Here is a 63,674-nt window from a genome sequence, read left to right as displayed (position 1 = left end):
ACATAACAAAAGAAATAACACCTGAAAATAATGAACAATTAGCTAGAGTAGCAGGTGACGTAGTAAATTAGTCATATTAAAATTATCTTTTGCAGTTATCAATTTAATGTTCAAAGAGCTACTCAACAACAATCAAGTAAAAAATATAAGATATACTGACATAAAAGAAGTTACACATATTGAACCGATCAGAAAATGTAGGGTTCTTCAACAAACCATTAAGACTCAAATTAATTATTGTTGCTACAGAGTTCGAACTATCTATGAGATCGAATGAATAAAAATTTGGATGCTTGTAGGTGAAAAATAAAAAATTACTTATCTTTACGTTATAATCAATGATTAAAAAAAAAAAACAACAACAAATTATACCATTTTTTTTCTTTTACGTTCAATAAAAAATAATTATTAATTATTATTTAAAACTACTTTTTTATTTTATAAAATATTTTATCTAGTTTAACATCAGCTACCTAATATTTTAGAGATTATTTTTTCAAACTCATACATAATTTCGTAGATGTCAACATAATTGGTATGCCTGAAATTATATGTACCCATATGTTTCTAGCATAGTGTAAATTTCGTGTTATTACTTGGTGGCTCTACTTCGATTTAGCCTAAATGTGTTCCAAGTGGGTTCTAAGTGGTTGCAAAGCATATTGGCGGATTTAATTAATCATGATTTAATTTCTTTTTCTAAAGATCATATATCAATTGCAATTGGGCAACCCAAACTTAAAGCTATAAACAAAGATTAATCTACCTAGGTTCGGCACGAAGACATTAAAAAGAAAAAGAGAAAAAAAAAAAGCTAAAAAATGGTTTTTTTTTTTTTTAAATTACAAATTGGTATCCCATTTCCAAAGTATAAGAAAATGATTTAATTTAATTAAAGCTGGAGCTGCCAAAGATATTTGTAATATAATATACCAAAAAGGGTAGCAATGTTTTGGGCCCATATATAAAATAAATGAACCTTTTTATTTTTATAATTTTATTTTAAGAAAGGGAAGGTTGCTGGCTGTTGATGATGTTTGCAAGTCTAAAATTTGATTTAAGATTCTAAAAGTTGCATAAACCCTCCTCTCTCTAGTCTTCGGGCATCATCATTGGGTTGGAGCTCCCTGGATTCTCTTTATTTTTTAGATTTTCGATTTTGACCCTCCACAGATTTTTTGGTTAGATTTGCAAATCACAATTTGAGAATATCCAAAAATAAAATATAAAGGCATTAAATGTAATAAATTACCCAAATATTAAATAAAAAGGACTGCAATTTCAATTGGGTTTTAAATATTAAATTTGATTATTAAAATTCAATATTTCTTTATGAGATTCAGAAATTAATGGAGTAGGGTAGGCAATTGGCATATGGAAGATTAAACTATGATTGAATGAAATAATTATTATTTTTTTTTTAAAAAAAAAATGATCAAATCAGTCATGATAGTGAGAACCAATCTTCTCGCTATAATCAAAACCAATCAGATTTTGCCACATGTCATTTTTATGATTTTTTTTGAAAAAAAAAAACAAATCAGTGGTGCATGCTTGGTGAAATATATAACTTGCGCCAAAACAAAGAAAAATCTAATGGCAGAGGGCAATTGGTTTTATGCGCATCGTTTTGATTTTGAGCAGCTACAAATCTGTGTCCAGACAAATTAACACCAGTACTCCATACCCACACACACATAAACATATTTTCCTGTAATTATTATTATTATTATTTAATAATTGTCTGAATCAAAAGAAAGGGGAAAATAAAAGAACATTATCTTGGAATTTTTTCCGAGTAATAAAATGGTACTTTTTGGGTACGAGATTCGAAATATTTTTTAAAGAAAAAAAAAATGTGAGGAGGAGGAGGGAGTGAAAGAAGGTGATTGAGTCCCATTGTTTTGTGAAAAGTTGGCCCCTCATTCTATGGACCATATCTCAAGTTTGACGCTTCTTTTTTCTTTCTTTCTTTTTTTTTTTTTTTAAATAATAATTTTTCTAATTATAAATAAATAAAAGATATATATAAATATATATATAAATATATATATATATATATATATATATATATATGAAATGGAAGAGAAGAGAAAAGTGGCTCCAAAGATCACGAAAAGGCGAGAGTTCGATTAGCCCCTGCGTTCACAATTAGCCGCCCCCAGTTTACCACCCAGGCTTGTCTGACCCTTTCTATTTTTGTTACCACCCATCCCTCCTTCCTTATTTCTCTCCCTTCTTTGCCTGTTGGGATATCCCATGCGCCACTTCACACCCTCTTTCCTCTTTTATTCTTCCCATAAAATTTTACTTTCCTATTTCTTAATTAATTAGCATTAGCCTTCCCCAGTTACCTTCTTCTTTTTTTTCTGCAAATTCGCCGAATCTTCTTCCTATTTCTTTTACCAACTTTAGACTGAATGAAATCAAATCTTGGGTTTCAATCAAAATTTAAATTTGATTTCCTTCCCGTTATATTTACTACGTTGAATTTACCCTCATCAAAACTTTAAATCTGAATTTACTTTGGGTTGCTTTCATTTCCATTGTAATCCCATTATTTACATATCTTTCTCCAACTCTGTTCCTATTTTTCCAACAATTACACAAGTAATTTTGAATTGATGGGATGTATCCTATTTTTGTGCTTTTAAATCACCCCAACTGGTTTCCTAAATTATGAGGATTACTCCCATTAATGGCATCAAAATTCAATTTTTCACATATTTATAACATGCTTACTTTCGTTTGCAATACATTACTCTTTTCAATTTTTGGAATTTTTTGGGCAGCTGCCGGCCACTAAATTTTTGCTTTCTCTTGTAATTCATTGCATGCCTAACAAAACTTCCTTTACAAGTGATAAATTGGGTAAAAACCTTTTAAGTGCTACTACATTCACTTACAATCATTACCCAAAAATCATAATAACTCTAATGTAATTTTTATATTTATAAAAAAATATATTTATGTCACCTCATACGTCATTTATAAATACATGTATAGTTCCTAATAATAACTTAATTGTTAATTTTGTATAAAAATTAAATAATGCGGGAAAATGAGAAGTTAGCTTATATTTAAATTCTTGTCCAAGTTGAGAGACAAAATACTCACTACAAAAAGTTCAGTCTGTGGGTGCACTATAATATTAATAGTAACTATACACATATATATAATGTGGAGTAAGGAGTTGTTTTCTTTTTCGAGACAGGGAATAAAAAGTTATAACCTGCATAAAGTTACCATGTGAATAGTACATTTTTGATTATATAATATAAAAAGTATTTTATACAGCTTAATTATCTTTGGATCTAATCTAAGTAAAGTAATTATTATAATATGACTCCATTCAGAGAACATGTGAGGAAAAAGATTATTACTGTAACAAACGAAATACGTATACCCGAATCATGTAATTACGTATATATACGTGTGCGTGTGTGTATATATTTATATGAATGGCCCAATTATTGCAAAGAATTAAATTAAATTAAATATTGAGGATACAACAATGTGTCTCTGGACCGTACAACACGACCCTTCGTACTCGTAACTATCAATTTTGATTTCACCATCCACGGGTTCTTGGCTCAACGTTATACAAATTGACAATTGCCAATATTATACCAATTGTGCATCCATTGCACATTTAATATTTCAAGAGAATTTTATAATTGGGAAAAAAATCTGAACATATTTATAAAAACTGATCGTATGAACATATTTCGATCATTCTAGAGATTTATGTTAATATATTGTCCTAAAAAAGAAAATCTAAAGGAATCCATGTATTAATACTGGGGATTTTAAAAGGTATTATAATCAACTTGGGAAGTTTTATCTCGCCAGTCTTTGGCTGATTAATTATTATTATTTTTTTGGGGTGGAATTATTAATGGAATTTGGTAATACATAAATATCGCACTAAACTAAAGTTTCCAACTTTGACCCACATACACACCATGCAGTCCACAGATAACAAGTTGTGTAGTACTTGGATTCGAAGGCTACATGCACGTCACTATCACTATTTAACCCCAAAAATCACAAAATCTATTTTTCAATGAAATTTACTAAAAACGATACGTACTGCGAAATGGACGAAAAATGAAATTGCATAATTTTTTTAATAATTATTATTACCAAAAAAAAAAAAAACTTAAAAGACAGAATCAATTGGTAACAGATATTATTTGGGGTTTTTTTTTTAATATAAAAATATATATATATATATATATGGCAGGAAATATATTGGACCGCGTATTTTATTTGTGGCGCTAGTCTTAAAACCCGACTGGTCATACACAGCCCATCATGACCCACCGCAACCACTAGAGACATCGCTTTTCGTTTGGAAAAAAATAAATGAAAACTGATTTACATGCATCAGTTGCTCGATCTTAATACGTAATCGCAGACAAGTGAGCCCTGTTTCGCGGTTCGTCACGTTTTCAACTTGTACCCTCCTCGAGCCCTATATATTCTCATCCAGGCCTTTACCTTCTCTTCGTCTCTCTCTGTGTGGAAATACAGAGCACCTCACAAAGAAAGAAAGATCCCATTAAAGATTGAGAAAGTAAAAAAAAAAAATAAATTTGAAGAGAGAAGACGACGGAAAGGGGAAGAGCTCGTCTCCCTTCTATTTTCCATTCAAGAATATATTCTAATCCCGTATAGTTGGTTAGTCTCCAATGGCGGCCTCTGTCGATAAACGCCAGTTCACTCGCTTGGAGCCCGGCATAAACGGAGTCGTTCGCTCCTACAAGCCTCCCGCTCCTACCCCCACCCACCGGACCGATTCTCCGGTTCGCATCCGCAACTACCACAACACTACCAACGGCTTCCCCTCCAAAACGCCCGCCTTCCAAGAAGATGATGACTCCTCTAGCGAGGACGAAAATGAGCGTGGAGACATCTACAAGGATTTAATACGCAAATCAAACGCCGAATTGGAGCCGTCGATCTTGGACCCGCGAGACGAAGGAACGGCCGATAACTGGATCGAGCGGAACTCCTCGATGGTCCGCCTCACAGGGAAACACCCATTCAACTCGGAGGCTCCCCTGAACCGGCTCATGCACCATGGATTTATCACCCCGGTTCCGCTCCATTACGTCCGAAATCACGGCCCGGTCCCTCGGGCCTCGTGGGCTGAATGGACCGTAGAGGTGACGGGCCTTGTGAAGCGCCCAACGCGCTTCACTATGGAGCAGCTCGTATCCGATTTCCCTAGTCGCGAGTTCCCCGTGACGCTGGTCTGCGCCGGCAACCGACGCAAGGAGCAGAACATGGTGAAGCAAAGCATTGGGTTCAACTGGGGAGCCGCCGGGGTTTCTACTTCGGTGTGGCGCGGTGTTGCTTTATGCGATGTTCTAAAGCATTGCGGGATAATCAGCCGCAAGGGTAGAGCAATGAATGTGTGCTTCGAAGGTGCTGAGGATCTGCCGGGTGGCGGTGGGTCCAAGTATGGTACCAGCATCAAGAGAGAGTACGCTATGGATTCTTCAAGGGACATCATCTTGGCTTACATGCAAAACGGCGAGCGTTTAAGCCCTGACCATGGATTTCCTGTGAGGGTAATTATTCCCGGATTTATTGGTGGGCGCATGGTAAAATGGTTAAAACGGATAATAGTTGCCACTCAGGAATCTGAAAATTATTACCATTACAAAGACAACCGGGTACTTCCCTCCCATGTTGATGCGGAGCTCGCAAACGCCGAAGGTACAAGATCTAACATTAACAGGCCAGATCTCATACATAGTAAAGTTCTGTAAAGAAAAAAATAGTTAATTATAGTGATTAATTGCAGCTTGGTGGTATAAGCCGGAGTACATAATCAACGAACTGAACATAAACTCGGTGATAACGACGCCGTGCCATGAGGAGATCTTACCGATAAACTCGTGGACAACTCAGAGACCATACACATTGAGGGGATATGCGTACTCTGGTGAGTTTTATTTCCTTAATAGATCTGTATTTGACATCACTATTACTGCTGTTTTTGGTAATGACGTCATACTTATTATGATGCCCCCTAACCCAACCATTAGAATTTAGTTGCCAATAAACTACGAAATCAAGCGGCACCCAAACCGTAACCCTCTGGACGTAAGCCTAGTTACGGTACTTCGTAATGCGTGCTTTCGATATGCAAAACATCAATTGTCCTCTCTTATTTTTTGAACACAACTATATGAAAGCGTGCAACGTTGTCGTATTGAGGGATTAGGAGTAGAATCTATTTATCCAATTGTATGTATCTTAATCCCATTAATTATGAAAATCGATGAATTGGGTCTGCGACATTCAAGTTGCATGTAAGAGGTTTTTGATAGTGATCGTTGTTTGTTCACGTGACAGGGGGCGGCAAGAAGGTGACACGTGTGGAGGTTACAATGGACGGTGGGGAAACGTGGCAAGTGTGCGCGTTGGACCACCCAGAGAAGCCTAACAAGTATGGCAAGTACTGGTGCTGGTGTTTCTGGTCCTTGGAAGTGGAGGTGCTGGACCTGCTTGGAGCCAAGGAGATAGCTGTTCGAGCCTGGGACCAGACCCTCAACACCCAGCCGGAGAAGCTCATTTGGAACGTTATGGTTAGCACCAACTTGGCTCTTGGGTCAACCTCAACTTAAAATCCTTTTTATTTTTATTTATAAATAAACTAACCACTTATGCTTTGACACGTGGATTGCACGATTACCTCGCGGATCGTGTAATTCTTGGTGCTTGACTACTGGAGTTTTTTAATGCGCTATGCACTGTATAATCCCTCAAATACTACCAAAACGAAAAACAGGGTGCTCCGTACACCGATCACCTTGATTGCCACTAAACTAGTTATTACTTTGTAATTCTTTTTAAATTTTTTTACAGAAAAACTTCGACAATCGACATCTTTTTTTGACCTTTATAAAAATATTTTACTGATACGAGCTGGTTAGTTACAAAAAAGTAATAAGTGTTTGTAATCGATGGCGTTGCAGGGAATGATGAACAACTGCTGGTTCCGGGTCAAAACAAACGTGTGCAAACCCCACAAAGGAGAAATTGGTATCGTTTTTGAGCACCCGACCCAACCGGGTAACCAGTCCGGAGGCTGGATGGCGAAGGAGCGCCACCTCGAGAAGTCATCGGACACCACACAGACCTTAAAGAAGAGTGTCTCTTCTCCATTCATGAATACGGCCTCCAAAACTTTCTCCATGTCAGAAGTCAGTAAGCACAATTCCGCCGACTCGGCGTGGATCATCGTCCACGGCCACATCTACGACTGTACTCGCTTCCTCAAGGATCATCCCGGCGGCTCTGACAGTATCCTCATCAATGCTGGCACAGACTGCACCGAGGAATTCGAAGCCATCCACTCAGATAAGGCCAAGAAAATGCTCGAGGACTATCGAATCGGCGAGCTCATCAACTCCGGCTACGTCTCGGACTCCTCAGCCTCCTCCCCCAACAACTCCGTGCATGGCGCCTCCAACACTACCCACTTGGCTCCTATCAAGGAAGTCGCGGCGCCCGTAAGAAGTGTAGCCCTCATTCCACGTGAGAAAATCCCATGCAAGCTCGTTGAGAAAACTTTGATATCCCACGACGTACGCCGCTTCCGATTCGCTCTGCCGTCGGAGGATCAAGTGTTAGGCTTGCCAGTTGGGAAACACATTTTCTTGTGCGCCAACATTGATGGCAAGCTGTGCATGAGAGCGTACACGCCAACCAGCGGCATTGATGAAGTGGGCTACTTCGATCTAGTTGTGAAGATTTACTTCAAGGGCATGCACCCCAAGTTTCCTAACGGTGGTCTACTGTCACAGTACCTAGACTCGCTGCCAATAGGGTCTTTCCTTGACGTGAAGGGTCCCCTGGGTCACATCGAATATATGGGCCGCGGCAACTTCATGGTTCACGGCAAGCCAAAGTTCGCGAAGAAACTGGCAATGCTCGCCGGCGGCACCGGAATCACGCCGATCTACCAAGTGATGCAGGCCATCCTGAAGGACCCAGAAGACGAAACGGAGATGTACGTAGTGTACGCGAACCGGACGGAAGATGACATCTTGCTGAGGGAAGAGCTGGACGCTTGGGCTAGCAAACACGAGAGAGTGAAGGTGTGGTACGTGGTGGAGAAGGCGATTAAAGAAGGGTGGAAATACAGTACGGGGTTCATCACGGAGAGTATCATGAGGGAGCATGTACCGATGGGATCAGACGAAGCGCTAGCATTGACATGTGGACCACCACCCATGATTCAGTTCGCTGTGCAGCCGAATTTGGAGAAGATGAATTATGATATAAAGGACTCGTTGTTGGTGTTCTGAAGGAGGAGATGTTGAATCAGTCGACATTAAGGTGACCCATGCACCCTTGTATATGTATATAATTAGTACATTAATCTCATCTTCTTGTTGTATTTTATTTTCTCTTTAGTTTTGTCAAAGCAATTACGTCCGTCCCTTTTGTAATGCACTTAATTTACTTTTCTTGAAAGATAAAGGAAAAGGAAATTGTTGTTTAATAATTTGAAGCTTGTATATATGAATCTCTTTTGAGGATGGTCATCGTCCAATCTGATGATTTAGAGAAATATTGTATCATTGTTATTCATCATGTTCAAAGAAAATATCTTCTTGTACAGTCTCTCCATGCAATTGACATATAAATGAGATGGAAAAATAATTTGAAAAAATGCCAATATACCTGTATATATACGTAATTATTATTTTAATTATCTCTTGGCTAGAGTCTCTTGTATATATGTATATAAATACGTATTTTTTATTCAATATTTTGGCCGCGTTTTTCTATCAGTTTGGTGGTCAGTTTTGAATTACATGCCAAAAAAGAAGACGTATATGAAGTAAATACATGCATGCATAAATTTTATGATACGTAAGCATCAGATCTTTCTCCACACAGTAATAATAATTACTGGCGACGAGGAGATTGGATCAATAATTTATGAGGTCACTCTCAAAAGGAAATAATAATTTATAAAAGTCAAGTTAGATGGTGAGAAAATTTATAAAATATATATTGATTTCAGACTCTATAAATATGGTAATTTTATTTACTACTTTTTTCAGTGACAAATTTTATTTACTTAAAAACTTATAATTTATGTTCAATTAACGCTCTAACTAATCCGATTAACATCATTAATTTTGTTGATAATATGATATACTGTGTGTTTATTTTTAATGATATAATATACCTCGAGCAATAAAATTAACATATAATTAATTGGGCCGTTAAGAAAAATCTATAATTTAATTCAATTAAAAATGTTAGGCATTTGATTGAACAAAAACAAAAGTCGGGATTCATGGTCACAATCAGGTAAGGAAGTATGGCATACTGTCACGTTTAGATAGTTGGCCACTATTTCCAAATAGTGGTATGTATGTAGATTGGTCACTTGATGATACTTAGTTTCTTCCATTGCTACTTAAAAGAGTTAAGCTTTAACAATGGGTCCAAAATTATGTGGTGCTAAATTTTCAAAGAAAGTTTGTAGATATACTCTTCCTATGTCAATGCACGCCGCTTTGTAGATACATAGACATACAATTAGAAGTTTGTAGATATACAATTAAAAGTTATATAGAAGATTTTTTTATTTAAAAAAAAATTTTAAAGTGACATGTATCTATTTTTATATACCATGAAAGTGCATGAATTAATTAAAAAATTAAATATATTTATCTCCTATATTATTGAAAAGGAAGGAAGTGTAGGAACAAGTTAAAAAAAGACAAGCACGTGATCACGTTAGTAGGAGCCAAAAGAGGTTGTTGTGTCCCGCCGCGTCCGAGAGAAGCAACCCTTGCGGTGACCCAATCTAACCAACCGCTCCCTGCGCACGCCGTTGTTTGGGGTTCGGAAGGGTCAGCTCCTCTAATTTCCATCCTCTTTTTTGTCGTCTTTCTCTACCATTAATTATTATTATTATTATTTTTTGTTCCCATTATTATCTTCTTCCCAATAATTTATTTTAAATAAATGTTTCTTTTTAGTACACTAAAAATATTTTTTAATTTATGCGCATATTTATTTAAAGTATATACGCACAACAATCAAATTTTACTTTTGTACTGTTGTTCTCATTGTAAATAACAATCGCAATTAAATTTTCTCCAGCTATTGAGGTTCTGACCTTTGAATCACCAACTCGTATTCGGTCTGTCCTGCATTAAACAATTCAAAAGTACATTTTCAATAAAATAATATGAATCGAAGCGTATTTGGCTGCTTGATATTTATGGTTTTCTTATTCCCTATTTAAAGTGTAAGCAATGGTTTTGAATCAAGATGCCATTTGATTCTTTCAACGTGGGATTAATTAATTCTTGTGCTTTCATTGACATATTTACTCGTTACCAATACTTGTGAGTATAAATAATTAATATATAAATTTACTTAACTTTAAAATTCATTTAAATAATTTACTACTTCAATTATTTTATTTTTTAAAATTATTATTTTTTAAATGTTTGAGACTCGCCGGTCTCTTGAGTAACAATAATAAAAAATATGAATGTAATGTGACGAAATCAAATAAAAATAATTCGTAAGATTACATAATAACATATTTAGTACACGTACTACGTATAATTCATATAAATAAATCATGAATAGGAAGTAAACATTTAAATTTCTTAATACTATAGACTTTTGATATTTACAATATTAAAATAATTAAATAATAATATATTTATTTTAATATACGAATCTAATAATAAGTGAAGAATCTTTGTAAATTATGTATGCATGTGACTAAGTTTCTTTTCTTATTTTTTAACCATAATTAATTTACTAGTGGAATAATTAGTATTATAATTAGGGAATAAGATAAAGCTCTAGTATTAAAACAATTTAAAAATACGTACCAATACTGCTATAAGATACAAGAGTTTAAACTTATTTAAAGTTCTTAAATGTCTAGTTAACATATTACAAACATCACTCTGGTATGTTTGTAAAATAATTCATACGGGACATGAATGGACTAGCTACCCAATAATAACAAAAAGATAATTAAAATTAATAAAAAAAATATAGTCCACGCATATAAATACAATGCCAATAAAAAAGAAAGAGAACATTTATTTATGTGATACGTACATACATATATATATATATATATAAGATTAAGCAGTGATAATTAATAAGAAATTAAAAATGGCGAGTGGGATGTCAGTTGGAACTTGGTAATAAAAAAATCCAGAGGAATAGGAAATGGCTCCAAGGACATTGGGCCAATGACAACATTCAATTATTTCACTTCTGCGACAGACAAAATCATCGCTCCTGTCACTCTCCTCCACTCCTTACCCATTGTCCTTTCCAATTTAATTAATTATTTTTAAGTCATTACATTATGATAATTAATTATTTCTATAAGATTTGTCAATTTACTAAAATATCTTACATTTTTAATTAATTTCAATAGTTAGATAAAAATAGTAAGCTTTTTCCAAAGCAAAATTAATAAGGTGGAGTCTTTTTAACTTGTTTATATTTTAATGAATAAAATCTAACTATTTCAAAATATTTTTTTAACATTAAAATTAATCTTTAAAACATGCACAATCATATCAAAATAAAAACTAAAAAAAAAAAGAACACAAAAATTTTGCATGATTTGACCATATGTCTATATCTACAGGCAAGACCAGCAAAAAGGAATTTTATTATGTAATATGAGAGACTATCATAATTTAACAAACTTATTTATAGAGAGATTAGTAGAGTTTTTTACAAATAAAAACTCTATAAAATATACATCAAATATTTTTTAAGATAAATACAAAAAAAAAATCTAAATAAATTATCACTAGAATACAAATAAATATCACAAAAAATTCGAGACATATCAACAAATCTTCCTCTTAGCTTGAATTTCCTCAATTATCAAAGCAACTAACCATCTTGTTGCACCGTCTTGCCAACATACCCCCACTAGGACACTATTGAGTATCATATACTTCAACCAAGTTTAGACCACAGCTAAACTTGCTATCTGATCCCTGAACAAAATGACATTTAGTTCTTCATACACAACACCAATCATCCAATCAGGATCTGAACTCCTTGATTCTTGTAAATTAACTAGCCCTGCAACTGACAAGTTATATGCAACCAGATTCTCATACCTCTGTGGTTGTCTAATTTGTTTCCTCTCCCTGTCTGTTATAATATTATATGGTTGTTGTTGATCGGGTGTACTATCAACTTTTTTATTAAGATCATGCACTTCATTCCGTTGACCATTGGACTGAACTTCTAACTCTGCTTGTTCTCTGACACCGTGATCTGATTCTGCTATTATTTTTTCCTTCTGACTGTCTAGTGAAGCAGACTCATTAAATATCACATCTCTGCTGATAGTCAACCCTGAAGACTTGGGATCACTACACCACAACCTGTCGCCTTTAACTCCATATGCATACCTCATAAATATGCACTTCTTTGCCGTATACTCAAGCTTACTATCCCTAACATGAGCATAAGTAAGATAACCAAACATTCTCAACTGAGAGTAATAAGTATGTGACCCAGACTATACCTCAAAAGTAGTTTTACTCTAAATAGCTATGGAATGAGATCTATTAACCAAAAAACTAGCAGTATTTACAACCTCAGCCTAAAATTCTTGTCTCACACCTAAATGAGACAACATGTTTCTTGCCCTATTATAAAGTGTCCTATTCATGCGTTATGCAATACCATTCTGTTGTGATGTTTTAACACAAGTGCAATGTGTCACTATATATTATGTATTGCAGAAATCATCAAACTCATGATTGCAAAATTTTATTTCATTATCAGTCATAAGATACTTGACATTTATCTCTATTTGCTACTCAATCATGGTTTTTTATTTGACAAATGTTGAAAATGTTTATTCTTTGGATTTTAAAAAATATACTCGCATATTTTTAGAGTAATCATCAATCAATATCATAAAATACCTGATATCACTTTTGGAGAAAATTCTATATGAACCCCATAAGTCAGAATGAACATAATCCAACTTACCTCTGGTCTTGTGCACTACTTTTTTTTTTGTTGAATTTCACTCTAGTCTACTTACCAAACACAGTGTTCATACAAACCCAAAGCTCATTCTTTATACCCATTCAACAAACTTTGTCTGCTTAAAACAAATAATCCCTTATCACTCATATGACCCAAATGTAGATACCATAATTGATTTTGATTACTGTTCCCTAATGCTACAATAGCTTCACTTGAAACTACATTTTCTTGAAGAACTTATAATTTAGATTCTAAACTGCATTTCATGAGTACCTCGGAGTCTTTACACACTTTAAAAGTATTATTTTCTGTATAACATTTGTAACTCTGAGTTGCTAATGTAGAAAGAGAAATCAGATTCTTTTTTATTTGAAGAACAAGCCAACATTCAATAGTCTTGATGATACCATCAAACATTCTTAATATGATATTACCAATTCCAGCTACAGATAACAAACTGTCATATCCCATATACATGGTACCGCTCATATGCTTGTAAGTAACAAATAAATGCTAATGTGGACACACGTAGAATGTAGCACCATAATCAAGAATTCAAGAGTTCTTTTTATGATCTAAATTCAAATATAGAATTACCTCGAAACTGCTGCTATTACTATCATTAGAATTATCTCTGTCGACTATATTAGCATTACTCTTTTGCTCTTTTTCTCTCTTCAGCATAGGACAATCTCTCCTAAAGTAACCATTTTTCCCACACTCAAAACAATTTTTATTTTAAATCTACATTTTGATTTGCCCATTCTCTGTGTCCTTCCCCTTTTGTTCTATACTCAGTAAAGTTCTTTTGTAACTCTTTCAATTTTAGTGCATTGCTAACATCATCTAGTGAAATACTAATTTTTTCATACAATAAAATATCAACAAAAGTCTCATAAGAAGGTGGTAATGAACACAAAATAATCAATGCATGATCCTCATTTTCAACCTTAATATCTATATTATTCAAGTCTATAATTAAAGAATTAAACTTATTAAGGTACTGTTTAATGGACATACCTTCACTTATTCTGAAATTGTACAATATTTTCTTTAGATAAACATGGTTCGTTAGGGATTTTACAGAGTATTGCTCTTCTAGTTTCTTCTACGCAGCTGAAACTAAAATCTCTTCAACAATCTCTCATAGAACATTATCATTGACACTCATAAAAATCGCACATAAGGCTTTATCTTGTATATTTGCCTTTTCTGACTCTTTCATACCCTCAATATATCTTTCTTCAATTATCCCCTATAAATTTTGTAGCACCAGAGACGATCTTATTCTAATATTCTATAGACTGAAACTCGTGCTGCCATCAAACTTCTCTATTTTATACGTTTTGGATGTCATCTCGAATTCCTAAATTGTGTACTAAAAAATCAAACAGAAAGAAAAAACATTGTTAGAAAATAAAAAACACTCATAGGGAGTCACCATTGCATAAAAAACTACCGAACGCAACCATCGGAACACCGCACTCGACTCCACGCGTTGCCACGCTCCTCCACATGCTGTCAGAAGCGTTGCCACCAGCTGCCTCTCGTCGTTGTCAAAAAACACCAAAAAATGCACAGAAACGTGCGACTCGATGGATCTGGCACGAATCTAGTGAAAACGTGCCGAAAAATTGCCAGGAATGCCGCAAATCGGGCCTCGTACCAACTAGGTGCTGCTACGCTGGTTCGTCTTTTTCGGGTCGTGTTCTCCCTCTCAAGCTCTGGTTTCGTGCACAGATGGAGTTGGATGTCGCGGATCCGCCTTTGGTTTCTATTCTCTGGCCCTCCTCACGTGGACTCGATCTCGTTTTTCTTCCAGTGGTTGCGGACCAATTGTCTTTTCCAAGCCGAACACTCCCTCTTCTCGATATGCTTTGGTCACACCGACAGATTGTCTCGCACCATGGCAACAACTGAGTTTTTTCTGCCGCCGCGTGCAGGAAACACACAGGTCAAATCTAATATGCCTGTGCTTCGTCTTCTTCGCCAAAAACTGCCGCACCGGAGACTATTTAGTTGTACAGGTCTGGTCGAACAGGTTCACAGTGACTTTTCAACTTCTTCTAACTTTCTCTTACTAACTTGTGTTTAAACCTAAGCTCTGATACCACTTGTTCGAAAAAATTATTCCATAAAGCATAGACAATCATATCAAAATAAAAGTAGAAATAAAAAAATATAAAAATTTTATATGGTTTGACAGTGTGTCTACATCCACAGGTAAGATTTTCACTATGTAATTTTAGAGTATATCACCAATAAGTTAGCAAATTTATTTATAGAGAGACTAGGAAAGTTTTTCACAAATAAAAGAATATATGTCAAATATTCTTCAGAATAAATGCAAAAAAAATTCAAATAATTATTAACAGAATACAGATAAATATCACCAAAATTCAAGACGCATCAACAAAATATAATATAATTGTATTACTCGAATTAAATTTAATTTAATCATCATAACTTTATTAATACTTAAAAACTAAGTTCTGGATGCATTAAATTAAGTATTATAAACTTGATAGTGCTAACTCATAATACATTAAAATAATGATAAACTTTGTATTTTCAATTAAATTTAAATTCGTAATATTAAATTAAAGAATAAATTAATTAATACAAATAAAAGAGGGGATCAAGTGATTCAAGCATATGCACACACTTTTATACTGAAACCTATTTTCAATTTTATAATTTTATATTTATTTTATACATACTCTTTTAAAGCATATTTTATTAACATTATGGCGTTAATAATATTAAAAATATTTTCTCCTTCCATTGTTGTTTACGTCTATTCAAACATATATAACCTAAGTAAAAGTGATTTGATAGCTGAAGTGACCAATAATTAAAATATTCTGACTGAGTAAATTCTATAAACCAAGTTTGATTCTTCAAATACATAAATATTTATATAAAACAAAAAAAAATCTGATTAACGAGATCTTCAACATGCAATGTGACAAGAGAACATTTCTCACCAATAGAATGCAGCAGCGACCATATTCTGCAAATAACAAGCATGCATATATATTGCCCTTTTCGACTTTTCCATGAAAACGAAATTTCACCCTCTTTATTATTTTATATAAATAAATTTTTTTAATCCATTGCAATATTTTAATTAACAAAATAATTTTTATTTAATAACGTAAAACACTAGTTAATTTTACTCGTTAAGATTTAATTCATAATTTATGTGGCACATCTACTTCTTTCTTAGTCAATTTTATTTTTTTAATGACATTGATGTGTAACTTATTTTAATTGAAATATCTTATAGGAAAAGCTTGGAAACTATCATCCATATAATTGGTTCAGAATTCTAAATAAATCTTTCTTCTATTTGAAAATATTCAAACACATTTTTTGTAGAATTTTTTTGGTTCAATTGGTTATTGAATTATATAATTCTATTCAAAATTTCAAATTACCCATTTATGTTACGTGATCATTTGAATCTAATTTGTCCTTATTATTAGAAATTAATGAATTAGTGAGGAAATTTCCTTATAGCTCCTGGTCTACTACAAAAAAAAAAAAACAATGAAGAAGAAGAAATTAAGAGGAAAGGAACATTCCTCCTTATTTTTTAAATATTGGGAAATTTTATCTTAATAAACCTGGCCTTTCTAAAATTTCTTCTTTCTTTTGTTCTGATATGTCATTTTTTTGGGTGAGGAAAGCAAAATCAATCTTGATTATGTCACTTGATTCTTGAAAGATATTTTTAAATGAGTAGAAATATACTTAATTACATATTGATTATGAAATAATTTTTTTTTTTTTAAAAAAAGTGGTAAACTTTTATTAAGAAGACAAGTAAATATCAATAGGGTCTCTTTTTTTGTTTTTTGGGAAAATATATATTTTTTTGTTATTATATGTTGCGTATAAAAATTGAAATGGTAGAGAATCTGGGTGGCAAAAAAAAGGAATCCCAAAGTCAAGGGGATTAAGTATGTAGACCATAATTAATTAAGAAATTAAACCCTGTTTGGCCCACAGCTTACACCCACTTGGTTTATGAAAAAACAAGTCTGCTGTTTGTTTGTTGGTTTGATGGAGTATTAACTTTAATGCTCATCTGGCATCCACCTTTACAGATCACAATTTTCATTATTATTTCCAGATGCAACCAACTTGTATATTTTTTTATTACGTCATTATTGTTTCTGTCTTTTTATTTTTAATTTTTAACAATTTATGGAGAACAAAAAAAAAAAAAAACAAAAGACAATAAGAAGTGAGAAGGGCCACAAATAATATCATATATTAGCCCAATTTGGACCCCCCCCATTTCGTTTGAGATAAGGTCCCTCAGCCCGCAGAAATTTTAATATTAGGCAAATTACTAATTTAATCTTTAAATTATTAAAAACTTTAGTCGCTAAATTTTCTAATTAATTATAGTAAGAACCATTAGATTGATAAAAATGTAATTAAAACTTTGATTTCAGAAAATTTTTAAAAAATATCATAAATTTAATACTCTAAATTTTAATTTTATTCGAGTGGGTTACAAAGACAATACAATAAATCATAAGTCCTATTTTTAAGGTTTGGGCCACTTCTAAAAGCCCATTGGATTTATAAACGCTTCTCCTTCTACAAAACAATTAGTATTGGTTTTATCAGCATATTAAAATTAAAATTATAAGATAATACACCAATAATTTATAAACTGAACAATGACTATTTCAGACATATATTATATATTAAATTAAGAAAATTAACACCAATCAATTCTGGTTTGGCACTGATCAAGAAATGTCAGATGAGATCGAACTATAATTGTCATACTCAGTACGTAACACATATTATTATTCCTTGAAGTGGAGGATAACAAAAGCGACTTTAACTAAGCATATAAGAATTTGCATTTTCATTCTTTATCTCAACTTTATATCTGCATAAAAGAATCCAGGGAAAAGGAATAAAGAAGAGATTGTTCTGTCTCCATTCTTCTATTTATAGCTACCAACACATTAACCAAGCAACATAAGTACCTCACTATTTCTAAACAAATTTGGATGGCTCAAAGTGGATCCCTCTGTGCTGAAACTGAGGCACTGAGTCAAGTCCTGAGTCTGGTTGAAGCATTTAGAAGCTTCGACGCGGACGATGACGGGTTGATTAATGTAGCAGAGGTCGGTGGGGCACTGAGTTCGCTGGGTTATGGAGCAAGCGAGCGAGAAGTTACGAGAATGATGCAGCAAGGAGACAGGAACAGGGATGGTCTGGTAAGCATAGAGGAGTTCCTGGAGATGAACACGAAGGAGATGGAGCTGAATGGTGGTCTTGCCGAATCTCTTAGAAGTGCCATGGAAGCTTTTGATGAAGAAGGGTTCGAGAGTATGACGGCAGATGACTTGAATTTGATACTTGAGTTGTCTATGGAGGAATGCCAGGCGATTATTGAATCGATGGATGCAGATGGAGATGGAGCTGTTGATTTTGACGACTTCAAGCTCATAGTTGCCTCCCTCCTCTAACTTCTTAACCTATATAACCTCGTATATAAAGTAACACGTACCAGATGGACTCCAAAATATGAAAAGTTATTGCAGGAGTCAGGATTATATGATATACATACATATATATATATATATATGGTTGTTCTCTAATTAAGTAGAGTAAATTACAGTTTTACTACATGTGTCACAATGTGTGTGGGTTGATCTATTTTAAATAAAATTCACTGTCTAAAAGTGTGTTTGAAAGAGTCTACTAACTTGAGATTTGTCATTCATAGACAACATAGTAAATTATAATTACGTAATTTGTAACGGCCCCGAAAATTTAAATGAAATATAAGTATTAAAAATATCAAATGCGGAAGCGTAATAAAAATTTTGATTTGCATCCCTTACATAATAACTAAAACGAACTCAAAACATGAAAGAATAAACTAACTAAAAGAGATACTCGAAATAAGAACTACAAATATAACTATGGAGTCTTCAAGCGTCCCCTTCGCCGTCTTCCTGTGGAACGGGCTCGGGAACAATGTCTTCATGATATGAAATAGTTAAATAAGGAATGAGTTACACCAGTCCAGTAAAGACATCACACTATCTCACCGCCACGGGAGTAAAGGTGGGTATAAAACAAAATGATCAATGGAGCATAATTTATAACAAGTTCTTTTATCAATAATAAAATCCTTTACTGTCTACTTACCTCAACGAGATCCATGAAAACAACATCTGAAAATAATAACCTTAAAATATCATGAAATCATATACACTTTATAACGTAACATATATCACACATTTACATTTCAATCATCAGGAAACAGATTTCCTCTTTTACCAGCCTACTAGTATCCCTGGGGATCCATAGGGGGTCCCATCTACACGTGAACCATTAACATTTATAATCTGATTCCAAGGCTGTCCCCATACCCCGTCCGGTATGAGCGCCAAAACCAAGAACCTCAATAGCCCGTCCGGTATGAGGGTGAAACGGGCCGTCCCCATACCCCATCCGGTATGGGTGCCAAACACATAAGGTCTCCATACCCCGTCCGGTATGAGAGACCACGTTCCCGGTAGGGTTCCCTACGGACCCGGTCCGTCCACCATCTCCCAGGATATCTAGTCAGATTGTCCACATTTTCTATTTATCAATTCACATAATCTTTTTGCATTTTTCCTTGGTCTCAACCATCCAATCATACACAAACGTGTAAACCAGTAATAGACACCAAACAAAACAACACAGTATCGGGTTCATCATAATACAAACCATAATAAAAGAAACAATGATTCATGCATACGAGACCATAAAATAAATACATCAGACATCATGCTGTATTAAATACTGGAAATTAAATCAAACAATAACAGGCCAACACAGTATCAGACTCGGGCTCCATTGGCAACCTTAATCAATTATACATCTATAAAGTCACACAGTACAGTTTAATTATTTATTTAGCTTTAATACCGTGATAGGAAATAGGGTGAGGGGTCCTTACTTGTTTCGGGGTCTGAATACGGCTCTACAGTGCGCCTACAGGCTGTCCCTAATTTCTCCGAATTTTTTACGAAAAACTGAAACGCACTACCGGTACCTGCACGTGTCCCAAAAAATTCCAAATCAGACCTAGGGCCCCTTTCGGCCAATATCGCAATTTCGGCACGGCGGCTCAGACGTGCTCCGGCGAGCGGCGGCGATTCGCCTCGGGTTGACCGTTTTCGGTCGTTTCCGGCCAAATTCAGCCACACTTGCATCGGTCTCTACGATAAAACAACCCTAGGGCCCTCGGTGGGCCAAAAAATCACGAAAAACCGAAACTTACCGGCGGCGGTGCTCTCTGGTGCGGCGGCTCCTCCGGCGTGAGTTGCGTTTTGATGTTTGGCTCCGATCAACCTGTAGAGAAAAGAACGGTGATCACAGTGGTATAAAAATTGTATCAAACGGAGGCCGGGAAGGGCTTCATCGGAGGCAAAAATCGAGGAGGGGCGCGGCAGCGCCACTGGGCTTCGGCTGGGTTTTCCAGCCGTTTGGTCGATGGTTTGGCTCCGATTTGGCCATAGGCGGACTCAGCATTGAAAAACGAGCAAGGGAGAGAAAATTTACCTCAATCGGTGGTCGAAAACTTCCCCGATGCGGCGACGGGTGGCGGCGGCCGGCTCCTCCGGCGTCTGGTTCTTCTTCTCCGACGAGGCACTGGCGGCTAGGGTTTTTGTGGTCAGGTGTGGGTGGGGTTATTTATACCATTTGCCTTTTAATCTCAACCGTCCATTAAGATTAAATCTGGACCGTTCGATCGCGATTTAATTAGGATTAAATCTGGACCGTTCATCGCGATGCAATCTGGGCCGTCCATACGCGTGAATCTAGGCGGTCCGTGCGCACGTTTGATCTGGGCCGTCCGTGTGCGCGGGAACGGATCCGAACCGTCCGATCGCGCGCACTCGGATTGCCAACGTGGCCCTTTCCCTGGTCAGCGTTGCCTTGCCACGCGGCGCGTCCTGGTTGGCCGGGGCTGCTGACCGGGCCGCTGACGTGGCTGCTGATGTGGTGCTAACGTGGCACAACTTTTCTAAATTGTGTTTTGACCCCCCGGTTTCCGATTTTCTTTTAAAAAATACCCCTAAAATCTAAATTTTCACACCTTTTTCCCAAAATCAATTTCAATTAAATCCAAATAATATTTTTACCCAATTTTATCACTATTATTATTATTATTTTTATTAAATTAAATTAAATTAAATAAAATAAAAAATCAAACAAATAAATAAAAATAAAAATAAAAATTTATTTTATTTGGGTGTTACATAATTACTTTATAAAGCAACATAAATTACACACGATTTAATAATATATATTTTTACGATATATACTAATAAATAAACTGATATTTCGCTTTCACGTTATAAAAATATATAATTATTAAATTTAAAAATATATAATTATTGAATTTTATAAAAATTATATACTATCAATAATTTGATATAAAATTACTAAAAATACATAATTTAAGCTAAAAAATAATTACAATATTATAATACAAATTCTTTATTCTAACTTTGTTTTGTGGGTAAAATGAAATGACTGATGGGGCATGTCTTTGCTGTTCTAGTGAATTTTTTTTTTTTTTTTTTTCCTGATTACATTTTGGTTGGACAACGTTGTTCTCGTTGGACATTTATGTTGGGCAATGTAAACGATTCTATTGCTTCAGTAACTTTTTTTTTTTTTTTTTTCAAAAAATTTTCATGTACAAATTTATGGAATTTTATATTATTCATTAGAATATGAAAAAATGACAAGATATTTGTAATTTTTATTTTATGAATTTTTTTTCAAAGTTTAATCATACATAACATATTTATATTGTCATAAAAACAATGAAATTATTTTATTGAGGTCAAAATACTCATTCTCACAAAATCAACTATGGACTTTTATTTTGAAAATTGTACTTTACATATTAGTATGAATTTTTCAATATAAATTTTTAGTAAACATGTCTATTTTTAAATAGATAAATTATAATTAATATATAAATATAAACAGATAAATTATAGTAAAAATATAAACACAAATTTTTATAAATATTTATTATTTATTAGTTTTTTAAATAATAAATAATTTAAATTAATTAAAATTTTAATAAAAGATAAGACATTAAATTTATTTAAGAATAATACTCACGAAGACATCTTCCACATACTCACATGATACCCATACACGAACTAATTCACGCTTCATTAGCCCGAAGGTTAACTAGATATCTTTTACATGTAAGCATCACTTAATACATAATCATTTAGATGTTGCTACGCACACATATATATAATATCTTAACTTGTAAGTCTTTATATAGTTATTTAGATCTTTGCGGCTAAGCTTTCGCAAGGTATGCTTCAACATCTTTGGCGATACGAGTGAAGGCATGCAACAAGGCATCTGGATCTGGAATATTCTCATTCATCTTTTCATACTCGAAAGAGCAATTAACCAAACATCCATTTTTATCCTCCTTGGGAGTAACTTGAACAATACACTTTATTGCTCTGTAATACTCCAGCAGCTCTCCTTCAATCACCTTGTAAATTATGGTCTTAGTTTTGTCATCTATCACTTCTGTTTCTTCCTTAGCAGTCGAGTGTTTCCCATCTATTTTACAACAATTCATAAGTAAGTTGCCAGTTCTCTAATGATAAATAAATATACACTTAGCTTGTGTTAAAAATAATATATATTGGATAATTAGGGATGGCAAGATATAAGTTTGACAGATTTTTTAATAAATTCGAATTCAATCTTCCTCTACAAAGAGTAAACCCAAACCTATTTTGAATTCAGAATAAATTTGAATCTTTTTAATTTTTTAAACATTGTTGGGTTTGCGGGATATTCAACAAGAACTTAATCTGATCATTTTATTATACTAATATAAATATAATTATATTTGTGTTTATAAAAAAATAAAAAAATATTTATTAATATATACAAATAATAATATATACTGATGTTATCAATATAAATATAATTATATTTGCTAATATTTCTTTATTATATTCATTAATATAATTATCTTTACATGTGTAATGATAAAAATTAAAAATATATATCCAATAGATCAAATTTAAACAGGTTCTAGAAGGTTAAAACTACACGAACACGCACCTATTTGCATCTCTTTTCTTATTAATCTGAACTCGATTTGATCCAAACTCACATTTTTAACAAAAAAAAAAAAAAGAAAACGTAAATAATAGAATTTGAACGGATCAGATTAAACGAGTTCAGATGTAAACTATCTTTCCTAAAAATAATATATTGGGTATTCTTCACCAAGGAGTAAATAGATGTGAAAAAAATATTGTTAACGCTTTTAATGGCTTGAAAGTTCAACAATAATAATACACCAATAATAAAGATTATTAATATCTAATTTTACTATCATATATATTGAAATTTAATATATACGTTCAGTAGTAATTGTTTAAAGAATAATAAATTTTAAAAATAAAATATTTTAATATATTATACTCTTATCATATTAATATATAGTCATTAAAGATGTATATCTTACCTAAATTATAATTCCAATAGATAATGGAACCTTCTTCTCCCCATTGACCCTTCAGTAATTCTGCACTTCGAATTATTTTTGGAGAGATTTTAGCCATCTCATACATTCTTCGAGAGTAGATATTATAGAATTCTTCATCAGAAATCTTAACATCTAATTCACATTTTATCTTCCCACAAAGACTTGCTTGAGCCATTTTTTTTTTCTTGGCTACTTGTATATAAAATCTAGTACTGTTTATATGAATTTCTGCAAGAGAAGGTCTATATATATATATATATGTATATATAGAAAAGATACCTAAAATTTTAGCCATAAATTTAATTATCTTATTTTTTCCCCTCACCTTTTTAGTATATTATATAATGATATATGTTTTGAGATGGAGAGAATATTTATTGAAATGATTGATTGTGAAAATTATTAATATTTATGTGTGAAGAACTAAAATTTATCTTCCATTCCTTTTTCCTTTATTCTTTCTTTCATTTTCATAAGCTTATGGCTAGTTATAAGTCGACCATTCATTGAGAAATGTTATAACTAGTTTGCTTGGACTTAGAAAAAATGTATAATTTAATGATGTTTTAACTCAGAATTTGGTTTCATTTTTTGTATTTCAAAAGTATTTTTATAATTAAACAGAATAAAATATTAAATTTTAAAAATTGATTTCATCAAACATTAAGTTCCTGTTTTATTTTTTTTTTATTTTAAAATAATAATAATTTTGATATCTGTTTTTACAAAACTACCAAATAATTTTTTATAAAAGTACTTTTAATAAATTTTATTTTAATAAAACTTTTAAAATTTAGAACATAAATTATATCAATCATAAATAATAAAGAGAAGACAATATGATGTTTCAAATATAACAAAAGTGTGTTATTGATTCTCAATTAAAAAAGTAAATTGTAAAACAATCCCTTTTGCCCAACTTGGACGTGATGAACTTAGTGCCCACTTTGATACGGATTTCCAATGCTTTTGCAAAAGTTATATGCCTTTCTTTTACCCTACTTTTCAATATATTCTTTCCTTTTGTTTTCACATATATTCCTTTACCATAAATGTTATATTTTCGTTCATGCAGAAAATATTCTTATTTGTCATATATATATATATACATTTATAGAAAAGTACCACCACTTCATTTAAACCAGACATCTTCTACATGATAAAACTCAAAGTGTTAATACATTATTTAGGCTTAATCAAATTCTAAATACACCATTTAAAAATAACTTGTGATGCATGTAGGAAAAATAAGATGTCGAATGTGCTTAGACAACCAAACTTGGAGCATTACATAAATGTACGTACATGCACCTAAAAAGTAGCAAAACAGATAGGCACCCGTGAACCTGCCTGACGTCAGCCAGGTCAAAGCCCATTTTGGTCAACAAAATCCGAGCCTAAGCCTAGGCCTGACCCTACCTAAAACAAATTCTTTAATTAATTTTATTCACAAAATTAATAAAAACGGATTAAAAATAAAATTAACAAAGCTAACAGAAAGACAATAAGATTAAAATGATAAAAAACTATCAAAATAATAATAAAAACTAAAAAGAAATCAGAATAGTAACAAAAATAATTAAAAAATATAGTGCTTGAGTCTGACGGGCAAAGGTTAAGCCTGATCTATCGCGGGTCGAGCCGACTTAGCTTGCCCCAGTCAAATTAGATGTCTCGATCAAACCCAACACAACATTTTTACATGTATACATACACCCCCAAGAAAAGTGTTTCCATGTAATAATTCTAACAGGAAATAATTAGATTAATAAATTGTTAAAATTTAAAAATTAAAAGAAAATAAAATCATAAATTAAATACAGAAACGAATAATAGAGTTTATGATTTACATTATTTATACAACAATTTAGAATGCCCAATGCACTACAGAAATATCTATTATAAAAGAACAAACAAAAATTAAAGAAATAAACAAAAGACAATATATTGAATATTTTAAGACGACATTTACTAGTTTTTGAAGTGTGTTCGAATGATGAACTATTTATGATCCTATTGTTGATTGGGATTTGAGTCTTGATCATCTTGATTTAAAATAGTTAATAAAAGAGTGAGTTACACTAGTTTAGTAAAAATATCACATTACTCACCGATACAGAAACTAAATGTTGGTAAAAATTATAAAAATAATCAATGAAGCTCTTGATTTAAGTAAATTTATTTATCATAAATAAAACTATTTATTGCATATATTTACCATTGCGAGATTTTCAAAATCAACCTATAGAGATAATAACTCAAATAACATTCCAATCTCATTTTCAAGTGAATAATAACAATCACTTTCCATTTTTATTTGCCTACTGGTATCCTTAGGAGCCCATAAAGATATCTCATTAAACGTGAACCAATATCCAATATTGTCAATTAACCGACCGTCCCCATACCCCGTTTTGTATGAGTGCAAAAAATACCATCCATCAATACCCCGTCCGGTATGCAGGTGGATCGGACCATCTCCATACTCCGTCTGTTTTGAGCACCAAAAATACTATTCCTTAATACCCCGTCCAGTATGAGACAACGTTTAAGGTAGGATTCCCTATGTATCCGATCTATCCACCATCTTCCAAGATATCTAATAAGACTATTATTCATTAATTCACATGATCAAATAATTTTCTTTTTGTATATTAATTTTTAATTTCATAAATCAACCGTAAATCACACAAGATAAGTAATATAGATATATATATATATTAAAAAAATACAATTGAATCATTTAACCATTCCAGTATATCATCATGTATTTAAAGCTGTAAATTTAATAATTAGTTAAACAAGACAAATAAATAACTAACCGGTTCCGATTCCAGTAGTAACTCATAATTATTTTTAAAGTTTTCTAAATTACACAAAATACAATATTATCGATTATTAAGTTTCAACTCATAACAGAGAATAAAGTGAGAGATTATTACTTGAATCGGTGTCCGAAATACCAAACTTTCTACTGCGCCTACTAGCGGTCTCCTAGTTTCTTGAATTTTTATGTGGAGATTAAAATACGCTTCATTTACATAAAAATACCCCAAAAATCCAAAATCGGTATTAAAAACTTTTTCTAGTCAATTTTGAAATTCCAGCATGGCGACACCGCCGCCTGCGATGACGGTTTGCCTCAGCCTGACCGTTTACGACTAGTTTTGGTTGATTTTGGCCAATTTTATATCCATCAGTGCATGAAAATACGTTAGGAGGTATTGGTTGGCAAAATAAAAGTAAAAGGTGGTGGGATTTTCTGGTGCGGTGGCTTTGCCGACTCACCTTCGCAGCTTGATGTTTTTCTTCAATCAATATGTAGAAAATAGAATGGTGAACACAATGGTGAAAAAATTGCACGAAATGAGAAATTGGAAAGGGCTCATCAGAGGCGGTTGCGAGTTTTGCCCGCAGCGGCGCTGCTGGACTTTGTTCATAGTTTTCGGTTCACCCGTCATTTTTTTTGCTACAATTTGGCAATGAGGGTGCTTGAAATCAAATTTCGAGCAAATAAATTTTTTTTTACCTTTTTTGGCAGTCGGAGGTGGCTCCGGGCAACGACGGTCGGCGATTGACTCCTTTCTTAGACGACTGGTTCTTCTTCTCCGGCGGGAGGCTAGCGGGTAAGATTTGAGTTCAATGTAATAAAAAATATTTATATCCATCTTGTGTTAATTTGTACTGTTCATCGCGTTTGATCTCGATTGTCTGATCGTATTTAAAAATAAAATAAATATGGATCGTTAATCGCGATTTGATCTCGACTATTCGATCGTATTTAAAGAAGGAATAAATTTGGACCATTCATTGCATTTGATCGTGACCGTCTGATCTTGCCTGAGGAGGGAACAGATTCGTACCGTCCACGCGAGCGGGAACACTTCTGGATTGTCTGATCGCGGGCATGTGGATCGCCAGCGTGGCCTCCCACGTGGCATTGAGTCCGCGTGTCTTGCCACGCAGTGCGCTCCGGTTCGTCGAGGCTACTGAGTGGGCGGTCCTATGTGGTAAAATTTTTCTTAATTGCGTTCTGTCCATCAGTTTTCGATTTTTCTTTTAAAAACACCATCCGAACCCAAATTTTCACATATTTTTCTCAAAATTATTTTTAATTTCGTCATCAACTTATTTTTTTTTCATAATTATACATTAAATTAAAATTTATTAATTTTAAAATTAGATTTTTATATATTTTTTAATATTAAAATTAATTCTGAACTAAAATTCAGACTTGGGTATTACATAAATATTTTAAAATAAATTATTATAATTTTTTTTTTAGAAAGTGAAATAAAAATTGTAATAAATTAACTGTTGAATTATAAAATTATTAATTCTATAAAATAAATAATTAACACAGCATATTTTATTCAATAGCATACTATCTACACATTTATTTCTATTTAATTTAATTTATGTTTCGATCTTGCTTACTTGATAATGCCTAATGGATCGCAGAGTTGCTTATATCTTGTTATGGTCTGCTATCCAAGAAGTTGATTTTCCTCTTTTGACAATCAATAACATTTTTGTTTCACACTTAAGACACGCACATATAAGTATGTATATATGTTAGACGAGCATCAATATTCTTGGAGAGGTCAACGGCGAAAGCATGGGAAGTATGTTGCCTTCACCGTTTTGTTTTGAGGGTAACTTAGCGAGAAAGAAGCTTTGATCAGCATCTATGGCTTCAACGATCTCTTTTGCAACTTTGTTCTTCCCATCTGCATGGTTAACCAAAACAAAAGGAAAAATAATAATATTAATAATTTATTGATGACTATTTCAAAAGCACGGTTTTCAATTTACTTTAAAATATTTATTATTTGATTTTAACAACTACATCTGATTTTTCAAATTTTTATTTTTTAAAAATAAATACAAAAATTATGGTTTGCTTAGTTTTCATATCACGATACTGTTGTATACATGAAAATAATTAAAACAATGACTCATATTACTATTTCTACATAAGGGAAGATGACGTATGCATGTCTCCTTTCTTATTATTTCAAGAATTATTCATATAAGAAAATTGATTCGTCAGGAAAAGTAAAAGGAGTAGCTACGTAACTGACGATGTATAATAATTTGATTTCTTGAATTCTTTTTTTTTTTTTTTTAATTTCTGATTATAGTTTTGAATATTGCAAGTATTGTATTTTTCATAAAATAATACCACTGTCAGTGCTGACTTTATCGTCCTCAAGTTCTTGAATCAGTACCAGATGATTCAAAATGACAGCAAAACCACTAACAGACATTATTAATGCACATCAACTCTCTGCTTCAGTTTACCAAACGATAATGAAAGATCAGAGTAGGTTTTATTTCTCTTTGCTATGGATTTTGTATTTTCAGTGCGGATCTTATCAAGGATTCGTTGGACCCCTCTGTAACCTCTGAATACTTTACCTTGCTCTTCTTCCTCTTCTCATCATCATACATGTGGCAGCAATCCAACCCAAAGGGAAAGCTTCATCACGCTTATTTTTAAAAATTGTTATGGGCATTACTCACATAATATAATATTTTTATTGTCAAATTATGGATTTTACATTTTTTTAAAACCCAAACTTCTTCTAGAAAACAAAATCCCGAGCCACGCCCACCAAGTTAAGGCCTAAAAGGTCTTATATTTACATTTACTTTCCAGTATTCTTGAATATTAATGAATTTTATCTAATACGCACTGGCATTCCTACTTCATCATATATGTATATATATAATGGAAAAAGAAAAGTATAGAAAATAGAAAGAGTAACTATGTATAGATATCTATATACCAATCCATAGACGTCAATACATATAAGGCCCCATTAAAGAGGTGTATACAGCACCAACGACTTCAAACATGCAGTCTTGAAGTCCTTGCAGATAGGAAACTCCAAACACGAGGAAGTAGCACGGGAATGGATGGAACCACTCCCTAATACGTAAAATGACTACACCACACATTTTTTTTACATTATAATAATTTATTTAAAGAAAAGATTAAGCAAACTAAGTTCCCTCATATCACCCACGGCATGCACACACACAAACACACACCCAGACAAACATACACACACACACACACGCATATTATGCTTGCTCGATGAGGTGAGCATCAAGCTCCTTGGAGACGTCGATGCAGAAATCAAGCAAAGTTTCTGGATGTGCAACTTCATCACTTATCTTCTCATATTCCAGAAGCCAGTGGACTGTGCTGCCTTCACCATTTTCTTTTGGGGTAACTTGGATAGTAAATGAGAAGCTCTTGTATTCCTCCATCAGATCTCCTTCAATCACCTTGAATTTGATCAAGTTTTTATCAACATCTATGGCTTCAACGATCTCTTTTGCAACCTTTTTCTTTCCATCTATGTAATTAACCAAAACAAGAAAATTAATAATACGTTACATTCCTTTATTTTTTTCAGGAAGAAAGAAGAAATTCATTAATAGAAGACAGTATACGCAGCAGAACGAAAACACAGAACTAAAAAAAAAAAAAAACAAAAGAAGCGGTTAATCAACACGAATACAAGAGATCAGTGTCATCTCTTGCAGCTTACCATGAAAGTAATTCCAGTAGACTATACTACCGACTGTGCCCCAATCACCTTCATGTAAATCACAACCATGAATCTTGTCGGTGCTAACATTGGAAATATGGTGAGGTCTGTGAGTGAATATTTCATGAAACTTTTCAGCCGAAGCCTTAATCTCTAAATGAGCTTCTAACTTACCATGCATACTCATTTTTTTGATGTCTTCTAAAACAAATTAATGATAATATGAAGTACAGCTTTCTAATTTCTTATGAGAAAACTCCTCAACTAGTTTACATCTATTTATAGTTTTGATGACAGTAACTAAGTTAAGATTCCAACAGTCATTTTCATTTCCTTATCTGTCTCCTTTAATGCACAATTAATACGGTGCATGAAGCACGAGACTAGTATTTTTTTCTTAATTTTTAATTGCAACGTATTATATTTTTCTTTTGAGAGTACTATATTAAAATCTACTTGTAATAATTAATAAATTTTGTATTAAAATATTTCAGAACCACTACTTTTAAATATTTATTTGTTCTACTTTTTAAATCTTTAAGGTGAAACAATTATGTTTAAAAGAAACTTCAATTCAATTATAGTCTTAAAATGCTTGGTAAGTATTTTTTTTTTCTAAACAAATATAAAAATATTATTACTATAGGACAAAAGGTTTTTTGCAGCGGACAAAAGGCAGATTTCGCCGCTAAAAATATTAGATAATCCCACATTAATGGCATTGGGTTAGCTGTATGCAGCAGTTCGTTTCTGCCGCTAAAATTGTGGGGTTTAAGTTTCTGCCGCTAAATTTACTCAAAATAGGCCTACCACGTAGTAGCTCATTTTTTGTCGAATATTATTCGTCGTGAAAATTTTTGCCAGGTGTTTTCTTTTTGTTTGGTTTTTGCGGCATGGCCAATGACTTTATTCTATTTATGAGGACCATTTTAATTGCAGCTACAGACATAAGAGAGTGCTTAAAAGAAATTTCTTGAGCTAAGAGGAGATTATACACAATCTTCCTCCCCTTAATGAAAGCACATTGGTTAGGATTGATGATATGAGGAATTTCAAACTTAATTATTTTAGCTAAGATCTTGTAAATACATTTGTAGAGAGTTTGACAAGAGGAAAGAGCCCTATAGTCACTCATTCTTTCAGGGTTCACTTTGGGACTAAGCAAACAAATAGTAGTGGCATTCACCTCATGAAGGAGCTTGCGATTCATGAAAAAATCAGAAATATAACATTGCGGCTAAATAGCAATAAAATGTAATACCCAGGCCTGAAATTTGGTCAATGATTAATTTTAACATTTTAAATATATAAAAAATTTATTTTTAAATTAATTTATTTTAATTTTGTTGAATTTATGAAAAAAATAGATTATGGATGAAATTAAAAATAATTTTGAAAAAAATGGTAAAAATTTAGGTTCATGGGATATTTTTAAAAGAAAAATCGAAAACTGAGGGTCAGAGTGCAAATAAAAAAAATTTTACCATGTAAGACCCTCAGTCAGCAACTCCGACAAACTGAAATGCACTGTGTGGTAAGGCACGCTGATGTTGGTGCCACGTGGGATGCTACGCGGACGATCCACGTGCCCAGCAATCGAATGACCTAGGATTAATCTCGCACGCGGGGACGGTCCAGATTTGTTCCTCCTTTAAATGCGATTAGATGGTCGAGATCAAATTGCGATGAACGATTTATATTTATTTTTTTCTTAAACGTGATCGGACGGTTGAGATCAAATGCGATAAATGGTCCATATTCGTTTTTTTAGATGCGATCGAATGGTTGAGATCAAACGCGATGAACGGTCTAGATTAACGTGATGTGGGTATAAATATTTCGCATTACACTGAACTTAAATCCTACCCACTAGCCTCTCATCGAAGAAGAAGAACTAGTTGCTGGAGAAGGGAGGTGACCGCCGACCATCGCTGCATCGGAGCCACCTCCGATCACCAAAAAAAGTAAATATTCTCCTACCCATTTGAAATTCGATTTCAAGCATCCTTGTTGCCATATCAGAGCAAAACGAACGATAGGTGAGCCGAAAACTGCGGGTAAAGTCCGACGGTATCGCCACGGGCAAAACCCGCAACCTCCTCCAATGAGCCCCTTTTTATTTTTCGTTTCGTACAATTTTTTCACTGTTGTGTTCAACATTATGTTTTCTATAGGTTTGCCGAAGAAAAATTCCAGCCATGAAGGTGAGCTGGCAGAGCTACCGCACATGAAAAACACCACCAGTAGGTTTCTATTTTCCAATTTTTTCGAATAACCGAGTTCCCATAATGTATTTTTTTTGTAGGAATATGTATAAAAGCAGCGAAAACTGGCCAAAATGACCGAAAACGGCCAGATCGAGGCAAACTAGAAGCAGAGGTGAGGTACGCACACAGTGAAACAAATGATGGGAGGGGAGAGGAAAGGAGAAGGATTATATGTCTTTGCGGCGCAAACTACAATGGGTGAGATCATACGAGCTCTAGTTTACTGGATCGTATTAGAACTTCGCAGTTAAGCGTGCTTGGGTGAGAGTAGTACTAGGCTGAGTGACCTCCTAGGAAGCCCTCGTGTTGCACCCGTTTTTTTGCAGACGAGGCCTTGAACGTTACGCAAGATCGGAGCGATGGTCCGCTGGTTCATTCACAAATAAGAGTCATGGCATCGGGGCATTTTGCTTAATATTTTTCGTGCATTCAATTAAAGCTCATAACATGATAAGAGTATCATTGCGAGTATCATACATAGCAGATCAAGGAAAAACGAAGTGCGGCAGGCGATCCATTCATATGGGCATGAATTGAGGCGTCGAGGTATTTTTCTTGATATTAGAATTAGAAGCATATGTGAGGTGCACACATAGTGAAACAAATGATGGGAGAGGAGAGGGAAGGAGAAAGGGTATATATCTTTGAAGCACAGACTAGAATGGGTACGATCATACCAGTTCTAGTTCATTGGATCCCATTAGAACTTCGCAGTTAAGCGTGTTTGGGTGAGAGTAGTACTAGGGTCGGTGACCTTCTGGGAAGTTCTTGTGTTGCATCCTTTTTTTTTATAGACAGGGCGTTAAATATTACACGGGTTCGGAGCGACGGTCTGCCGGTCCATTCGCAAACGAGAGTCACGACACCGGAACATGTTACTTAATATTTTTTGCGCATTCAATTAAAGCTCATAATGTGATAAGAGTATCATTGCGAGTATCATACATAGTAAAATAACGAAAAATGATGTATGATGGGCGATCCCTTCATATTGGCATGAGTCGAGTCGCTGGGGCATTTTGTTTGATATTAGAACTAGAAGCAGAGGTTAAGTGCACGCAAAATGAACTAAATGACAGAAGGGGTATATGTATTTGCAGCGCAGATAAGAAAGGGTGCGATCATACCAGTACTAGTTCACCAGATCCTATCAGAACTCTGTAGTTAAGTGTGCTTGGGCAAGAGTAGTACTAGGATCGGTGACCTACTGGAAGTACTTGTGTTGCACCATTCTTTTTAAAGACGAGGCGTTAAACGTTATGCGGGAATGGAGTGATGGTTCGCCAGTTCATTCGCAAATGTGAGTCACGGTGTCGGGAAATTTTGCTTAAAATTTTTTATGTATTCAATTAAAATCCATCGTGTGATAAGAGTATTATTATGAGTATCTTACATAATAGAATAACGAAAATAGAGATGAGGCGGATGATCCATTCATATGGGCATTAGTCGGGGCGTTGGTACATTTTGCTTAATATTAGAACTAGAAGCAAACGTGTGGTGTGCGCATATAGCGAAACAAATGACAGGAGAGGGGAGGGAAGGAGAAGGGATATATATATCGCCAGAGCACGGCGGTGTCACTGTGCCAGAAACTCGAAACTGGCTGAAAATGATTTTTAATACTGATTGTGAATTTTTTGGGGTATTTGTAGGTACGTGAAGTATGTTTAATCTTCGCAGAAAAATTCAAAAAATAAAAAAATCACCAGTAGACGCAGTAAAAAATTCAGTATTTCAAATACTGATTCGAGTAAGAATCTCTCATCATTTTCTCTGTTACAGCAAAACGAAACTTAATAATTAATAATTGTGTGTTTTTATAAAAAATTAGATAACCCTAAAAATAATTATAAGTCACTAGTGGAGGCAGAACCGATTAATTCACAGTCATTTTGATTTTCTGTTTATTTTTCTGTATTGCCTATATTTATTTACTATTATACTGTGCGTAACTCAATTAATGATTTTTAGGATCTTTTTGATTTTTTTGTTATATATTTTTCCTGCATTGCATGTCGGTATTCCAGTTATTGATTATTTAGTTGTGTAAAATTATATTGTTATTTAAGTGAACGGTGAGTATAAAATGAGATATAGTTATTGTATGGTTGATTGTTATACTGATGAAAATCTGTATGGAAAAAACTTACTGGGTACCTAAAAAAAGGCCAACGGACCCGGTACATAGAAAACTCTATCGTGAACATTACTTTAGTCGGACGGAGTTGGAAAGTTCCTTACCAATAAGATTCGGGAGATATGATTCACTCATACCGGATAGAATATCGAGGTGGTGGAATGTTTAGTGTCCACTACCGGACGAGATATGAGGATAGTCAGTTAATTGTTTAATTAGATATTGGGTTCACGAGTATGAAGATATCTCTATGGACCCCTAAGGGTATCAGTAAGTGTGTGAAAATATAAAATGATCGTTTCTTATAATCTTATATGTGATAAATAATAGTGCATGAATATGAGTTCTCATAAATTATTGTTGGGAAAGACTTGTTATACAATATGGAATAAATAACTTTCTTTATAATAAATAAATTTACATTAAATTAAGAGCTCTATTGGTTGTTTTTTTTATTTTTACCAATATTTAGTTTTCTGTATTTGTTATTAGTGTGATATTTTTACTGAGTTAGTCTATCTTACCTTTTCATTAATTATTTCAGATCAAGACGACCAAGATCCAGATCCCGATCAACAAAGAGGTTGTGAATAATTAACCACTCGAACTCCCTTCAAAAACTAGTAAAAGTCATTTTAGGATTGGTTAATTATTTGTCTTTCGTTTATTTCTTTAATTTTTATTTGTTCTTTTAGAATGGACATTCTTATAACCGTATTGGGCATTCTAAAGTATTGTGTAAATAATGTAAACTCTAATTCTATTATTTCGCTTCCGCATTTAATTTATAACTTTATTTCCATTTAAGTTCCGAACTTTTATATAAAATATGCTCTACTATCTATTTTTATATTAATTAATATCCAAACAAATATCTTTAATATATTTGTACTTTAAAAGATAACAATCATATTCATTTATATATATATATATAAAAGTAATATATTAATAAAAAATATTATAAAAGAATTATAAATAATAATCCTATAAAATGAGTGTATATGCAAATTCACTCGTATCATCGTCATTAACTTAAATAAACCACCTTCAAAAGCAACTAAAACACTCATCAAATAACAAATTTATATGTTTGCTATATATTATATATGCATACATGGGTGTGTAGAGCTTTATATTTGTATGTTTGTTATAGGAATTTCAGTACAAACTGCAGACTTGTGTGTGATCGAGTTTGAGTCTACGTTGTCGAAAAGAAAAGTTACATTTATGCTTTCAAATATTTTTAATTACAGACAAATGAAATTTTTTGCAATCTATGTCCTATGCTTTAATGTTACCGCAATAATATAAGAGAATTTTTCTAGGAATTAATGGCAACAGTGTATGCAAATTCATATATTATATAACGAAAAAGAAGCATGTACACAATAGACAAAGTTACATATGTAAATTGGTCCACATCAATACATATAAAACTCCATTAATCATAATTTATTTTAGACATGAAGTCTTTAAGTAGTTGCAGAGATGAAACTCCAAACAAGAGGAAATTGACACCATTATAAAATGATTACACACCACATGCAAAATACAAGCTATAATTTATTGGACATGCATTATTATAATAATGTAAAGAACATTAACATACAAAGTTCTCTCAGATCACAAACACCATGCTATATATATATTATGGTTACTCGGTCAGGTGAGCATCAATGTCCTTGGATATGTCGAGGATAAAAGTGAGCAAAGTTTCTGGATGTGCAACTTCCTCACTTATCTTCTCGTATTCCAGAAGCCAGTGAGCTATGCTGCCTTCACCATTTTCTTTTGGGGTAAGTTGGATAGTAATTGAGAAGCTCTTGTACTCCTCCATGACATCTCCTTCAATCACCTTGAATTTGATCAAGTGTTTCCCAAAATCTATGGCCTCAACAATCTTTTTTCCGATCTTTTTCTTTCCATCTGTATCATTAACAAAAAAAAAAAAAATAGACGACTAAATTATATATACATATTTCTTAGAAAAAAGAAACGAAAAAATTCATTCAAGGAAGAGAGTGAGTAGCAGAACAAAAAGAAAGAACTACACCCAAGAACATAACTGAAAAGAAATAAAAAGAATGTGATTAATCAACACAAACATAAGATATCAGAGACACCTCTTGCATAAAAAGAGATAATAACAAGATAGCTTTTCTAGAAAACTGACGAGGAGAAGACAGAGACGATCATACCATACTATATATATAATATATAATATACAGTTATAGTATTTATTTATGTACTTATGAGAGTGCAGCTCACCGTGAAAGTAAGTCCAGCAAATAATACTGCCGACTGTGCCCCATTCACCATCATGTAAATCACAACCATGAATCTTGTCGGGGGTGATACTGGAAACATGGTGTGGCTTATGAGTGAATATCTCATGAAACTTTTCAGGTGGAGCCTTGATCTCTAAATGAGCTTCTAGCTTACCGAGCAAACTCATGGTTTGATATCTTCTAGAAATAAACTAAGAAACTGAATATTGATGCTTCTAACTCTGAGAAAATACATCCATTTATAGCTGCCATGGAAGTAAACTGTGGACTCTTTTTTTTTATTTTAAATCTGTTTAATAATTAATTATTTTTAACCTCATGTTTTATTTCTTAAAATTTGGTATGATATGAAACATTATGTATCATAGATTTCACCAGTTATTTTCTAAATTAAAAAGTTGATACCTTGCTTTCTTTTTTTAAAAAAATAGTAAGTTTAAACTAAATACTATTATTGTAGTTGTCATTTGAAATTATTTCTAATTTAATATAATTTTTATACATGAATCATCTAATAAATAAATTTTTTTAAAAATATATAATCAATTTCATTATTAATTATTAATATTTATTTTAAAAAGTAAAACTATTAGTTGCCTTAAGTTATAATATGCTTTGAAATATCTCATTTTTAGATGAATGTTTGAGCTGTGGCAAGGAGTGGTAAGAAAATAATTTACAACAATCTTGCTCTAGGGTATGGTATTCTTTAAAAGAATGAATTTAATGTTTTGAGAGTCGAGGAGGACAGAGATAGATGTAACGACCTCGAAAATTTAAAAGGAAATGTATATAAAGAATATGAATGCAGAAGCGAAATAAAATGTTCTGATTAATATCCCTTACACCATAACTTAAACGTACTAACAATATTAGCAAAATAAGTCCTATAAAGGGAATACTAGAAACGAAAGACTATAAAGGAAACTAATAAACATGTAGGTATCTACTCGCCGTATTCTTGTGGATCGGGTTTGGGAACCAAGTCCTCATAATATGAAATAGTTAAGTAAGGAATGAGCTACATTAGCCCAGTAAAAACATCACACTATCTCATTACCACAGAAGTAAAGATTGGTAGAAAAGAAAAAATAACCAATGGAGCACAAATTTTTAATAAATCCATTTATTAACAATTAAACTATTTACCGTCCACTTACCTCAGTGAGATTTATAAAAATGACCCATGTAAACAATAACATCATAAATATCATGAATTCATACATAACCTATATCATAGTACATATCATATTTTACATTTCAATCATCAAACAACAGTTATCCCCTTTTTATCAGCCTACTAGTATCCGTGGGGATCCATAAGGGTCCCCACTACACGTGAACCATTCTTTTGACAAACTTAATTTCCAGGGCCGTCCCCATACCCTGTCTGGTATAAGCGTCAAAATATGTAAAGTCTCCATACCCCATCCGGTATGAGACAACGTTCTCGGTAGGGTTCCCTATGGACCCGGTCCGTCCACCATCTCTTAAGATATCTACTGAGGCTGTCAATTTATCCATTTATCAATTCACATACTTTTTTTTTATTTTTTTTCTTAGTTTTCCGTTTCCCACATAAACGTGAATACTTAAACAATTAACGAGCACCCAACAAGGCAAGTATATTATTAGATTCACGAAATCCGGCTGAAATGAAGTAAACAGTGATTCATGCATTAAAACTATAGAATAAATAAAACTGATACCATAATGCATTTAAAACTGTAAAATAAATCAAATAGGAACTGACAGATAAATACGTTCGGTTCAGGCTCCATTAGCAACCGTAATAAATTACGTGTATCTATATAATTCATAAAATACAGTTTTATCACTTATTAAACTTTAATCCTGTGATAGAAAATAGGGTGAAGGGTCCTTACCTGATTCGAAGTCGAAAATCAGATTTTTCACTGTGCCTAGGGACAGTCCCTGGGTTCCTTGAATTTTTTTTCCGGGAACTGAAACGTGCTCACGGTACCTACACATGTCCTAAATAATTCAAAAATCAGACCCAAGGCCTATTCGGCCAATTTCAGAACTCCGACACGGCGGCTCCGCATTGGTTCCTGTAAGAAAACACCACTAGGGCCCTCGGTGGGCCGAAAAAATACCGAAAACTGAAACTTACCGGTGGCGGGGCTTTCCGGTGCGGCGGCTCCTTCGGCTCGAGTCGCGATTTAGTATTTTGCTCCGGTCAACTTGTAGAGGAAGGAACGATGGTCACAATAGTGTAAAGATTACATCGAACGGGAATCAGGAAGGGCCTCATCGGAGGCAAAAACTGAGAAAACCTACGACGGCGCCGCTGGATTTCAACGGCATTTTTCGGTCAATTGTCTGGTGTTTTGGCTCTGATTTGGCCACTAGTGGGTTTAGAACCGAATTCTGAGCCAATGGGAGAATTTTTACCTCGTTTGGCAGCCGGAAAGTGCTCCGGTGCGGCGGCGGGTGGCGGCGGTCGGCTCCTCGGTTGCTGGGTTATCTTCTCCAGCGAGGGCTCTGGTGGCTAGGGTTAGGGTTTGAGTGTGGATGAGATTATTTATAACATTCTACTTTTAATATGAGCCGTCCATCATGATTTAATCTGGACCGTCCGATCGCGATTAAATAAGAAATGAATCTAGGCCGTTCATCGCGATGCAATCTGTGCCATTCGTGCGCGATTCAATCTGGACCGTTCGTGTGCGTGCAATCTGGGCCGTCCGTATGCGTTTTTGATCTGGGCTGTTCGTGCGCGCGGGAACGGATTTCAGCCGTTCGATCGCGCGCACGCGAATCGCCCACGTGGCTCCCTTCCGCGTGGCCTCCCGCGTCAGTGTCTCTGCCACGCAGCGCATTTTGGTTGGTCGGGGCTGCTGACCGGGCAGCTGACGTGGCACAATTCTTCGAAATTGTGTTTTGGCCCCCCAATTTTTAAATTTTCTTTCAAAAATACCCCAAGAACCCAAATTTTCACAACTTGTTTCCAAAATTGCTTATAATTAAATCCCTAAAATAATTTTACCATTTATTATTATTATTATTATTATTGTTATTTCTATTTAATTAAATTAAACTAAATTAAAACCATATAAAAATTCATATATTCATATAAAATTTACAAAAAATTAAAATAAAATAATACTAATAATAATAAAAATAATTGGGGTGTTGCAAGAGATGTAGCTTTTTCTTGAATATTGGGAAATTCACCATCTCATACTTCGATTTGAAGTAGATTAAAAAAATTTGAAATTTACCAAATTAGTTTTAAATTTTACACTTGTACAATTTAGTTTCTAACATTTTTTTTAATATAATATAATATAATTTTTAATATTTTTTATTTACTTCAAAAGTCTAATTTTCTTCTAATTTTTAATTAAAAAAATTAAAACGATTATACCACATTTAGATTATTTGAAATAATAATTAATTAAATTAATAATAACAAAAATATATCTAACACTATTATTAATATATAAATCTATACTTTAAATTTTAAAATTAACTTTAATTGTATTATTTGATGATCACACCAAGATGATAAGTGCTAAAAATATAAATTAAAAGTATTTTTGAAATTTTTTTTATTCAAAGCCAAAGTTAAAAGTGAGAGTCGAAAATATTTGAAGATTCTGATGATTGATCGAGTTGGTGAATCTGTATCAATGAGTTTGAAAACTATCTGCAATTTATTGTATAATACACTTCACAACAAAATTGAGTCATATAATGAAAAGTTTTACAAGATAATCTCTAATGTTTTGTATTTATTTAAAAATATATATATTTTTTAATAAAAAAATTTAAACAATTATAATATATTTATACGCGTTATAATTGTGATTCATGAGTATGTAGACGAATTTTTTTTTTTTGCAGTATTCACTATAATTTTAATTTTTTTTAAATCAGAATTGTTAGACTAACTACTACCCATAAATATATTGGTGATTTGTCTAATCACCAAATTAATCTAACAAGTGTTGACGTTGAAGCTGATAAATAATTAATGTAATCCTGTCATAAAATTATAAGCCGGATATTTAAAAAAATACAAATTGCAACTACCCATACATATATATATATATATATATATATATATGAAAGTGACAGCTAGAAGTCAATGAATCCAAAGGAAACGTGAAGATTACATGAAAATAAAAAACAAAACAATCAACAGGATGTGATCTTCTGATGTAAGGGTAAGGCAATGGATAATGGTACTGTTAAATGGAATCATGATTTTCATTTTCAATAATTAATATGAGACACTTAGAAATGAATTTACTTATATATATAATAAATTTATTTTTTTAGTAATTAAAAATATAATAAATTATTATTAATTATATATAATTATTTACTTAGAGATCATATCTTACATCTAAAAATTATTTTAAAAATAAAAATAAAACATCTGCAAAAATTATTTTTATATATGTATAATAGATAATAAATATAATCATCTCTTTTGCCAACTTTCATATAATTATTTACATTTTAAGAAACGTAAGCTAAAACGTTTTTAATAAATAAGATTTTTACATTTTCTCTTTAAATAATTAATTAAAAATAAGGTAAAATATTAATATTATTAGTTTTAGAAAATTGATATTTTATTATATAGTTAGTCTTATATAATTTACTCATTTATATATATATATATTTCTAATGGATTTGCCTAATCACCAAATCTAACTAGGGATTATAAAGAGCCGACAATTACTTAATTCTATTATTAGATGATTAGCTAGATGTCATATTATACATAAGTCTTACTCTAGTAACTGAAAAAAAAAAAGAAAACGACGTCGTTTTAAGAGGCAGGTGAGGTATAAATAGGAGAAGGGAAAGAAAAAAAAGGAGGAAAAAGAAAAAGAAAAGAGGAAACAGAGAAAAGAGAGAGCGGGGAGGAAAAAGAAAAAGAAAAGAGAAAACATAAAAGAGAGAGAGCGTGGAGGGAAAAGAAGGTTCGAGAAAGAGAGAGGAATCGGAACGGAGAGGAATGAGAAGGGAGAGAGAAGAAGAAAGAGGACGGTGATGGTGTGATTAGCGGGAGGAAGGAAGATGGAAATGGGAGGTTTGGTAATTTTAAGTTTCCTGTTAGTTGATGTGGATTTGAAAATTTGCCGTAGGTGGAGGAGTTTGTGTGAGTGTGAGTGGAGGTGTGTGGAGGAGACTGCGGAAGGAGAGAGAAGAAGGGATGTGGTGTGGGAGAGAGGTCTGTTAGGGAGAGGTTGAGTTTGAGCAGGGCGTAAGGAGGGGACTAGGCCGCGGGAGGAGAGAAAGGAAGGAGTGCAGTGTGTGAGTGCGGTCTGAATTACAACATTATCTATGTCTTTGATAAGGAACGATGGTAAGAGGCTTAACACTCCAGGAGATACCAGTGGTGAGAGATTTTCCAGAAGTATTTCCGTACGACCTTCTGGGACTGCCACCCAATAGAGAGGTCAAATTCACTATAGAACTCCATCCCGACACCCAGCCAATCTCCAAGGTTCCATACCCAATGACGAGGTCAAAACTAATGGAGTTAAGTAGACAATTACAAGAGCTACTGGATAAGAAATTTATTCGGCCGAGTGTGTCACCATGGGGGGCCTCGGTACTGTTTGTTAAGCAAAAGGATGGGATTAATAGAATGTGCATTGATTATAGGGAACTGAATCAAGTGACAATAAAGAATAAGTATCTGTTATCTAGGATCGATGACTTGTTTGATCAGTCACAAGGGGCACAAGTATTTTCAAAAATAGATTTACGTTCGAGGTATCATCAGCTATAGGTTAGAGCAGAAGACATCGATAAGACGGCATTTTGCACTAGGTATGGACATTATGAATTTCTGGTGATGCCTTTTGGGTTAACGAATGCTCCTGCAGTGTTTATGGATTTGATGAATCGGGTGTTCAGACTCCTACTGGATCGTTATGTCATTGTCTTCATAGATGACATATTGATTTATTTAAGAGATTCGGTGGAACATGCGGAACATCTGACAACTGTGCTAGGGATGCTTTGAAAAGCCAAACTGTATGTAAAGCTCAGTAAATGTGAGTTCTGGTTAGATCATATAGCATTCTTGGGCCATATTGTATCGAGAGATGGGGTATCAGTAGACCCAGCGAAAGTAGAAGCAGTGGTAAAGTGGGAAAGGTCAAAGACTATAAGAGAGATCAAAAATTTTTTGGGGTTGGCGGGGTATTACCGTTGGTTTGTGCAAGGGTTTTCGAGTATTGTGGCACCTCTTACCCGGTTGACAAAAAAGAATGTAAAGTTTGAATGGGATGAGAAGTGTGAGGGTAGCTTCCAAGAATTGAAACGTAGACTAACTACTACCCCAATATTGGCCATTCCATCGGGAGAAGGTGGTTTTGTAGTATATAGCGACGCATCTCATGTTGGATTGGGTTGTGTATTAATGCAATAGGGGAAGGTCATAGCGTATGGGTCTCGACAATTAAGGACACACGAAAGGAATTATCCAACCCATGATTTGGAGTTGGCTGCAGTGGTCTATGCCTTAAGTTGTGGCGATGTTATTTATATGGAAAAACCTTTGAAATTTATACAGACCATAAAAGTTTACAGTATTTGTTCACACAACGGGAATTGAATATGCGGCAGAGGAGGTGGATGAACTTGTTGAAAGATTTCGACTGTAGAATCAGGTATCACCCCGGATGAAAAAATGTGGTGGCAAATGTCCTCAGTCATAAGAGTACTGGGGTGATAGCTCATTTAATGGTGTCTGAGTGGTGTTTACGGGAAGCCATGCAACAATTATGTATTCAGGAAGGGGACAATGGAAGGTATGTGGCTAGTTTGAGGGCACAACCTACCTTGGTTCATAAAATCAAAGAGGGGCAGTTGGTGGACACCGAGATGCGGAGAATTCAGAGGGGGTAGAACAGGGGACAATGAGAGATTTTGGGTAAAAGGTGATGGGATACTCAGATTTCAAACTAGAATATGTGTTCCCAATGATCGTACGATACAAGAAGAAATACTCAGTGAAGCACATGACACCAAATTTTTCATACACCCGGGGAGTACTAAGATATACAAAAACTTATAGAAAAGTTTCTAGTGGAGGGGCATGAAGAGAGATGTGGCCGAGTATGTGTCTAGGTGTTTGATATGCCAGCAAGTGAAATCAGAACATCAGAGGCCTGGGGGTTTGTTACAACCCTTACCTATACCCGAGTGGAAGTGGGAACATGTCTCTATGAATTTTGTGACCGGGTTGCTAAGTAACCATAAGAAACATGATAGTATTTGGGTGGTAGTTGATCGTCTAACTAAATTTTCTCATTTCTTAGTAATGAAAGTGACTGATTCAGTGGAGCATTTGGCCAGACTCTATGTCAAGGAGGTAGTAAGGTTACACGACATTCCCGTATCGATTATTTTCGATCGAGATTCCCGATTCACCTCCAGTTTTTTAAGAGGTTTATAACATGCTTTGGGTACTAAATTGAGTTTTAGCACAACTTTTCACCCACAAACAGATGGGCAGACGGAGAGGACGATACAGGTATTGGAGGATATGTTGAGAGCCTGTGTCATCAACATGGGGGGAGATTGGGAGGATATACTACCCTTAATAGAATTTACATACAATAATAGTTATCACACTAGCATCAGAATGACTCCTTATGAAGCTCTGTATGGTAGACCCTGTAGGTCGCCGGTGTGTTGGAGTGAAGTGGGAGAAAGACAGTTGTTGGGACCAAAAATGGTAGAGAAAACTATGACTAAGGTGCTGGTGATACGACGGAATTCACAAGATGCCCAAAGTAGACAGAAGGGGTACGCAGACAATCGCATGAGAGATTTGAGCTTTGAAATAGGGGATCATGTGTTCCTGAAAGTATCTCCCATGAAGGGTTTATTCAGGCTTGGGAAGAAAGGGAAGTTAAGTCCCCGTTTCATAGGGTCGTTTGAGATTCTGGAGAAGGTGGGGGTGGTTGCGTATATGATAGCGTTTCCTCCTCGGTATAATGGGGTTTATAATGTATTCCACACATCCCTACTATGAAAATATCACCTGAATCCGAATCATATTATAAGGTATGAATCGTTACCATTAGATAAGGACTTGTCTTATGAAGATGAACCAATCCGGGTTCTCAAGCAACAAGAAAGGAAGTTGAGAAGTAGGGTGATACCTATGGTGAAGATACAATAGAGACATCACACGAATGGGAAGGCAACATGGGAACGGGAGGATAAGATGAGACAAAATTATCTGAAACTATTTGGAGGTAAGATAACAAAATTTGAGGGACCAAATTTTTTTTTAGGGGGGAAGTATATGTAGTAACTGAGAAAAAAGGAAACAACGTCGTTTTGAGAGGCAGATGAGGTATAAATAGGAGAAGGGAAAGAAAAAAAAAGGAGGAAAAAGAAAAGGAAAAGAGAAAACAGAGAAGAGAGAGAGTGGGGAGGAAAAAAAAGAGAAAAAAGAGAAGAGAGAGCAGGGAGGGAAAAGAAGGTTCGAGAAAAAGAGAGAGAGGAGCCGGAACGGAGAGGAACGAGAAGGCAGAGAGAAGAAGAAAGAGGACGGTGACAATGCGATCAGCGGGAGGAAGGAAGATGGAAATGGGAGGTATGATAATGTTAAGTTTCCTGTTAGTTGATGTGGATTTAAAAATTTACCGTAGGTGGAGGAGTTTGTGTGAGTGTGAATGGAGGTGAGTGGAGGAGACCGCGAAAGGAGAGAGAAAAAGAGATGTAGCGTGGGAGAGAGGTATGTGAGGGAGAGGTGATGTCGAGTTTGAGCGGGGCGTAAGGAGGAGGCTAGGCCGCGGGAAGAGAGAAAGGAAGGAGTGCGGTGTGTGAGTGCGGTGTGTGAGGGAGAGGAGATGTTGTGTGTGAGCAGGGGCGTATGGAGGAGGCTAGGCTGCGGGAAGAGAGAAATAAAGGAGTACGGTGTGTGTGAGTGCGACCTGTGAGGAAGATGAGATGTTTTGTGTGAGCGGGGGCGTGTGGAGGAGTTTAGGCCGCGGGAGGAGAGAAAGGAAGGAGTGCAGTGTGTGTGAGTGCGGTCTGTGAGGGAGAGGAGATGTTGTGTGTGAGTGGGGGCATATGGAGGAGGCTAGGTCGCGGGAGGAGAGAAAGAAAGGAGTGCGATGTGTGTGGGTGCGGTATGTGAGGGAGAGGAGATGCTGTGTGTGAACGGGGGCGTATGGAGAAGGCTGGGCCGCGAGAGGAGAGAAAAGAAGGAGTGCTTGGTGTGAGTGAGGTTCGTGAAGGGGAGAACATCTTGTGTGAGCGTGAATGGAGGAGTATGGAGGGGGCCGCGGGAGGAGATAAAGGAAGATGTGTAGTGTGTGAGTGAGGTTCGTGAGAGGGAGGAGATGTTGGGTGAGTACGAATAGAGGTTTGCGGAGGGGACCACAGGAGGAGAGAGAGGTGATTTTAGGATTTGAGAGTGGAGTATTTAGAGTAGGCCATGGAGGGGGAGAGAAGAAGAGATTTGGTGAGTGAGGTGGATATGTGTAAGGGAGGAAGTAGTGTGTGTGAAAAAATTTGGGAAGAGGAAAGAGAGGCCGTAGACCGTGGGAATAAAGTGTCAGAATAGAGGTGTGGGGGTGTCTCTGTGTAGGGCGAGGGGATGAGTGGTGTAGCTATATGGTGTAAGGGTATGGGTTGTATATAGGTTGGTATAGCTGCTGCAAATTTGGTATTTGGCAAAGGGACGTTACAGGTGTGAGTGTGTTAAGTGTTAGTGCGTGTCTTATGGGGAGACGTGTGTAGTTTAGGTATATAGGTTAAAGGTATAAGAAAACTTCAAGATAAGGTAGAAGAGTAAGGACAGGATGATATTGTGTTTGAGTTGATAGCATTGGGGGACGTCGATATTGGTTGTCACTACCTAGAAAAAGTAAGTTGATCGCCGATAGTGGTGATGGTCGAGAGACTCCGACGGGAAGGAGTTGGGTCACAAATATTGGTGACGGAAAAGGATGGTATCTGTGTATGTGTGTGTGGCCTATTAGGGGTCGAGAGATAGGCGGTTTATTGGTGGTCGCCGATACTAGTGACGAATGAGAATGTTTGTACGCTTGGGGTGACGTTGGGAGATGATCACACAAGGTATGCATGATATTTAAGATACCGAGGTATGTTTTAGTCCTGCATAGTCCCATAGTGATAACAAGGTAGGACTTAGGTTGGGTGATGGGGTACATATAGAAATACTGGGTTTCATATTTGTGCATATCATATTTGTAACTTAATTTTTACTGTACTTAGTTATATGAACTCACTCTCTATTATTCACAGACAATGCAGGAATGGAGTCGGAATCGAAGTTGCTGGTTTCCGAGCCTAGCATATAGAGCAACAGAATAAGGTCTTTATTAACAGAATTGAATGTATAAAAATTGGTAGTAGAGTAGATAGTATGTCTGTTGATAGTGTATACGGTTGTATTTCACGTGATGTTATATGTATGATTGCAGGTCTATCTTGACTCTGAACAATAGATTGTGATAGTGTTTCTATGTGCATGACTGATTTGAAACGAAATTTTCGTATTTGATCATGGATTTGTTATAAACTACGTCATTAGAAATAAAGAAAAAAACGAGGCATTACACTTATAACATCAAATTACTTGTGTAAGTTATCAATAAAATATTAATTATGTTTAAAATTAGTTATTGATTTTATTAATTATATATTTAGTTAACACTATTCGATGATTATAAATTATTACTACTAATTTAATTTAATTCTTTTTTATTTATGTATTTAATTAATATGATTAAATTTACATAATTAATTTAATTATTTATATGTACTATGTATGTAGTAACTGGATGGAAAAAAAAGAGAAAAAATTGGTATGTATGTATATATATATATAGTGAGGATTTCAGAGGTGAAATGGTGTCGTTTGGAGAAGAGGGGGAGGAAATGACGTTGTTTGGAGAAGAGGAGGAGGAAACGATGTCGTGAGGAGGAAACAACGACGTTTGGAGAAGTGGATGAGGAAACGACGTCGTTTGGAGAAAGGGTGGTAGACGGTTGGGATGAGGTGAGGTGGACAGTCCGGATAAGAGGCTGGTGGGGTATAAATAAGAGAAGAGAAAGAAAAAAAAAGAAAACGAAGAGAAAAGAAAAGAAAGAAAATAGAGAAGAGAGAGATCGGGGGGGAGAGAAGGTTCGAGAGAGAGAGAAAGGAGCCAGATTGGAGAGAAACAAGAAGAGAGAGAGAAGGAAAGAGGATCGTGACGGTGCGAGCCACGGGAGGAAAAAGATGGAGATGGTAGGTACGGTAAATTTTAAGTTCTTGTATAGGTGTGGTGTGGCTTTGAATTTGTGATTTTAGGTTAAGAAATCTAGGTTTTGTTTGGTATATAGAGCATAAAACTATGATGTAGGGAACAGGCGGGTATGGATGGTAGGTGAAATCATAGAGGAGTGAAGGATGTTCACGAAGGAGACAGCGGGAAGAGAGAGAGTGAAGAAGTCGGTGAGTGAGAGAGGTCCGCACGAGAGTGAGGAGATTCTGTGTAAGAGGAATGGGAGTACATGGAGGAGTCCACGGGAGGAGAGAGTGAGTGAGATATGTGAGAGCGAAGAGATCTTGTGTGTGTATTAGCAGGGTACATGGATGAGGCCGCAGGAGGAGAGAGAAGAAGAATGCGGGGTGTGAGTGTTCCGTGAGAGAGATGAGAGTTTGTGATTATGTGATTGTGAGCCGTGGTACTTTGAGCAGGCCGTGGGAGGAGGGAGAAAGAGGAGTTCGGTGCGTGAGGAAATTCGTGTAAAAAGAGAAGTGTGGTGTGGCTGTGGGGAGAGGTAGGCATGGAATGGGTGGAGTGTGTGTATGCTGAAAATTAGGGAGAAGGAAAGGGAAGCCTGTAGGGCGTGGGTGCAAGGTATCGGGATAGAGGTACGTTGGCGTAGTTGTGTGGTGTGAGGGTGTGAGTTATATATAGGTTGGTATAGCTACTGTAAATTTAGGAATTGGTGAGGGAATATTACCGGCGTGTATGTGTTAAATGTTAGTGTGTGTCTTACGGGAAAACGCGTGTAGGTTCGGTATACAAGTTAAAGGTATAGGAGAGCTTCAGGACAACATAGTGAAGCTAGAAAGGGATGGTAGTGTTCTTGAGTTTGTAGCATTGGGAGAACGCCGATATTGGTTGTCGTTACCTAAAAAGAGTAAGTTGATTGCCGATAATGGTGATGGTCGGGAGACTCTGACGGGCAAGGGGTTGGGTCGCCGATATTAGTGACGGGAGAGAATTGTATCTATGTGTGTATATGGCCTGCTAGGGATCGAGAGATAGAAGGTTGATTGTTGGTCGCCGATATTGGTGACAGGTGAGAACATTTGTACGACTGGAGTGATGTTGGAAGACAGTCACACTTGGTATGCAATATAACTAAATTACCGGGATGAATTAGTTCTGTGTAGTCCCAGGGTAGTATTAAAGTATGGCTTAGGTTGTGTAAAAAGGATATATATAGAATTACTGAGTTTCCTGTTATTGTATATGACACCTGTAACCATAACTAAATTATCGGGGTAAGTTAGTCATGTGTAGTCCCAAGGTGGTATTAAGGTATGACTTAGGTTGTGTAGATCGAGTACATATAGAAATACTGAGTTTCTTATTGTTACATATGATACTTGTAACTTAATTTTTACTGTATTGAGTTATATGTACTCACTCTTTATCATTCACAGATGAAGTAGGGATGGATCCGGGATCGGAGTTATTGGTTTCAGAGCCTAGCGTATAGCACAACAGAGCAAGGATTCCTTTTGTGGGCGGAATAGAGTGTGTAAAAATTAGTAGTAGTATAAATAGTGTCTGCTGGAAGTGTATGAGATTGTATTTCTCTGTGATGTATATGTAGGGTTGCAAGTTTATTTTAATTTTGAATAATGGATTGCATGAAGGTTTCTATGTGTGTGATTGATTTGGAATGAGATTTTCGTATTTGGTCATGGAATTGTGTAGACTGCGCCGTTAAGGAAAACAAAACGGAGCGTTACAATGTAACACCCAAAAATAAATTGTAAGTAATTTAAAATTTATAAATATATTTTTTATAATTTATTTTTTATTTAATTTAGAGTAAAAATGAAGTAAAATTATTGATAATTAAATTGAAAACAATTTTGGAGAAACGGGGTGAAAATTTAGATTTTGGGAGTATTTTTGAAAGAAAAATCAGAAAATAGGGGCCAAAGTATAATTTTAGAAATTTTCGTCACGTCAGATGCCCGGTTAGCAGACCCGGCGAATCAAGATGCGCCGCGTGGCAGTGGACGCTGACGCGGTGCCACACGAGAGGCCACGCTGGCGATCTACGTGCCTGCGATTGAACGACCCAGATCTGTTCCCGCACGCACGGACGACCCAGATGCATTTCCTCCCCAAACGCGATCAGACGGTTTAGAGTAGATGCAATGTGTTAGTCCAGATTGATCGCGATGAACGGTACATATTCACTTCCTATTTAATCGAGATCGGATGGTCTAGATTAAATGCGATGGATGACCCAGATCAAAAGTAGATGGATATAAATAACCCTCATATGCACCAAACTCTAACCCTAGCCACTAGAACCCCTCGCCGGAGAATAAGACCTGGCCGCTAGGAAGGAGCCGCCGCCACCTGTTGCCGCATCGGAACCCTTTCTGACCACCAGAAAAGGTAAAAACTTCTCTTTTTGCTCGAAATTCAATTTTAAGCACATTTATGGCTAAATCAGAGGAAAAAGATCAGCTACTTGGCCGAAAAATACCGACAAAGCCCACCGCAGGGAATTTCACAAAACATCTCTGATGAGGCCCTTTCCGATTCCCGTTATGTGTAATTTTTTCATTGTTGTGATCATCATGTCCTTCTCTACAGATTGACCATAGCAAAACACTTAACCGCAACGTGAGCCAAAAGAGCAGTTGCACCAGAGAGCCTCACCATCGATGAGTTTCGATTTTTTACATTTTTTCGACCAACCGAGACCCTTTAAGGTGTTTTCTCTTAGGGATCGATGCAAAATTGGCTGAATTCGGTCGAAAACAGCCGATCCAAGGTGGACCGCCACCGCCCATGGCAGCGCCGTCACCGGAGCGCGGCAGAGCCGCCGTGCCGGAATTTTGAAATTAGCCAAGTGGGCTCCGTGACTGTTTTAGGTTTATTTGGGATATTTGTAGGTACTATTAGCGCATTTTAATTTCTGAAAAAAAGTTCAGGGAACCCGGGAATCACCCGTAAGCGCAGTCGAATAGCTTAGCTTTTCGGACATCAAATAGAGTAAGGATCCCTCACCCTATTTTCTATCATAGAATTGAAGTCTAAATAAATAATATTATGGTATTTGTGCAAATTAAATAAATGTGCATAATTAATTACGGATTGTTATTGGAGCCCGAACTGAAAATTGGTCTCTATTAATTTCTGTTGATTTATTTTACAGTTTAAAAGTATGATGCTGTTTGGTTTATCAATTTTATGGTATGAATGCATGAATTGCTATTTTACGTGACTACTGTTTGATTGAAAAATTGAGATATGATTGCATTACCTGATGAATGTTTGTTTGCTTATGTGATCATGGTTGATTTAGAAAATAGAGACTAAAGGAACACGAAAAAGTCGTGTGATTAAATAAATAAATAGAACGACAGCCTTACTAGATATCTTGGGAGATAGTGGATGGACTGGGTACATAGAAAACCCTACCGTGAACGTTGTCTCATACCGGACGGGGTATAGAGACTTGATAATTTGGTGCTCATACCGGACCGGGTATGGAGATGGCCCGCTTCACACTCATACTGGACGAAATATTGAGATTTAATAATTTGGCACTCATACTGCACGGTGTATAAAGACGGCCCCTAATTGAGATTGTTAAAGAAAATGGGTCACATGTAGCGGGGACATCCCTATGAACCCCCATGAATACTAGTAGGCTGGTGAAAAGATGACAGTTATTGTTTGGTTATTTGACGATGTGTATACATTTATGATATGTGTTATGTTGCTGATTATACATGAAATTGTGATCCATATGATATTATTATCTGCATAGGTTGTTTTCATAAATTCCACTGCGGTAAGTAAACGGTAAATAATTTTATGATTAATAAATGAATTTACTAAATTTAGTACTCCATTAGTTGTTTTTATTTTTATACCCACATTTATTTCTGTGTCGGTGATATAGTGTGATATTCCTACTAGGATAGTGTAGCTCATTCCTTATTTAACTATTTCAGATCAAGAGAACCAGATTTCAGAGCTCGATCCGCAAGAAGATTGCGAGTAGATGCTAGATATTTTTTCTTTTTAGTTTATTTCCTTATTTCTTGTGTTTCTTTCAAAATGGTGAATTCTGTAATGCTGTTTAATACTTTTAAGTTATTGTATAAGGAATGTAAACCTTAGCATTTTTATTTCGTTTCTGCACTTAAGTTATTATCTATTTTCTTTAGGTATTTTCGAGGTCGTTACATACTAATTTTAAAATGAACAAATTATTAAAATTTATTCGTTACATAATGATTTCCTTCAAAAATTCAAGAATAAAGCAGAACAATATTTTTATATATTCATATATAATTACATTAGTTATATATTTAAGTAAACAAAACATGAACGCCATGGCTAATACATATCACAAAACTAGTATATATATATATATATATATATATTTGATAAATAGTACTCCTATCAATTATGCAATGTACATATATATTATATGTTAAGGTTTATTAGTCAATAAATTAAAAGAAAAGAGGCTAATACATGAAAATAAAAAACAAAAATGCATCAACAGAAAATGTAGGGAAATGCATCAACAGATAGGTCAGAAAATAATTCTTGATTTCTAAATTATTTCACAAAATTTAATCTTTAGACATTCTATTGTCAAGATGTGAGGTAAAGATATACGATTAACAGAAGTGAAAGACTAAATAAATTAAATGATAGATTTTGAAAGCAATGATTACCGAGGAAATATATTGTTTTAAATGGAGTTATTAGTTTTAATTCCAAGTTTAATTATATATGCTGTGAAGTGGGTCGCAAAGTATAATTCTAGAGGAATTTTTATTTATTTGGTTTTTACTACTTTGTCTTATTTCTAGTTTCTTTTGGGAATCCAATTTATGTTTCACTTAAAAAAATTATTGTCACTTTTATATAAATTTATTTCTTGCTTAAAAAAAAATTATGTAGAATATAAGGGCAAACAAAGTTTTAAGACCAAATTTAAGAATCAATTCACAAATTCAAGTGTGACAAAATATTTAGTTTAAATTTTGTTGGTAATTAATTTAATAAAATATTTTATTACCTTTATAATTTTTTTTTTTAGAATCAATTCACCAAAATATCTAAGAGATAATAAGAAAATCAAAACTGTAGTGTTTAAATACTTATTTGAATTTCAATCAATCTACCTAAAAATTAATTAATCAACTCTAAAAATTCAAACTCACATTAAAGATTTCGAGTGTATAACTCAATAAATATAAAACAATAATACTAAAATTTATTATTTTAACGAGAGTAATTAAGGTTATATTCCTTTCAAATTATTAAAAATATCTAATAAGACTATGAAAATGTAATATCTAACTAGGTAGAAAAGAAAAAATAATAATAATAATATAAATAATTAATTATAATAAAAAAAAATATGTTAAATAGAATCATGATTTTAATTTTCAATAACTAATATAAGACAGTTAGAAATGAATTTACTTATATATATATATATGTATATTTAAACAACTTAAATATAATAAATTTATTTTTTTACTAATTAAAAATATAATAAATTATTATTGATTATATATAATTATTTACTTAGATCATATCTTACATCTAAAAATTATTTTAAAAATAAAAATAAAATATCTGCAAAAGTTATTTTTATATATGTATAATAAATAATAAATATAATCATCTCTGTTGCCGACTTTCATATAATTATTTACATTTTAAGAAACGTAAGCTAAAACGTTTTTAATAAATAAGATTTTTACATTTTTTCTTTAAAAAATTAATTAAAAAAAAGGAAAAATATTAATATTATTTGAAGCACCCGGAAAGGAGGAAAAAAAAAAAAAAAAAAACAAACAAATGCCACGTCAGCAGGCCCGGTCAGCAGTCCCGGCCAACCAGGACCTGCCACGTGGCAATACCACGTCGTTCCAAAAGGGCCACGTTGGCGATCCGCGTGGGCGCGATCGGACGGCCCAGATCAAGCGGGCGATTGGACGGCCCAGATTTAATCAAAAACGGACGGCCCAGATTAAAACAAAATGGACGGCTGAGATCAAAGGGCAAGGGGTTATAAATAGAACCCCCACACCAGACCACAAACCCTAGCCGCCTGCCGCTCGCCGGAGAAGACGAACCAGAAGCCGGCCGCCGCCACCCGCCGCCGCACCAGAGGAACTTCTGACCGCTGATCGAGGTAAATTTCGTACCCCCGACTCCTTTTTCCACGCTGATTCCTCCTGTGGAAAAATCGGAGCCAAAATCCCAGCCAAACGGCCGGAATACACGGCCGAAGCCCAGCGGCGCCGCCGCGCCCCTTCTCGGTTTTTGCCTCCGATGAGGCCCTTCCCGGCCTCCGTTTGATGCAATTTTTATATCACCGTGATCACCATTCTTTTCTCTACAGGTTGACCGGAGCCGAATCACCAAAACACGAACCTCGCCGGAGAGCCGCCGCACCCGAGAGCGCCGCCGCCGGTAAGCTCCGTTTTTCCGTGATTTTTTGGCCCCCCGAGGGCCCTAGGGTTGTTTTCTTACAGGTACCGATGCGAGTGTGGCCGAATTAGGCCGAAAATGGCCGAAAACAGCCAACCCGAGGTGACTCGCCGCCGCCAGCGGCGGCGCCGTCGCCGGAGCACGGCGGAGCCGCCGTGCCGGAGTTGCGATTTGGGCCGAAAGAGGCCCTGGGCCTAATTTGGGTTTTTTTGGAACACGTGCAGGTACCAGTAGTGCGTTTCAGTTCCCCGAGGAAAATTCAGGAAAAATTAGAGACAGCCTGCAAGCGCACTGTGAAGCCGTGTTCGGACCCCGAAACGAGTAAGGACCCCTCACTCTATTTTCTATCACGGTTTTAAAGTCCAATAAATGATAAAACGGTATTTCGTGAATCAACGAATGTGTGAAATTGCTTAAGGTCGCTAATGGAGCCCGAGTCTAGTGTGTTTGTCGGTTAACTGTTATTTGGCATGTTTTACAGTTTTAAATGCAGCATGAGGTTCAATGTTTTCATTTTATAGTTTCGTGTGCATATTTTACTGTTTTATTGATTATGGATTGAATGACCGGGATATTGATGCTGTATGTTGTCTGTTTGGCATAAATTATCGTTTTGCGTGTTTGTATGTGATTGATAATGCTGACTGAGGGAAAAAGGAGAATGAAAGATTATGTGAATGGAAATTGTGTAATGTGTTCAGCCTGACTAGATATCCTAGGAGATGGTGGACGGACCGGGTCCGTAGGGAACCCTACCGGGATTGTGGTCTCCCATACCGGACGGGGTATGGAGATCTTATGTGTTTTGGCGCCCATACCGGACGGGGTATGGGGACGGCCCGTTTCACCCTCATATTGGACGGGGTAGTGAGGTTTATGGTTTGGCGCCCATACCGGACGGGGTATGGGGACGACCCTGGAATATGATTTCAAGTGTTAAGGATTAACGGGTAGCGGGACCCCTATGGATCCCCATGGATACTAGTGGGCTGGTGAATTAGGAAAATATGTTGTGTAACGATTGAATTACGAAAAGTGTGATAGGTATTATGTTATACAGTTCATATATATGTTTTCACGATGATGATGATGTTATTGCTTTCGTATATCTTTTTATGAATTTCACCGAGGTAAGTAAATGGTAAAGGTTTTATTTTCGATAAAAGGATTTGTTGTAAATTATGCTCCATTGGTCTTTTTGTGTTTTCTACCCATCTTTACCTCCGTGACGGTGAGATATCGTGATGTCTTTACTGGGCTAGTGTAGCTCATTAGTTATTTAATCATTTCAGATCAAGAGGACATCGTTCCCGAGCCGGTTCCGCAGGAGGACGACGAAGGGGACGGACTCTATAGTCACATTCGTAGTTTTTACTTTCAAGTTTCCCCTTTAGGTAGTTTAATCTTTTATATTTTGTGAGCACGTTTTGGTTTTAGTGTAAGGGATGTTAATCAAATTTTGTCTTCGCTTCCGCATTTAATATTTATAATATAATTTCCATTTTGAATTACCGGGGCTTTTACAGTTGGTATCAGAGCCAGGTTTTCAAGGCGTGTATGATGGCGGCAAGCTCCAAGTCATGGGTATGATAGTTCTTCTCATGATTCTTTAGCTGTCTAGACCCATATGCTATAACCTTTCCATGCTGCATTAGGACACAACCCAGGCCCAGATAGGAGGCATCACTATAAACTGTGTACCCTCCTGATCCACTCGGTAGAGCCAGCACTGGTGCAGTAGTCAGTCGCTTCTTCAACTCTGAAAAACTCCTCTCGCAGTTCTCATTCCATTCAAACCTTGCATTCTTCTTTGTGAGTCGGGTTAGAGGAGCTGCTAGACTAGAGAACCCTTCGACAAATCGGCGGTAATAACCTGCCATCCCTAGGAAACTGCGAATTTCCTTAACTGTTGTCAGCCTTTCCCAACTAAGTACCGCTTCAACCTTTTCGGGGTTCACCGACACCCCTTCCTTCGATATAACATGTCCTAGGAAGGCGGTTTGTTCGAGCCAAAATCCACACTTGCTCAACTTCGCATACAACTTCTTTTCCCCGAGTACCTGTAGAACTTGGGCAAGATGATGAGCATGTTCTTCCCTACTTTTTAAGTAGACTAAGATATCATCGATGAACACGATGACAAATTGGTCCAAGAATTCTCTGAAGATTCTGTTCATTAGGTCCATAAAGATGGCGGGGGCGTTGGTTAGCCCAAACGGCATAACCAGGAACTCATAGTGTCCGTACCTGGTTCGGAATGTCGTCTTGGGGATGTCTTCTGCTCTCACTTTTACCTGATGGTAACCTGATCGTAGATCTATTTTAGAAAAGACCTGTGCACCCTACAACTGATCGAAAAGGTCATCAATCCGGGGAAGAGGGTACTTGTTCTTAATTGTTACCTTGTTTATCCTTCTATAATCAATGCACAGTCTCAACGTTCCATCCCCTTTCTTTGCAAAAGTAACCCCGGCACCCCATGGGAAAATGCTGTGTCTAATGAAGCCACTGTTTTGTAGCTCAGTGATTTGTTTCCTTAGCTCTTCCATCTCGATGCGGCTCATTCGGTAAGGAGCTACCGAGATGGGCTGGGTTCCTGGCTGTAAGTCTATGGTGAACTCGACCTCTCTGTCCCCTGGTAGACCGGGCAGTTCATCCGAAAATACGTCTGAAAAGTCTCGGACTACTGGAATCTCTTGGATACAAACTTCTTTCTTGGGTTTACCTAGTTAGGGAAAATACAATATTAAGGCACTGGGAATTAAGAAGAAAAGAATTTGTCATTAGGGAAAATCAGTACCGAATAATTTTATTAACTTGTGAATGGCTCCTCGTTGGGAGGATTAAATACAATCTTTTTATTAAAGCAGTCTATGGTGGCGTGATACGCCGCTAGCCAATCCATTCCTAGGATTACATCAAAATCCCCTGTGTCTAACCCTATAAGGTCTACCCTCAATTTCCTATCTGCTATCTCCACGGCACATGCCCTGTAGACAACCTCTCCTAGCAATGTCTCCCCCCCAGCGGTAGATACAAGCAATAATGAATCAAGTCTATCAGGTGATACACAAATTTTTTGAAGCAAGAACATGTGAAATAAAAGAATGTGATGCACCAGTATCAAACAAAATATGAGCAATGTGGCCAGAGATAGTATACATACCATGTACCACGTCCGGGTCTGCGTCGGCATCCTTCTGGGTAAGGTTGTAAACTCTGCCCTGGATTAGAGGCCTCCCTTGATTCTGGTTTCTAGGGCACTCCCTCGCATAGTGCTGGGCACTGCCGCATATGCGACAGGTGTTGTTGAGGCGGTAGCAGGGTCGGTCCCCATGATCCCTGCCGCAGTACTGGCAGATCTTCCCATGTGCTGCCCCCATAGCCTGAGGAGGGGCCTGAACGGCAGGCCTGGGCCTCTTACTGGGTTGGACAGACATGGTAGGCGCTGGCCTGCGGAGCGGGGCTGAGGGTCGGGAACTTCCCGCTAGCTGAGGGCGGGTGTCGAAGCTCCTTTCTATGATCTGCGCCTTTGCCAGGACTGCCGAATATGTCTCGAGCTCCATCACCAATAAGTGCTGTCTGATCGCCGGGCGGAGGCCCCACTGGAATTTCCTGGCCTTTCGGCCCTCATCCAACAATGTCTCCGGGGCATGTCGGCCCAGCTCCAGGAACTTGTGGGCATACTCCGACACTGTCATATTACCCTAGACCAATTGAGCAAATTCTAATTCCTTTAAATGTTGGATGTGTTTAGGGAGATACTCCGCATGGAAGGCCGCTAGGAACTGCTCCCAAGTAACTGGTACAGGCAGGGTGGCCCGCTTGAGCTCCCACCAGCGTACCGCTTCCCCTACCAGCATGTAGGAGGCAATGGCAGTCCTCTGCTCAGGAATTACTCCCAAGGTCTCAAAAAGCTCTCTCAGTCTCTGCCAGCCAGTATTGGGCCTCTTCGAACGAGGATCCCCCTGAAAAGGTAGAAGGGTTCAGTCTCCTGTACCTCTCTATGAAGCCGGGGTCGATCAAGGAGGGAGCGGGGTCCCGAGGTAGAGGGACTGGGGCCGGTTGAGGGTGAACTGGGGGACCCTGTGGTGGCGCCTGCTGATGTGGTGGGGGCACCGGAATGTGCTGTGGCAGCACCTGTTGGTACTGTGGCTGTGGTACCGGATCGTACCGCGGCTGTGGTGCCGGGTGGTATCGTGGAGGAATAGGCTCTTGCCGGGGTGGCTCGGGATCAGCCTGCTGTAGCGGGGGCTCAACCTGCGCTAGCGGAGGAGGTCCCGGTAACTCCCTTCTCTCCTCTTGCCTTCGCTGGGCAGCTGCGAGAGCCTCCACCATCTCGAATAGTCTATCTAAATCCTCCCGAATTGAATTATCTGGGGCCGCTCGGTTCAGTGGGGGCCTTCCTCTCCTCATTCCTGTGTACCTGCATTCACAAGGAATGATTGAGTAACAATATATCGGTGAGTATTTCTCTAAGGCACATTAGTGTAAGGGATGGGTCCGAGGAAATGCGGCTCTGATACCAACTGTAACAGCCCCGGTAATTCAAAATGGAAATTATATTATAAATATTAAATGCGGAAGTGAAGACAAAATTTGATTAACATCCCTTACACTAAAACTAAAACGTGCTCACAAAATATAAAAGATTAAACTACCTAAAGGGGAAACTTGAAAGTAAAAACTACGAATGTGACTATAGAGTCCTTAGGCGTCCCCTTCGTCGTCCTCCTGCAGAACCGGCTCGGGAACGATGTCCTCTTGATCTGAAATGATTAAAGAAGGAATGAGCTACACTAGCCCAGTAAAGACATCACGATATCTCACCGTCACGGAGGTAAAGATGGGTAGAAAACACAAAAAGACCAATGGAGCATAATTTACAACAAATCCTTTTATCGAAAATAAAACCTTTACCATTTACTTATCTCGGTGAAATTCATAAAAAGATATACGAAAGCAATAACATCATCATCATCGTGAAAACATATATATGAACTGTATAACATAATACCTATCACACTTTTCGTAATTCAATCGTTACACAACATATTTTCCTAATTCACCAGCCCACTAGTATCCATGGGGATCCATAGGGGTCCCGCTACCCGTTAATCCTTAACACCTGAAATCATATTCCAGGGCCGTCCCTATACCCCGTCCGGTATGGGCGCCAAAACATAGACCTCATTACCCCGTCCGGTATGAGGGTGAAACGGGCCGTCCCCATACCCCGTCTGGTATGGGCGCCAAAACACATAAGATCTCCATACCCCGTCCGATATGGGAGACCACAATCTCGGTAGGGTTCCCTACGGACCCGATCCGTCCACCATCTCCCAGGATATCTAGTCAGGCTGACCACATTATACCATTACCCATTCACATAATCTTTCATTCTCCTTTTTCCCTCAGTCAGCATTATCAATCACATACAAACACGTAAAACGATAATTTATGTCAAACAGACAACATACAACATCAATATCCCGGTCATTCAATCCATAATCAATAAAACAGTAAAATATGCACACGAATCTATAAAATGAAAACATTAAACCTCATGCTGCATTTAAAACTGTAAAATAGGCCAAATAACAGTTAACCGATAAACACACTAGACTCGGGCTCCATTAGCGACCTTAAGCAATTTCACACATTCGTTGATTCACGAAATACCGTTTTATCATTTATTGGACTTTAAAACTGTGATAGGAAATAAGGTGAGGGGTCTTTACTCGTTTCGGGGTCCGAACACGGCTTCACAGTGCGCTTGCAGGCTGTCCATAATTTTTCCTGAATTTTCCTCGGGAACTGAAACGCACTACTTGTACCTGCACGTGTTCCAAAAAAAACCCAAATTAGGCCCAGGGCCTCTTTCGGCCCAAATCGCAACTCCGGCATGGCGGCTCCGCCGTGCTCCGGCGACGGCCGTTTTCGGGTTGGCTGTTTTCGGGTTGGCTGTTTTCGGCCGAATTCGGCCACACTCGCATCAGTCCCTGTGAGAAAACAACCCTAGGGCCCTCGGGGGGCCAAAAAATCATGAAAAAACGGAGCTTACCGGCGGCAGCGCTCTCGGGTGCGGCGGCTCTCCGGCGAGGTTCGTGTTTTGGTGATTCGGCTCCGGTCAACCTGTAGAGAAAAGAATGGTGATCACGGTGATATAAAAATTGCATCAAACGGAGGCCGGGAAGGGCCTCATCGGAGGCAAAAAACCGAGAAGGGGCGCGGCGACACCGCTGGGCTTCGGCCGTGTATTCCGGCCGTTTGGCCGGGATTTTGGCTCCGATTTGGCCACAAGAGGAATCAGCGTAGAAAAACGAGTCGGGGGTACGAAATTTACCTCGATCGACGGTCGGAAGTTCCTCCGGTGCGGCGGCGGGTGGCGGCGGCCGGCTTCTGGTTCGTCTTCTCCAGCGAGCGGCAGGCGGCTAGGGTTTGTGGTCTAGTGTGGGGGTTCTATTTATAACCCCTTGCCCTTTGATCTCAGCCGTCCATTTTGTTTTAATCTGGACCGTCCGTTTTTGATTAAATCTGGGCCGTCCGTGCGATTAAATCTGGGCCGTCCGATCGCCCGTTTGATTTGGGCCGTCCGATCGCGCCCATGCGGATCGCCAACGTGGCCCTTTTGGAACGACGTGGTATTACCACGTGGCAGGTCCTGGTTGGCTGGGACTACTGACCGGGCCTGCTGACGTGGCTGCTGACGTGGCATTTGTTTTTTGTTTTTGCTTTTTTTCCTCCTCCTTTCCGGGTGCTACAACTCTCCCCCCCATAAAGAAATTTGGTCCCCAAATTTGCCTCATTACTCTTGATCAAACAGATGAGGATATTTGGCCCTAAATTCTGATTCCAGTTCCCAAGTCGCCTCCCTGGGCGTGTGGTTATGCCACATGACTTTTACAAATGATATTTCCCGGTTGCGGAGTATCCTGCTTTCTCGGTCTGTGATACTGACCGGTACTTCTTCATAAGACAAGTCCTCCCGGAGTGGAAGCGGTTCGTGAGCCAAGACATGAGAAGGGTCCGGATTGTACTTACGTAGCATAGATACATGAAACACATTATGAACCCGGGAGAGCTCAGGAGGCAGTGCAAGTCTGTAGGCAGTGGTACCAATCTTGTCTAAAATTTCAAAGGGTCCAATATATCTGGGGTTTAATTTTCCCCTCCTGCCGAACCTACTAATTCCCAACAGATCGGCGACCTGCACGGACGCCCGTATAACGCCTCGTATGGGGCCATGCCGATGCTTGCTTGGTAACTGTTGTTGTAGGCAAACTCTATCAGGGGTAGGTGGTCGTCCCAATGGCCCTCGGAGTCAAGGACACAAGCTCGGAGCATATCCTCCAGCGTACGAATTGTCCTCTCTGATTGTCCATCGGTTTGGGGGTGGAAAGCAGTACTAAGAGACAGCTTTGTTCCCATAGCTTGCTGAAAACTATTCCAAAACCGAGAAGTGAATCTGGGATCCCTGTCGGATACCACGGTTACTGGAACTCCATGCAGTCTGACTACCTAGGAATGGATTGGCTAGCGGCGTATCACGCCACCATAGACTGCTTTAATAAAAAGATTGTATTTAATCCTCCCAACGAGGAGCCATTCACAAGTTAATAAAATTATTCGGTACTGATTTTCCCTAATGACAAATTCTTTTCTTCTTAATTCCCAATGCCTTAATATTGTATTTTCCCTAACTAGGTAAACCCAAGAAAGAAGTTTGTATCCAAGAGATTCCAGTAGTCCGAGACTTTCCAGACGTATTTCCGGATGAACTGCTCGGTCTACCAGGGGACAGAGAGGTCGAGTTCACCATAGACTTACAGCCAGGAACCCAGCCCATCTCGGATGGTGAACTATTCACAACTCCCTTGTTGATCGAGATCTAGATTTTGATCATTTCGATTTTAAATGGTTAATGAAAGGGTGAGCTACACTAACCCAGTAAGAATATCACACTACTCGCCGATACAGAATGAAGGTTGGTAAAAATCATAAAAATAACTTATGGATCTCTTAATTTAAGTAAATTTATTTATTATAAATAAAATTATTTATTGCGTACTTACCGTAGTGAGATTTCCGAAAACCACTTATAGAAACAATAGCTCAATAACATAATAACCTCATATTCAAGTAAGTAAGAATAACAACTTTTTATTTTTATCTGCTTACTAATATCCATGAGGGTTCATAGGGATGTTCCCACTACAGGTGAACCATTATTTAATATTTTTAACTAACCGACCATCCCCATATCTCATCCGGTATGAGTGCCAAAAATACTATCCCTCAATACACCGTTCGGTATGAGGGTGAAACGAGCCGTCCTCATACCCCGTCCTGTATGAGCACCAAAATATCAATCCTCGATACCGTGTCCGATATGAGACGACGTTCATGGTAGGATTTCTTATGTACTCAATTCGTTCACCATCTCACAGGATATCCAGTAAGACTATCATTCATTCATTCACTTAATCAAGTAATTTTTATTTATATTTAATTTTTCAGTTTTACAATTTAACTGTAAATCACGCAAGACAAGCAATATATGCATCAAGGAAACACAACCAAATAATCTTACCAATTCTAGTGTATTATCATGCTTTTAAAACTGTAAGATCAATCAATCAGTTAAAACATGATAAACAGTAATACATAACCGGTTTCGGCTCCATTAATAATCTGTAATTAATTATTGAAATTTTCTAAATTATGCAAAATACCGTATTATTTATAATTAAACTTTAATTCTATAATAGGGAATAAGGTGAGGGATTCTTTATCGAATTAGTATCCAAAACGTTAAACTTTCAGCTGTGCCTACTGGCGGTCCCCATATTTTCTGAATTTTTTTTTGGAGATTAAAACATGCTTTAAGTACCTAGAAATACCCTCAAAAAATCCAAAATTAGTATTAAAAACCTCAGACTAGCCGTTTTCAGCCGGTTTTATACCTATCCCTGTGAGAAAACACGTTAAGGGGCCTCAGTTGACCGAAAAAATTGAAAAATAAAAACTT

General features: G+C 36.2%; 5 protein-coding genes and 1 pseudogene across 5 annotated transcripts; 3 read left to right on the top strand and 3 right to left on the bottom strand.

The window, feature by feature from the left end:
- The first annotated feature begins 4,442 nt into the window (after nt 1-4,442).
- LOC110815200 (nitrate reductase [NADH]-like) lies at nt 4,443-8,641 on the top strand. The gene is made up of 4 exons (XM_022042874.2): nt 4,443-5,727; nt 5,816-5,956; nt 6,370-6,602; nt 6,993-8,641. Exons 1-4 carry the CDS (start codon nt 4,695-4,697, stop codon nt 8,325-8,327), a joined length of 2,742 nt encoding a protein of 913 aa, XP_021898566.1. The 5' UTR covers nt 4,443-4,694; the 3' UTR covers nt 8,328-8,641.
- A 9,396-nt stretch (nt 8,642-18,037) lies between these two features.
- LOC110815220 (putative calcium-binding protein CML29) lies at nt 18,038-18,783 on the top strand. The gene has a single exon (XM_022042896.2). It carries the CDS (start codon nt 18,087-18,089, stop codon nt 18,546-18,548), a length of 462 nt encoding a protein of 153 aa, XP_021898588.1. The 5' UTR covers nt 18,038-18,086; the 3' UTR covers nt 18,549-18,783.
- Nucleotides 18,784-22,254: 3,471 nt separating this feature from the next.
- On the bottom strand, nt 22,255-23,864 carry LOC110815226 (kirola-like). The gene is made up of 2 exons (XM_022042906.2): nt 23,609-23,864; nt 22,255-22,686 (listed from the first exon to the last, which is right to left on the bottom strand). Exons 1-2 carry the CDS (start codon nt 23,802-23,804, stop codon nt 22,412-22,414), a joined length of 471 nt encoding a protein of 156 aa, XP_021898598.1. The 5' UTR covers nt 23,805-23,864; the 3' UTR covers nt 22,255-22,411.
- Nucleotides 23,865-29,382: 5,518 nt separating this feature from the next.
- On the bottom strand, nt 29,383-30,449 carry LOC110825553 (MLP-like protein 43). Its single transcript, XM_022056020.2, has 2 exons — nt 30,193-30,449; nt 29,383-29,997 (listed from the first exon to the last, which is right to left on the bottom strand). Exons 1-2 carry the CDS (start codon nt 30,377-30,379, stop codon nt 29,720-29,722), a joined length of 465 nt encoding a protein of 154 aa, XP_021911712.1. The 5' UTR covers nt 30,380-30,449; the 3' UTR covers nt 29,383-29,719.
- A 3,123-nt stretch (nt 30,450-33,572) lies between these two features.
- Nucleotides 33,573-33,690, top strand: LOC148270475 (5S ribosomal RNA; annotated as a pseudogene).
- A 2,320-nt stretch (nt 33,691-36,010) lies between these two features.
- Nucleotides 36,011-37,112, bottom strand: LOC110825554 (MLP-like protein 43). Its single transcript, XM_022056022.1, has 2 exons — nt 36,868-37,112; nt 36,011-36,525 (listed from the first exon to the last, which is right to left on the bottom strand). Exons 1-2 carry the CDS (start codon nt 37,052-37,054, stop codon nt 36,254-36,256), a joined length of 459 nt encoding a protein of 152 aa, XP_021911714.1. The 5' UTR covers nt 37,055-37,112; the 3' UTR covers nt 36,011-36,253.
- Between the last annotated feature and the right edge of the window lie 26,562 nt (nt 37,113-63,674).

This window comes from Carica papaya, chromosome 1 (genome assembly GCF_054855325.1).
Source record: "Carica papaya isolate Zhongbai chromosome 1, ASM5485532v1, whole genome shotgun sequence".
Lineage (NCBI taxonomy): Eukaryota > Viridiplantae > Streptophyta > Magnoliopsida > Brassicales > Caricaceae > Carica > Carica papaya.
This window is presented reverse-complemented; position numbering and strand designations above follow the sequence as displayed.

What these genes read in the sequence shown, in the direction of transcription:
- LOC110815220 (XM_022042896.2), top strand. Translation starts at nt 18,087, where the DNA reads ATGGCTCAAAGTGGATCCCTCTGTGCTGAAACTGAGGCACTGAGTCAA.
- LOC110815226 (XM_022042906.2), bottom strand. Translation starts at nt 23,804, where the DNA reads ATGGCTCAAGCAAGTCTTTGTGGGAAGATAAAATGTGAATTAGATGTT. An exon ending in CTATTGGAATTATAATTTAG is followed by an intron (nt 22,687 to 23,608) that starts GTAAGATATACA and finishes GTTGTAAAATAG; the next exon opens with ATGGGAAACACTCGACTGCT.
- LOC110815200 (XM_022042874.2), top strand. Translation starts at nt 4,695, where the DNA reads ATGGCGGCCTCTGTCGATAAACGCCAGTTCACTCGCTTGGAGCCCGGC. An exon ending in GAGGGGATATGCGTACTCTG is followed by an intron (nt 5,957 to 6,369) that starts GTGAGTTTTATT and finishes TTCACGTGACAG; the next exon opens with GGGGCGGCAAGAAGGTGACA. An exon ending in AGCTCATTTGGAACGTTATG is followed by an intron (nt 6,603 to 6,992) that starts GTTAGCACCAAC and finishes ATGGCGTTGCAG; the next exon opens with GGAATGATGAACAACTGCTG.
- LOC110825553 (XM_022056020.2), bottom strand. Translation starts at nt 30,379, where the DNA reads ATGAGTATGCATGGTAAGTTAGAAGCTCATTTAGAGATTAAGGCTTCG. An exon ending in CTACTGGAATTACTTTCATG is followed by an intron (nt 29,998 to 30,192) that starts GTAAGCTGCAAG and finishes TTAATTACATAG; the next exon opens with ATGGAAAGAAAAAGGTTGCA.
- LOC110825554 (XM_022056022.1), bottom strand. Translation starts at nt 37,054, where the DNA reads ATGAGTTTGCTCGGTAAGCTAGAAGCTCATTTAGAGATCAAGGCTCCA. An exon ending in TTGCTGGACTTACTTTCACG is followed by an intron (nt 36,526 to 36,867) that starts GTGAGCTGCACT and finishes TTAATGATACAG; the next exon opens with ATGGAAAGAAAAAGATCGGA.